This window comes from Juglans microcarpa x Juglans regia, chromosome 5D, assembly GCF_004785595.1.
Source record: "Juglans microcarpa x Juglans regia isolate MS1-56 chromosome 5D, Jm3101_v1.0, whole genome shotgun sequence".
Taxonomy (NCBI): Eukaryota; Viridiplantae; Streptophyta; class Magnoliopsida; order Fagales; family Juglandaceae; genus Juglans; species Juglans microcarpa x Juglans regia.
Window position 1 is genome coordinate 24,361,823 of NC_054602.1, and position 72,089 is coordinate 24,433,911.

The 72,089-nt window shown below is 33.8% G+C and overlaps 2 protein-coding genes across 2 annotated transcripts; both read right to left on the bottom strand.

Annotated features, from left to right (window-relative positions):
- Positions 1 to 9,879: 9,879 nt before the first annotated feature.
- Positions 9,880 to 19,777, bottom strand: LOC121266459. Its single transcript, XM_041170279.1, has 2 exons — positions 19,494 to 19,777; positions 9,880 to 10,355 (listed from the first exon to the last, which is right to left on the bottom strand). The coding sequence occupies exons 1-2, from the start codon at positions 19,651 to 19,653 to the stop codon at positions 10,264 to 10,266; spliced, it is 252 nt and encodes an 83-aa protein (XP_041026213.1). The 5' UTR covers positions 19,654 to 19,777; the 3' UTR covers positions 9,880 to 10,263.
- Positions 19,778 to 30,360: 10,583 nt separating this feature from the next.
- On the bottom strand, positions 30,361 to 49,414 carry LOC121264866 (cationic amino acid transporter 4, vacuolar). Its single transcript, XM_041168190.1, has 14 exons — positions 48,987 to 49,414; positions 47,650 to 47,851; positions 47,165 to 47,249; positions 38,196 to 38,336; positions 37,966 to 38,084; positions 37,785 to 37,881; positions 36,724 to 36,896; positions 36,551 to 36,617; positions 35,231 to 35,389; positions 34,793 to 35,054; positions 32,040 to 32,148; positions 31,350 to 31,462; positions 30,937 to 31,012; positions 30,361 to 30,807 (listed from the first exon to the last, which is right to left on the bottom strand). Exons 1-14 carry the CDS (start codon positions 49,147 to 49,149, stop codon positions 30,651 to 30,653), a joined length of 1,923 nt encoding a protein of 640 aa, XP_041024124.1. The 5' UTR covers positions 49,150 to 49,414; the 3' UTR covers positions 30,361 to 30,650.
- Between the last annotated feature and the right edge of the window lie 22,675 nt (positions 49,415 to 72,089).

A 72,089-nucleotide genomic window follows, 5' to 3' on the forward strand; every position in this document is an offset into this window, starting at 1 on the left:
ATCACTTCAGTCTCTTACTCTATTTTTATCAATGGTGAACCGCATAATTCTTTTGCTCCATCTAGAGGTCTCAGGCAAGGAGATCCACTCTCCCCATATCTTTTCATTATATGTGCAGAAGTTTTGACATTTCTCTTGAACCAAGCAGAGGCAAGAGGTAGCATTTATGTTGTTCGAATTGGGAAAGGGCCTATTTGTATCAATCACCTATTTTTTTTAATATGATAGCCTTCTCTTTTGCAAAGCTAATCCATTGGAGTGTAGTAGAGTTATTCAAATTCTGGAGACATATGAAAAAGCTTCAGGTCCAATGTTAAACAAGGAAAAGACTTCAATCTTTTTTAGTAGGAACACTCCTCAAGATATACAAAGTATCATTCTAAAGATTGCAGGGGTGAAGTCTATTGAATTATATGAGAAGTACTTGGGCTTACTTCTTGTAGTGGGAAGATCAATGAGTACTGCATTTCACTCACTTATTAACAAGACTTGGACTCGGATTACAAACTGGAAAACAAAGTTCTTGTCAGCAGCAGGCAAATAAATTCTCTTGAAAGCAGCTCTCCAAGCAATTCCCACTCACACTATGGGGATTTTTCTTCTCCCTCACTCAATCACTCAAAGACTTAACAAGCCGCTGAAAAGTTCTGGTAGGGATACAATGAAGACCACTCCAAAATTCAGTTGGTTAGATGGGAACAAATGAGACTGTCTAAGGAAAAGGAAGGGTTGGGCTTCAGAGATTTTAGAAGCTTTAATCTTGCCATGTTGTCCAAGCAAAGCTGGCATATGTTACAGAATCCAAACTCCCTTCTTGCTAGAGTATTCAAGCAGAAGTATTTTCCATATATTGATATTATCGATGCCACACTAAGATATAGGTCTTCTTTTGCTTGGAGTAGTATTCTTGCAGGACATCGACTGTTAAAGGAATGTCTTGTATGGATAATTGGAAATGGAAGTAAGGTTAAAATTTGGGAAGATAAGTGGATCCCAAGACCCCATTCCCACATGATTCAGTCTCCTATTAATGGATTTGAAGATAATGCCAAGGTGGCTGACCACATACTCTCTTCTCTCCCCAAGAAGTTGATCTAATATTAAAGACTATTCCAATTAGTCTTGGTGGAAGAGAGGACCAGAGGGTTGGTATTACACAAATAATGAAATTTTATCTATGAAGAGTGCCTATCATCTTTATATGGAACTTGTTTCCAAAAATGAAGGGGAATCTTGTAATGGAAGGATGCAAAATGAGGTATGGAAATCTATATGAAAATTACATGTTCCCAATACTGTGGAAATGTTTCTATGGAAAGCTTGTAGAGATGCTCTCTCCACTTTCTCAAAAATGTGGAAGAAGAAAGTTGTGGAGGATGCTATGTGTCCCTTTTGTAGGAATTAGTCTGAAACTGTTGGACATATGTTATGGGATTGTGTGGCCTCTAAGAATGTTTGGAGCCAAGGATGCATAAGAATACAAAAGATGACTCTCCATGGTAATTCTTTCATGGATATATGGAGTCAACTTCACCAAAACCTGTAGCAAGATACACTGGAGGAAGATGCTATGATTGTACAATTGATTTAGACTGGGAGAAATGATGCTACACATGGTAAAGGTTTTATCCACCCAAACTCCCTTGTTAGAAGGGCTAGAGAGGAACTGCAAGCTTTTATAAGTGGTCCAGGGATCCATACCCCTCCTTCTGGAAAGTACTGCAGATTCGATGTGCTTGTGGAAGAAACCACCCGATGGAGTTTACAAAGTTAATTGGGATGATAAAGGCAGAGTTGGTATTGGAGCCATCATAAGGGATACTGAAGGCCATGTCATAGGAACCCTCAGAGCTCCAAGAAATTTCATTGCTAATGTCTTTAATGCAGAATCTTATGTAGTGATGTTAGCTGTCAAACTCTGTCAAAATATGTGTCAAAAAATTCATTTTGGAGGATGATACTCATGGTGAATAATCTCAGTATGGAGAAAACAAACTAGAGTCAAGTGAGTCTACCGATTGAGGATGCAAAAACCTTGCTTAATTCATTTGCTATTTGGTTTGTTAATCATAATATTAAGAGAGATGCTAACAAAGCAGCCCATATATTAGCAAGAGATGCTGATGCTTAATGGTTTGTTTGGATAGTGAGATGAGATAAGATGAGATTTTTAGATAGATTAAATAAAATATTGTTAGAATATTATTTTTTAATATTATTATTATTTTGAGAATTGAAAAAATTGAATTGTTTATTATATTTTATGTGAAAATTTGAAAAAATTATAATAATAAGATGAGATGGGATGAGATAATTTTTGTATCAAACAACCAAGTTACATGAAGACAATGGAAAATTTTTTAACTATATTCATTCTATTGTTTTAAGTGAGATGACGTAAGTCTTCTCTGATCAATAAAATATCGGGTTATATATATACATACATACATATATATATATATATAAAAGATCTGATGTTTGAGGAAAACCTTTTTTCTTTTCTAAACTTGGCTTTGCATTATGCTTTCTTTCGAGACTTGGCGTGACGAGGGTATTGGAATTTTGTGTACTTCATAAAAGAATAAATTTTTGCAACTTCCTCACACTCCATACTTCATATTTTTTTTAATTTTTATTATTTTTTTCTTTTATCAAATATTTATTATATAAATAATGAATAGAAAATTTGAAATAATTTAAAAAGAATAAACTCAAAAAAATTTAAAAAAATTAAAAATTTTAAAAAATATAGAATGTAGAGTGTGGTGGAGGTTGCGTAGCAAAACTCTTCATAAAAACTCATTGAGATCTGTGTTTATTGGGATTTGTAAAAATAACTAGATAAAAATTGAAAAACTATCTAAATAAGAAATTTGTGAAAGATATTTTCTTCTTTTTTTTTTTAATTTTTTTTTGTAAAAACAGTCTACTTCGTGTGTTTTTTATATGGAGCGGTGATACTCCCACCGGTGGGAGCTCCCGCTGGGGCTCCCGCTAATGATTTTGGAATGAGTTTTTTTTTTTTAATTTTTAATACATTTAAATATATTTTAAAAAATAAAAATTCACAATATTATAAAAATAATAATTACTTAATCATTAAGTAAAATAATAAAAAAAAATAAATAAAAAAACTCACAATGGTAGAAATTAACGGTAGAAACTAGTGGTAAGAATAGTATTTTCCTTTTTATATGTCCCTCTTTTATAGGGGTCTAGTTTTAAAAATATATGCTGGCTTGAAGAAAAAAAAGATATTTTATTTATAAATAAATTTTATAAAAACAAATTTAAAAATTAACATGATTTGACATTTCATGTTAATTTATAAATCTATTTTTCATATAAAATATATCTATAAAATTATATCAGATGATGATTTTATTTGTATAAAATCTATTTATAATTATAATACTTCTCCAAACCTGAAGTACCAATAGCATACTCATTCGAAAGAAATGTGCTGTCATCATCATCCCACAGAACAACGTTACGCATTGACCGAAAAGTCGAAGGATTAACAGGTCAAATTTTTCTACAATTATTTGAACTACTTTTTGAAAAAAAAAAAAAAACTAATGAAAGAAAAACATGCAGTGGAAGCTCAGATCACTGAACAGCCTATTTATGCCCTTTACAAATAAAAGGAAAGGCTACTGTACAATATGTGGTTATTAAGTTTTGTTTTAAAAATGGTATATGAGATCTAAGGACATGACTTGAATTGAGATGAGAGTTAAAATTTAAATAAAATATGGTTATAATATAATTTTTATTTTAAAATTTAAAAAAATTAAATTTTTATTATATTTTATTTAAAAAGTTTAAAAAATTATAATAATTTCTTTTTTTTTTGTGTTATATATATATATATATATTGTAACACTTAAATATATATTTTTTTTAAAAAAATATCACATCATTAAAAAATATCTCTTTAATCACGAAATAAAAATAAATAAATAAATAAATGCCAACGTCAGCTATTGGAAGCTGGGTGCTTACGCTTAGCATTTTTAAGTAGTACTAACGTTTCAAATTGATCTATTCCAGACAGTCTCTTTCACAGAAAATGTTGATGTGATAGTTAGCCGCAACATTAGTACCAGTCCAAATATGACACATTGCAAGTAAACAGCATCAAACTAATATATTAAAATAAAATAAAATAAACCTTTGGTTAAAATATTTGAAAAATGTTAAACGATAGTAAAAATTAAAAAAGAAATAGTTAGAATTAAAAATAAATAGTAAATAAACTATAAAAAACAGTAGAATAAAATAAATATAATTATATATTTAAAAGAAAAAACTGATGGGAGCCACCCCATGTGTTTCTCTATTTAAATCTCTCTTTTGTTTTTAAATCTCTTTTTTTTTTTTCTATTATTTATCAATCTTGTTTTTACATTTTTTCTGTTTTAAAACTCCTATTTTATTATTTTATCTTTTTAATTACAATTTTTTTAATCTTTTCAGCTGTTTTAGAGTATGTTTAACCATTTTCATAATTTTCATTTATAATTTTATGTGTTTTAGAAATTTAGTTTATAAACTTGTTTGTTTGTCAAAAATATTTTTGTTGTTTTCTAAAGTTTTATGTGTTTTTATTTTTTATCTTGTGATTTTTTTTAATTTATAACTTTATTATATGTTTAGTTTTTGTTTTAAAGCTTTTATTACGTTTTATTTTATTTTATTTTAATACTCTAATGAGTTTTAACGGATTCTTTTAATCCTTTACTACTTTTTAGATTTTTCTTAATTTTATAATTTTTCTCACAATTTGTATTGTTTGTGACATGGCAGCATGTTAGTCATTAGGAAAAGTCTCCTCTGTCGCTCTAAATATACTGCTCGGTAAATTCTTTTTTATTTTTATTAAATGATGAAGGAAATGAATTTAAATATATTAATGTATTTTTTAAAAAAAAAACATTTAAATATATTAAAAAATGTGAATAGAAAAATGAAAAAAAAAATTACTTTTATAACTAGTGGTAATACCGAGCAGAGTAGCACCACTCAAATCATTAAGGGTGCTTTTGATTACCAAACTCACCCCAACTCATCTCAACTCATCATTACAACTTTTTCAAATCTCAATACAAAATATAATAAATAATTTAACTTTTTCAAATTTTAAAATAATAATATTATTAAAAAATAATATTCTAACAAAATTTTATCATCACAACTCAATTCAACTCAACTCAACTCACTTCAACATCCACACACACCCTAAGAGATCAGAAATGCTTTGAGTCCCAAATTTAGGACTTAAAAAGTGTCCCGAATGAGTTTTTTTTTTTTATATATAGTGATTAAGAAAATATTTTTTAATAATATTGTGAATTTTTTATTTTTTTTAAAATATTTATAATGATTAAAAAAATATAAAATAAAATAAAATATACTATTCCATTAACTCATTCGGACTATTTTTTGATTGCTGTAGCATGGCCTTTAAGTGATTGGCAGAGACATTGATTGGAAAAAGAGCTATACTTGCTACTCCAATATTTCTTACCGGACACATCTTATCTTCTCAGTATTGTTGTCATCGTGTCGATTTTTGTTTTTATTCTTCCAAAGCTAAGAGTATTAATATTAGATTCATCATTTTATCTTTAAAATTTAATAAAAATAATATATTTTTTATAAATTTAAAACTTTTCTATCCATAACTTCATATTAGATTAGTTATTGGATTCATCAAAATAATAATATAATATTATTTTATTAATAATAATATTTTTAATTTATTTTTTTCATATTTTACAATTACACTAACTATATGTTAATTAATAATTTAATTTGATACTTAAATTATTATTTCGTAACTTAAATATATTATGGCTCAAAATTGAAAAATAATAATTTAAGTAAATAAAATAATGGTTATAGAGTGTGAATAGTAAATCTTCAAATTTGAAGATGAAAGAAAATGTACTGTAGTTAAAAGCTTGACATTTGAGTATATAATGAATCCAATGTCAGGATTTTAAAGTTAAAATCATCAAATTTTGAAGATTGGACTCATTTGATGAGTCCAATACTAATGCTCTAAAAGCGCGTCACTTCAAAAGCAAATAATAGACTTACAACCATTGTTATAATTTTTTATATAATTATATTTTAAATAAAAAATACTTTTATAAAATAACTTATAAAATTAAGATCATTATACATAAATACCCTCATTTTAAAATATAATTATAAAAAAAAGATTTTGTTATACATAAGTTATTATTCATTCACACACTCCACATTTGATAATTTTTTTCATAGAATATGAGATGCAAGATAATAAATAGTGACTGATGAGAAAATTATTTAAACCAGACATATCAATACATTAATCTTGTTTTGATAGTAAATAGGCGCCCCATGGTCCATGTAGTGTCTATGGGTGGATAGGTTACTATCCGTTAAAAATTCCCACCACAAGTAATTAGTTAACTTTCAAAGAAGTTAGTTAACTATCCTATCAGAAGACTCTTTAAATAAGAGTTTTATACACTGGATAGTTTGAAAAATGAGATAAGATGATATTTTTATAAAAAATAGTAAAATAATTTGAGTTAAAATATTTTATTAAATTTTAAAAAATGAGAAAGAAAAAATTGAATAAGAATATTATAAAGTTAAAATATTATTTTTAATATTATTTCTGTTTTGAAATTTAATTTTTTTTTTATTTTTTTGGAAGTTTGGACTTAATTTTAACCAACCCTATGTTATTTTTTGAAAACAAACTTTATATGGCTAGAAAGCTGGTTCATAAGTTTTAAATTAACATACCATAAGCTTGATTTTGACTTAAAATGAATCTTTAAAATGGACGGTACCGTTTTGATAAGCCCCACTCTCAAAGTCGGAGAGTGTGATCCACCCTTCATTTTTTGGTTCGTTTCTCGCCACTGGACACACATGTACCTTAGGATTAAGCGACTTTGTGTTTTGACATCTAGAAGCATTAAAAATGATGGAGGTGACATGCACTCTCTACGACAATACATTTAAAAGAGACAATGTTATTTCTTAATCTAAAACAAAGCCCACACGGGTAGGGGCACGTGTAGGAGCGTGCGGTGTCTTTCTGTGGCCATATTCCTAAAACCTTTGGCAAGTACGAGTTTATAGCATTGGATTGGCTTTATCAAAATTATCTTTAAATTTTGATAAAAAATATATATTTTAAAGTCTAAAACCTCCGTATATATAATTTTACATTAGATTAGCTATTAGATTCATCAAAATAATAATATAATATTATTTTTAATAATAATATTTTTAATTTTTCTTTTTACATTTTGTAATTACACTAACTATATCTACATTATTAGACAAACAATTAACATCAACCAATTAATTCATCCGTTTTTCTGAACCCATAAAATGAAAAGTGAGTGCTCTCCAACACCTAGTTCCAATTCGTAGCTGAGAAAAGTAGGGAAAGAAACAATATTGAAAGCTAAAAATTCACAAAAAAATAAAAACAAAAGGCTATTTTTCTTTAGCCTCTGCAGAAACCACACAGAGTCAAATAAAAACGTCGAAATATTTGTATTGGCACCACTACTGCCAAAGCTCATCTTGGCATCAATATCAGTCTCCAAAACCTTCAACTCCTCAATGATTTTCATGATCATGGAAGGAATAGGAGACGCGGTGCCCCAACCCTGCCACTCCTGCAATGAGATAGACCCAAACTCAATCCCAGATGGAACCTAATCATCCTTGTTCCTGGTTACTTATTCCAAACTCAATCCAATCTCTTCTCGAAATAAACTCATCTAACAACTGGGCTAGAGCCTAAATCTCAAAATAAACTCTCTTTTCAGTGATCATTTCTCTCTCGGCCATTTTATTATAAAACTGATAATGGTCACCAAGCGTCGATTTGCAGAGCCTGGCGAAAAAAAATAATAAATAAAAAAGGAGAGGAAACGGAGGGAAGAAAGGGAAAGGAAGAAAGAGATTGGGGATTTCTGGGAATCGAGAAGAAAGGAAGAGGAAGAAAGGGAGAGGAAGTTTAAAAGAATTGGGGATTTCGGGGAAGAGGAAGAAAGCAGAGGAAAATAAATGGAAAAAGTAATGACAACGGGCAAAATGAAATAATTTTCTTAATAAAAAAATGCGATTAGCGATGAACAGGAGGTCTTCAAATTTGAAGATGAATGGAAATGTACTGTAGCTAAAAGCTTGACATTTGAGCATATGGTGAATCCAATGCTAGGATTTTATAACTAAAATCATCAAATTATTTTTATTAATTACTTGTTTTTGTTAAATGCATTTATATACTGAAGATATGTCCCAAGATTTGATGACCTATTAAACTCCTCCTCATTAATTGAGAATATTGGTTCTCTATCCATTGAACCATATATATCATTATGATTAGATATTTCTATTCATTTGTTTTTTTTTTTTTTTTAGTTAAAATGAATGAGTTGATATTGATAATTTGTTGTGCTACATGAATGACTGGGTAAGCAACTCAAGTTAGAGCGTCTTTATGTAGACTAAGGCTTCGTTTGGTTAATCAACTCACTTCAACTCATCTCAATTCATCATTATAATTTTTTCAAATTTTAATATAAAATATAATAAATAATTTAACTTTTTCAAATCTCAAAATAATAATAATATTAAAAAATAATATTCTAATAATATTTTATCATCTTAACTCAACTCAACTCAACTCATTTCAATATCCAAACACAACTTAAACTAAGATTCCTATAACATTTGAATGTGACAAGCCCAATTGAGCGAGAGTTTCACCGTAATATACATTCCAAGCTATATATATATTATAAATGACTATATGAGAGAGTGATTTGATGATCATTGCTACATCCCTATGTGAGTTCTAATGGATTAATAATTTAATAAATGATTTATTTCTATGGCCTTGAACTTAGAACCGCATCATGACATAAAAACCTGATGTCGGTAATTTAACAATTTTCAGTTCGTTCTACGTATTTTGGGCAGTTTTCAAACTTCCCAATAATATTGTGTATTGCTAAGCATGGCAAAACATGCACACTAACCGTTTTTTGCCCAAGTCTAATAGGTTTCCATATCATGACAATATTGGAGAGTATTTCCTTTCTCAAATTGTATCAAAGGTGGGTCATATTTTCTTTGACCTCTTTTTCATTAAGCAAATGTTAGATTTTCCTATGCCACATGTTATAATTGGTTCCATCCAGTTTCTATTTTAGTATGGTCAGCAATTCCTTCTTAGTGGCCATTATCACCACATTCATTATGCGAGTTTACATTAACACATTTAATTTTATTTTAAAAACCAATTGGACCATGAAATTCCTTCATACATAGTGCATATCAAAAGTTTCGCAAAAAACTAGTAATCATCTCCCACTATAAAAGTTAAAATACCACACCTAATCAAATTGACTAAAATTTATAGAAGTCTTAAAAACTCAACTCATTCACCTATCGACAGAAGTGAAACATATCACTTTACATGGCCTTAATAATAAAATTACATTCTCAATATACAATTTTAAAGAAAATCCTACTACAGATTTTCTAGGAAATAAATAAATAAATAGGAATGTCTTGTCATGTCATCCATATATTTATAAGCTACACCTTATCCATCCACATAATAATAAACACATATATTACATATGAGCACAACAAATTTCTAATGTCAACTCTATCCATTTTAATTAAAAAAAAAAAAAAAAAACTAATGAATTCAAACATCTAATCATAATGGTATGGACAATGGTTCAACGGATAGAAGACCCACATTCTCATCTATTGAGAATGGGTTTTATTCATCTTGGGACACATATTCAATATGTAAATGCATTTATAACGAGTAGGACAATCTGGCAAGCCGGCCTTACTACCACAAGATGCATTACTACACCAAGTATTAAGCATAAAAAGAAATATCCTTGTTGGCTAAAAACATCAAAAGCCACATCTCATCGACTTCGATATACTAATCAATATAATCACCTAGTCCAGAAACTGGAAAATCAATATCATCCCCTAGAATACGCCATACGGGGGAGGCAGCCTTGACAAATCAAACCAAATTAACAATAAGACAGTTTAATTTCTAAGAGTAAACAAAGTTCCGTATTCGTCATGGACGAACAAAAGATGTGCATATCCAAGGTTGAAAGAGAAAGATAGGGCCAAACACGTACTTTTCAACTGTCAAATGCTCGTGGGAAATCCACCCCTTCAACCGAAAGCTTTCAAGAATCATTTAGCGGAAGATGAACCTGAAGAAAGTCTTTGACTCCGTGCTTTATCAGCTCTTTCCATGTAATCTTGATGGGACTGGTGTTTCGTTCCTACAAGAAGAAAATAATTTATTAGGTTTATCTGGCAAACAATTTCTTTATTTTTTCAATTTTTAGTTTTGGGGATTGTAAAAACAGAATGGTAGACCGGCATGCAAGTACACCTAAGACCTCTGTCTGTCTTAAGAGATACTTTCGCACGGTTGAGGAATTACTAATTAGTGGGTTATCAATAAAAAACACGCTCTTGGGTAAAAAATACTAACATGACAACAGTCCCAGAATTTTTCTAGAGCAGCACCATATTAAAATGCCTGCATGACCTGAACTACATGAAATATAACAGAAGATACCAACATTAAACGTCCCCAATACTTCTCAAACCAGGATTTGCAAACAGAAATAGGTCCTAGATGTATTTCAAGCTTTAACTTTTCCATTTGACATAAGGTATCATTAATAAGGGCTTCAATAGTAAGAAAATATAATTATAAAACACTAGAGAGTGAAGGTGACATACTGCAGGTTGGAGACAAGCTTCATTCTTGAAGTCGTAAAGGGAGATGTTAATGCATACACAATCTCACACAGATGCATAGATTTGTGCAGCAGACCCACTAGAATCTTTGTAGCCTAGGTAGAAAATCATTGTTGATGGCAGAGAATAGAAGTTGGTTTAAGGAAATCTACAGAACTACATCAAAACATTGAGAGAGGGCAATTCTTGCAGCAGTTGGAGTAGGAACGGTGGCAGCTGCGGATAATGACAAGTTGCAGCCACAGTGAAGCGAAGGCTATGCCTTAGTAGCATGGACACAGTACCATGACTACCAGTGCAATGCATTCATGGTATCTTTATTAAGCGGCCAGCTTCTATGGAGAAACCTATTCAATTTGCACTTAGATGACTGGTGGTATACTGATCGTGTATTACAGCTATCCATTAAACGACCAAGTTATCAACCTCTGTACAAATTGTATGGAAGGAAGATTCAGGTGTGAAAAATGAAGAACGCTCCCTTAGGCAGATGGAGAATCTGTTCCTAGGGTGTCATAGGATCAGTAGACCGATCAAAGAGTGCAGGCACATATCAAGGTGAATGGGCTCAAATCTGTTTTCAGGACTCATGAACAATAATCAAAGATTCATAACGTGCTAGTTCATTTGATTCATCGTGTGTTACTCTAGAAGAGTTTCGAAGAGCTTATAAGGACCTAAAGCAGGCTGTAATTGATGAACCTGTTTCCTATTTGTTTTTCTTTTATTATTTTTATTCTTGATAACTGAACCTGTTTTGCGTCAGCTAGGTCACAATAAGAAAGTTGAACTACACAAGGATGCATTAGACTATGTCATAAGTGGCATGCTAGTACAAAAAGGGAACCCAGCAACATATGGGACCTGAAACTTCAATGAGACAAAAGGTGTGCCAGGAGAGAGATTACACAAGGTAATTTATTTAATATTACCTGTATCTCTCTCGGCTTTGATTGAGATTGGGTGACAGTTCAGGCGTTATCAGAGAAGTATATTGCACCATGATGTGTCTTATGAGATATACCTAGGGGGAAAAAGGGCCACTGGCCTGAAAAGAAGACTTGGCACTTGGCAGTTCAAAATTAAAGAAGTCTGTATGTTAGTCCTTTTCTCACCACAACTTCAAAATCAAAGAAGTACAAATGTCATTCCTTTTCTCGCCACAACTTTGACCATTGCACCTAGTGCCATTGATATTTTTAAGGGAAAGAAGAGGAAAAAAATGCCAAAAAACTTGCATATAGTTGAAGAAAGAGAATGGTGCCAAACGTTTCAAGAAGATACCGTCTTAGTTGGTGGTCAGAGATTCAATAAAAAAGTTTTAAAAAGCAGAATGGTAAAGATTTAGCCTACTTAAATCAAATTTAAGAGTATCATGTAACAAGACAATCAAGTGATCAAATAATTTAATAATTTTTTGATAAATAACTAATTCCATGAAATTTAACCATTGCATTTTGTACAATTTTCTTGCACTTTACATGATATTGGAAGTTTAATTGCATATTCCAGGATTCAAGAGGGCCAAACAGGCTTGGGAGTAAATTTACAGAACAATAATATTTGATAGTCATAAATAATAAAAACAAAAGTGCATGGTTGAACAAGTATAACCAACAGGTAATGACCAAAAAGCACAAGAATTGCAAATATTGACTGTTTATACTTAACATAAGCAGTACAAATTTTTTCTTTTTGATAAGTAATATAAGCAGTATAATGCAATCCTAAAGTAGATTATCTTCCTCATTGAGCATAGGACCATCATCATTATTGTCAAAAGAACTATAGCCCTTATCATCTTGCTCATCAACTTCATTTAAATTAATGATCCAAACAAACAATAGTGCTTAAAACTGATCTTAAATATATATATATATATTAAGGAAAATAAACTACAAAAGCATGCTTTTGTGCTTTAATCTTGCAATAAAATCACTGAGATTATTCATCTGGAACGGGTTCTTTCCCGGCCCAGTCTGGAACTGGGTTCGGAACCCGCATTGCAAAACCCGGATCTACATGGTCCAGGTTTGGGTATGAAACCTGGGTTCCGAATTTAAAATCCGGTATCCAGATTTATATATAAAAAAAAAAAAAAAAATCAGCTTAAACTCCCCCACCTTGTGATCTATATGTCTCTATCTTCTGAAGGCTTAGGGTTTCCGCCATCCCCCCCCCCCCTTCTCTCCCTCCCTCCCCTAAGCCCTAGCCGTCGAGTTTCCGAGGCAATTTCTCTCTCTCTCTCTCTCTCTCTCTCTCTCTCTCTCTCAACCCTAGCCGCCGTGTCTTTGTATTTCAAGCTTCGGCCGCTGTCTCTCTCTCGCTGCCGTGTCTGTCTCACCGGCGACCTTTCAGTAACTCTCTCTCTCTCTCTCTCTCTCCCTCCCCCCGATCTGTGAACAATGAATGTAAACACAGTGATCTGTGAGCATGTGGGAAAGGATTGGTGGTGTTCATCTTTGAACAGATATTATCTTTTGCTCAATTTGGTCTTTTTTTAAAATATGAGTTTTTTTTAAAAAAAATCTTTTAAGGGCTTTCGCCTTTCGGAGCTAGCATTTTTTGGTAAAAGTTTTTAACTGGTAACATATGGCTATTTGGATTGCTCTATAATGAAACCTTCATCTTCAGTGTGTGCTAGTTTTTTTTGACCCATCAAATTCTTTGAGATGAAAATTTGGGTAGATCTACTTATCAAAAAAAAAAAAAAAAATTGGGTAGATCTGGTTATTCGGTGAACTGGGTCTCTTCTTTGTACTAGGAACTTGTTGAATGGGTTTTTTCTTGCTTTGAACTTGCAGGACATCAGGTTTATATCCTATTCTTGTGATTCAATTCTATAATATATAGTATACATTTTAATTGCTCAAGAGATACTTATTTATTGGGTAAAAGGGTAGGTGTGGTATTTTGAGGAGGAGGAGGAGGAGAAGGCCTGAGATTCATTTTAGGTTCAAGGAAAATATTGGGTTTTGCTCAATTTATAGAGAAAAGTTAAGATATTATTGAGTGGGTTTTGTAATTCTCCTAAGGGGCCTGCAGGAACTGGGAAATTTGTGGACAGAGAGAAGGGGGGAATAAAGCAAAGGTTAAAGCTTAGAAAGGGCAAAGGGCCTTTGGAGGATTAGCTGGCCAATATTGGAGTGATATCAGGTGAAGGACGACAACAAAGGAAGGAAGAGTGAGAAAAAACAAAAAAGGGTTTCTGGTTTTCAAACTTTATATTTTTTATCAGTAAATAGGAATTTTATTAAATATAGGCGAAGCCAAGTACACGGGACATATACAAGAACCACACCTATGCATGACTGTCTAAAGATACAAGAAAATCATGTATATTCATGTCATTAAAGTCTATTACAATTGACCAATAGAATAATGTATGAAGAAAAAAAGTTCTAATCTTGTCCATTGTCCGAGTCTATTACAATCGACCAATGGAATAATGTATGAAGAAAAAAAGTTCTAATCTTGTCCATTGTCCGTTCACGATCCTCAAAACTCCGACCATTCCTCTCCATCCATATGCACCACCATAGGCAAATCGGTATCATCTTCCACATTGCCACGATTTGAAAATTACCTCGAATGCCTTGCCAGCTAGCCAAAAAGTCAACAACCCTTCTTGGCATTACCTAAACAAATCCCACTCTAGCAAAGATATCATTCCATAAGCTCATGGCTACATCACAATGCAATAATAGGTGATCCATAGACTAACCACTTTTCTTACACATATAGCACCAATCCAATACCATCAATCGGCGTTTTCTTAGATTATCTAAGGTAAGAATCTTCCCTAATGAAGCTGTCCATACAAAAAAAGAAGCTTTTAGGGGGCCTTAGTCTTCCATATGTTCTTCCATGGAATGTTCTTGTCTAATGTGTCACGGGGCCTTGTAGTATGACTGTACAGTAAAATTCCCCTTCTTGGATTGTGACCACATAATCTTATCTGCTCCTCCAATCACTCTACAAATATAAACAAGTTTGAAGAAATCTATAAATGTGTAAATTTCCCAATCTTGCGCAGCTCTAATGAAAGTGATATTCCACTGAGGAGAGCCGTTAGAGAGATCCATGAACTCTGCTACGGAAGCCTCCTTTCTTCGGGTGATGTCGTATAGTGTTGGGTAGATTTCTTTGAGGATTCGATCTCCACACCATAGGTCATTCCGCAATTTAATTCTGGAACCATCCCTAACTGCAAATCATGTGTATCGACGAAGATTGGTCCAGCCTCTTCTTATTTGTTTCCAAAGCCCCACCCCATGTTGTCCGCTCACCTCATTCGAGTACCATCCTCCCCACAGTCCACCATATATTAACTTTATAATCACCCTCCATAAAGCTCTCCTCTTCGTGGTATCTCCACAGCCATTTTCCCAATAAAGCCTTGTTGAAAACCAACAAATTCCGAATTCCCAGCCCGCCTTCTCGTATAAGGATACAAAACGTAGCCCAATTCACCAAATGAAACTTGAATTCTTCATCTATTCACCCCCCATAGGAAGTCTCTTTGCAATTTCTTTATCTGGTGAACCACTTTGCATGGTATTGGAAATAAAGATAAGTAAGTCGGCAAGTTGGATAGAGTACTTTTTATCAAAGTAACTCTACCACCTTTGGAAAAATACATCCTCTTCCAACTCGCCAGTTTACGCTCCATTTTTACAACACTTCATCCCAAATAGACAGCGATTTAAAGGATGCACCAAATGGAAGACCGAAATACTTCATTGGCAAGGTGGAGATTTTGCATCCCAGCATATTGGCCAAGCTCAAAACACTTGGAACATTTCCCACCGGAACTAATTCTGACTTGGTGAGATTCACTTTCAAACCCGAAGTCACTTCAAAGCAAAGTAAACGAGCTCGCAAGGCTTGAATATGATTCTGACTAGCCCCACAAAAGACAAGAGAATCATTTGTAAATAAGAGGTGAGTTATCTCAAGAATGCCGAATCTTGCCTCCACTAGGACAAATCCAGATAAAAATCCACCTTCCGCAAGACTTGCGATCATTTTACTAAAAGCTTCCATTATGAAAACAAAGAGTAATGGAGATAGGGGATCACCTTACCTCAAACCCCTTGAACTTCCAAAGAAACCCATCGGGGTACCATTCAAACTTTATTAATGATCCAAACCAATCTTCTCTCTCTCTAGAGGCGTTAGAAACTTCTAATTGACAGTGGTCATCAAGGGAAAAAAAAACAGTCTCACACACAAACCTCCACATAAAGGTACCACAGTTAATAATGTCCATGGTTTCACATATATGGACTTTTCTTTAGGTTGAATTTAAGTAAACAAATGAAAAACCATTAACAAATCATATACTACAAATAGAGTATGTCATCCGCAAAAACTAGTCAAGTACACATCACAGGCCCCATTCACAACAAGCAGCAGTGAAACTAGCTTAAATCATTTTCCCTGTGAAAAATACAAAAATACACACTAATAGATGCAATGAAATTTATCTAAAGATTGAACTCCTTTAGATTGGTAACACAAGGTCCTGGTTTCTGACATTCTCATCTACCTTTAACCTGGAGATGCAATGACATTTATCTAAAGATTGAACTCCTTTAGCTTAAATATACACTAAGAACCTCCGTCCTCTTTTCTAAATTAAAAAAAAAAAAAAAATCTAAAACCCTAATAGGTATTTGTCATGTGAAATTTGTAGGATTTATATCATTTGTTGGTAACTGCAACTATATATATATATATTATTTATAGGCAGATTGCTTGATGGGTCGAGAAAATCTTTTAAACTGAGATTGTTGTTATACCCGAACTAGGATTAACATGGTCAAGTTTTTATAAATTCTGTGGATACTTATTTATTCTTTAGAAACCTCTTCTTTGGAATGTATGCATGGTGAATTTGGTGTTCCTTTCCATGGTTTGTGTTTTTCTCTACTGAAATACATTCTTTCTCTTCAGTTTGGGTGGCTGCAAAGAATAGACTAGGAATTCAATGTGGCGGTTTTCTTCAGTTTGGGTGGCTACAGAGAACAGACTTGAAGTTGCTATTTGGTGTGATTAATCACTGATGGAAGACCATGTTATTGATATGTAACTCATATATTATAATTTTGTATTTTGTAATGTCATGTATATAATACAAAATCATGTAATATGTAGTAGATTGCATTGTGTGCTGCATACATTTTACATGATGATTATTGGGTTTATTTTTCTTTACATGCATTTAGTTAAAAAGGTAACTAGTTGTTTCTAGCTTTATTTATTTTTGACATAAAATTTAGTTTTTCATTTTTAATATATTTTTATTATTATAGACAATGTTCAATGTAATTAGTATTATGGTTTTCAACATGACTTCTTGAAAAATATTTAATAAAATATAGGCTTTATGTAAAAACAATTATGCTTTTTAACAAAATTTTTTCTTGAAAAAATTGTAATGAAATATAGGCTTTACTAAAACAGAAAAAAAAAAAAAAAAAAAAAAAAAACCCAGGTACAGCCCAAGACCTGGATGCTTTAATCTAGCTTTGAGAGGGTGCTTTAATCAAGCTTAATCTATGTCCCTGAGCATTGGCAAGTCCAAAATTTGGCTAGAATTTCAAGTTTTGGTCATAGCATTAACCTTTGGCTAGGTGAATCCACATTGGACTAGACATCTTAAAGCCAAAATAATAATATAATATTATATATTTTAATAATATTTTACAAAAAAGTTTTTGTTATATTTTGCAAATACACTTCATATATTAATTAATAATTTAATTTTAATTTAATAATTTAATTATTATTAATGAAATAGAATAAGGTAGAAAATAACGGACTATTTATCAAAATTGAAATGGATAATATAAACTTTAAAATAATTAGATAATATAATGGTTGTTGGAAATGATTAAAATATTATTTTGGTGAGTGAATAGTGTCTAGCCATAGATGACTAGGGAGCTTAATTTACTGTAGCTCATACGTTGAGCTTTAGTGGTTTGGCTAGTCCAATGTAGAGGATTTTACTCATGCCTGGTCAAAGTATGAAGATGCATTGGCATTTGGCTAGTCCAATGCCAATGCAGACATATACATCATTTTCCATGGAACCAATTGACACTACAACTTCTAAACAATACCCTGCCAAATCAGAATGGCTTTAAATTGAGCTCTCAATGGGAATGCAAGGTACGTCACATGAACAAAAGATGCCTTGCATCCCAGGATACGGGTCAAACCATCTAAAATTCATCCATCGCCAACTGTGATTAACTCAAATTTGGCCAACTTAACTTCCAATTCTGATACTAGAAAGGAAAAAAAAAAGACCATATGTTCAGGATTTGTCTCACTAAAAATTAGTGTGTCATATGCAATAAAAGGTGTGAGATAAGAAGTCCTTTCACATTCAGGTCCCCACTGAGAAACTTGACAAAGGACCTGCATGCACTAATGCTTAACTAATTCTGATGAGGGCTGCCATAGAAAGTCACATTTGCTAAAACTAAAAAACTCAATATGTAAATGCAATTGTCTTATCCAATTACACCATTTATCCCCAAAGTCACACCTTCTCAATATGGATAGTAGAAACACCGAATGAACATCCGGCGCCCCCAATATGACTCCCCCATACAAAAATTTATTAGTGATAAGAGTTGAGTCTAAAATTTGCCTTCCCTTAATGAAGGCATTTTGAGATTGGGAGGTGATCTTTTGTAGCACCATCTTCAATCTATTTTGCAAGGACTTTAGTGATTATCTTGTAGACTCCAGTCACAACACATATGGGTCAAAGTCTTTGATGTCAACGACCCTTACTTCTTCGGAATAAGAGCTATGAAGATTGCATTAAGGCTTTTTACAAATCTATTCTTGTTGTGAAAATAATGGTAAACCTTCATCAGACTTTTCCACCACATCCCAGCAAATTTGGAAGTAAGATGTGTTTTGCTTTGTTTTTTGTCTCAAATTGAATGCAAAAAATTGTAGCTTCAGATTATTATGTTTTTTTCACATTTCTTGTATTAAAGTTTTTATCTGGTTCTCTTACTTTGATTGCATGAATTGCAAGTCTATACATACCTCCTATAAGATATATCAACAGCCTATCATATCAAATTCTAGCTAAATATTGGGCTCAGCATGCTATTAATGGAATTTAGTTCAATTAAGATCATTTACACAATCTCTTATAAAAAAAAAAAAAAAAAGAAAAGATCATTTACACAATCCTGAGATAACGCCATTGATAGCTAACTTGGATGGATGTTATAGATCTCAATAAAAATCATATCATAATTGCATCTTATAAATGATGCTAGAGATACGAGTCGATTCTCAACGTGCTGTACAATTAATTAGATTATAAAGTAACTTCGATAGTATCAATCATATATCTTTCTGAACATCTACGAGATAGATATCACAATTACCCGTAAGGTACAGCCTACAAACCCTTCTTAAACCCTATGACAAATGGATTTTAGTTTCTATTTTACTTACAGAAGCAGCGAAATTATGAATTCGAAAAAAGTCCTGTCTGAAAGATAATTTTTTTCTCGCCAACAATTGACATTTTTTCCCAATTAAATGCTGATGTAATAAATTATATAGTAAAAGACATAGTAAATTATATAGTAAAAGACATACGGACGAACCTCGACTCATAAGGAACCAAGGGACGCCGAAGATGGCGGTGATGATGGCGATGCCAGCCACGACGTGCTTCTTGTCACCACTGTAGAGGTAGTGCTCCACTCTCGACCTGAAACGGCCTCCACTAAATCCTCCTCCATTGCTTTTTGCGTCGCTGCTCATCTTTTTTGTCGCAATTTCAAGCTAGGTATCGAGCCTAGCCTCGCCCTCGATTTATTTAGATTTACGTACTCTTCAGTTGAGTCGGCGAATTGAAGTTCTGTATTGTTTGGCTGTTCACTGAATAATAAAGGTAAATAATAATTTATTTTAGTTGTTAATTGTTATCTTCAGCAAATAAAATAAAAGTAATGTCATTTTGTCTTTTTAATTATTATCTTCTCATCAACATTTAACGTTATATTAAATAATTAACAAAATATCTTTTATTTTTTGTTTTTATCAATCATTTAATACGCAGAAAAAAAAATGAGAAGATAATAGTTAAAAAAATATAATAAATAGCATTTTTTATAAAATAATTAAATATTTTATTTAATAATAATGATATCTTAATCTATTATATTACAAAAGTTCTTATCAGTCTATGAATAGTTATTTGTGAATGATGGCTACATTATATTTTTATCCTTGAGGTTTATGATAGGTTAGATTGTTTTAAAAAGCTACTACTCGCCTTGGGCAGGCAGGCAACTACCCCATCCGCTCCCCGGCCCCACTTGGGCAAGGGACACTTGCCAACCCCGCTCTTCGGCACCATCCCGCATAGGGGGTACCCCATTCGGTCATCAGGTGGGAGGAATGCCTTTTTGGAATTCGCTAAACAAAAATCAAATATGTCGTGGTCGATTGGTCTGCATAGAGACCCACGAGCGCGATTGGCCATGGATTTGCATAGAGACTCACAGTTGCAATTGGCTGTTGGATCCAATACGACAACGACCATTGACCCAAGACCATGGCTTGGTTGTGGGTGTAGAGATTCCAAAGAAGAAAAGGATTAGGAGGACAAAAAGAAGAAGAAAATAAAAGGAGGAGGAGAAAGAAGACGAGAGAGGTGCCAATGTGAGAGGAAGGGGAGAGGCGCCGATGTGAAGAAAAATTAGGGTCTTTAGGTTTATATAGATTTTTTTTTTCTAAAACATACATATATTATATCGCTGATTAGGTTACCTACCCATCACCTAGAGAGATGGGCAGATTGGGCAGGCAAGCTGGGTTGCAAAATGGGGTTGTCTGCATGACATATGTGTTTTACAAATGCTTGCCTTGGAGCTAGCACTATTGCTCTTCGGGGTACTTGACCCGAGTTACGAGCAATCTTCTCTTGCTTGGTGCATGATAGTGTTGTTCATCCCTAGGCAAGCACACTATGGTTGTTTTCGATGCCAGCGTTTACGCTTGCCTCGAGCATGAATTTCTTCTCTCTTGAGTTATTTTGTTGATTTGCTCAGTTTTCACAAAAGGCCTTACTCGGTGATGCCGAATAAGGATATATTCTTGCACTGCTCGATTATCCCGAGCAATGTTTGGTGATCCCGAGCAAGACTTATTTTCTTGCCCTGCTAAGTGATTATGATTAGTGTGTTGGCTGTATTGGTCTGCTTAGTGAGCTTGCGCAAGGGTTATTTTCTTGCGTTGCTCGATTATCCCAAACATTCTGTCGGTCGGACTTGTCTTTCTCAATGATCCCAAGCAAGGGCTATTTTCTTGCGTTGCTCAATTATCCTGAGCAATGTCTCAGTCAGACTGGGCTTACTCGGTGATCTCGAGCTAGGGCTATGTTCTTGTGCCGCTCGACTATCCTAAGCATTGTGTTGCTTGTTCGATTGGTGGGCGAGAGCTCGAGGCGAACTTTGTAGTTGTTCATTCGATGGAAACCTCCTTGGTTGCTGCCTTTGCACCCACAGCGATAGGCCGAGCTTCATTACTCACCCTAGCTTTGGTGCACTAGTGGGCTAAGGGCTCGCGCGTTGACTACTTGGGGTTGAGTTTTAGTACTCGCCCGCGATATTCATGCTATGCTCGTTCTATTGAGTGAGCTTTATAGCCTGCCTATGAGGGTACTTTGTTGCTCGGGACGAACTTCATTGTTTGCTCATGATGGGATCCTTAGAGTGCCCACCATGTTGATTGTTCGGGAACATAGGCCCTTATTCTTGTAGTTGTGCTCTCCTCGGTCTTGAATTTCTTCTCTCCTGGGTTGCGAGCACTTGCTGCTTGCCCAATGTGAAATATTGTTGCTTGCTCGGTGCGAGCACTCTATATAAAATAATTCACAAACTTTCTTTTTAGATTTAAAAAATTATTATTATTATTATTATTCCTATATAATATTATTTGAAAAAAAATCAATTATCTTCATCTTATTTTTTTACCATAATTCATAAAAATAAATAATAGTTGTTGGACTAATATTGTTATCATTTTATAAAATGCAATTCTTATTTATTTTAGGTTTCAATTTATGCATTAATTCATGATTGATCTTTAATTTATGATATCCACCAATTTATTTTCTATGGTAACCTTTTTCAACCAGGCTTAAATCCTTACTAGTATACCTATATGCGCGATCTAATCATCTTATTTAATTTAGTGATGAAATAAGAAGCAAAGATGAGAGGAAGCCAAAGTATAATAACAAATATATTGAGATGGAGGGCAATAGGCAAATGAAAAATTTTAAAATTTCATATCGTGTCTTAGCATATTTCAAAAAAGTCAAAATAATACAAAATGATTGTATCTTAATATATTTTTCATTTCAATTCAATCACCCATCAAAATTGAATTTGAAGTTCTTTTAGATCTTGAAAATTATTTATAATTCATCTTTAATTTTGTTGTGAAGTCTAGTTTTTAAAATATTCGTACTTGAAGATAATTGGTCTCCACTTATAATAGAAACAAAAATAGGAAACACAAATATTATAACTACACGAAAAGCAAATTGGTAGATAGTTGATCTTCTAATGCTTACTAGCTATTGGTACAAGCCAGAAATATTGGACAATTCTCGTCAGAAGATTAAATGTTGAACGACATTATCTTATGTTGTTACATTTTTTTGTTAAGGGTGGCTACTAGATAAGTGCTACAGCAACAAAGAGATCATTTAAAAGTAAACCCACAAGCTGAAATAGCTTCATATGATGTCAGCTCACGTCATGTGAATTACCAAGTCACCTCACGTTCATGTATGTTCACGTTAGCATTCATGTTTTATTGTCATGCATGCATATGTACACTACTAGTTAAAGTTTTTAGTTAAGTTGCTGAGATTTGTAATCAAATTTCACTTGTAATTCCAACTACCATTTCTTTCGGATTGGTAAATCATGTGCCAGGATCAAGATATACAACAAGGATTGATTAGAGGAGGTCAATTAGGCGTCAACGCATCGACGTGGAGCTTATAGCCTTGATGCTCCGTTTCATCGATAGCATGTTGGCTTCCTTGGCCGAAGGACTAGCCTAGTATATTATAGTACTCTTTGTATGTATTTAAGGAGTGTTGTCTCTAGTACTCGTACTATTACAGATTTTTGGACACACTGTAACTTTTGAACGTCTATTATGTGGATTTTATGAAGTATATTTATGTTTCTGAGATATGTTACTTTTGGTACATAGTATTATTAAAAAAAAATTATCCGTTGTAAATAGTATATATTGTTAGATGCATGCTAGGTAAATGCATCTTTATTTGTCATGAATGGGGCAAGTAAACTTGTGTTACATGTCTCGACGTTTCAGAGTCTACCAAATCCCAAGAAGAATTTGGGGGCGTCATAGGTTGTTTGGAAGATGTTTCATTCCATCTCATCCCATCTTATCTCATCTCATTCCCAAACATTACTCAAATACAGACATTTTTAACTTTAAATATTCAACTTTTTCATCTAATCATTACTTAATCATTACAACTTTCCCAAATTTCTAAATAAAACAAAAAAAAAATCAACTTTTTTAAATCTCAAAACAATTATAATATTAAAAAACTATATTATAACAATATGTTAATTTTATAATATTTTTATTCAACTTTTTCTCTCTCATTTTTCAAAACCCAATAAAACTTCATAATTCAAACTATTTCACTACTATTTATAAGTTCATTATCTCATCTCATTCCTTAAATATCCCTAATACTAGTAGTACCATAGGAATTGTACAAACACTCTTTCATTAATAGAAATATCCATAAGTCACTATTCCTTCATCCCAAACGTAGTTGCATACCAACATTAGTTCATTGTCCACATCAAAATATAAAATATCATAAATTTTTCGTTGCCTATATACAATAAACATCTTAAAATTACAAAGATAATAAAATAATGGGAACAGGTTTCCGTGACTATTCCTTGGATCGGGCTGGACCTTCTTCTTCGGGTAACCCTCCTAAGCTATATCTGCATCAAACTCTACGATTCCAAGGGGTCAAACCGTAGTGAGACTACCACAGTGAGATTTCAATAAAACCTTAGTAAGTTAAAATCTATAACTGCACTAACAATGAAAGATAATAACGACAGATATGAATGCATAAGTTTTTTGTAAATAAAATTGAGGTATTATAAGTCTGGCAAGGAATCACTCTTTGAGCAAAACAACATAATCAGGAATCAACATACTAATCACTGAGTACGAGGAATCACTCCACCTATTCGGCACGAAGAATCTCTTTACCTAGTCAACACGTGAAATAACTTCCACCAAATCGATATCAAAAGCGCTCCACCTAATCAACACGAGGATTCTCTCTACCCGGGTTATCATGTAGAACCATACGGAAACATCCTACCCTGATTTGCACAGGGAATTCCTCAATCCAAATGAAACAAGTAACAACAAGCCACTAGGAATGGTATGAGAAATCCTCAACCTGATGCCATGAGTATTGAGCCCTTGAAATCACATCATATTTGCATTGTAAATCATGTCACATTTGAAATCACTTCTTTTTAAAATCACATCATCAAGTTAGTCATTAACCATAAGGAGCAAAAAATGTATTTTCACGAGAGAAATGGGTGAGAAGTAGAATATGAAATCCTAAACATATCACAGACATTTACCCCACATTACTAGCGTAGTGGTAGGAGTGAACCTACTTGAGTAATATTCGAAATACTAATGGTTGCACTGGTGGTGATGGTATCTCGGTTGAGGGATACTCTGAGCTCTTAGCTTCCTTGAAGTCCTCAAAGAAAAGAAAGTGTATTTGAAGTACTTCACAATCTCAAAAGTTAGATGTTGACTATCATCTAATGTCTTTCATATGTTAGGACTATTAGTCACGGTCCAAATGGATCCTAACCTCTGAATGGTTGGAAGGGCGATCTTGAATCTTGGTTGTCCATATGTCCTCAGGACTAAAGAATGATAGAGATCGAATGGGTTGATGAGACAAGGTGCATATGTATCTGCAACTTGCCTTGGGACCAAGCCCCCTATTCATTCTCCTTATGATAGTTGTCCACGAGGCGTTAGCCCTTACTTTTGAGGTCTGACTTATGGCCTGCAGTTTGTATCCCTCATTTCCTAGGCGTGCTCCTGTTGTGACATCATTGATGGAGGATGGGCCCTGGGTACATTACATGCTGCCATCCGAGCTCTTCCTAGTTATCTTGGAGTGTTACTCGCTTTGTACCGGACTTGTATTTGGCCGTTGCTCACCTAATGTACTATCAACACGTCCTTTGCTTGCTTGGTGTAGGGCAAACCTCTGGTAGTCGCCTTGTTCTCTTCGTGCTATTCATACCCACCAAACACCTCACAACGTATTGCTCGTCTTACTTCATTCCTACATGCATGTTGCTCGCCTGATTGCCTCCTTTTCGCCAACTTTGCCCATATAAGGGGATTTGTTCTCTCGATTCAGCATGTGATTGCTATGAGTTTTTACACTTCTCTATTAAATACATAAAAATAAATCAAATAAAAATTTACAATAGGAAGCATATTCAATTCACAATTAATCTTAAAAAAATATAATAATTTGTCATGACCAGATTTTTTATTTTTATTTTTATCTATTCACTTTGTCATCAAGGTGATCGCCTGATTTCAAAGAATTAAACAAATTTGCTAGACTCTAACCAATGGAAGCCAAAATCCCTAACACATGCATACCATTTTTGTTCCATCTCTTGAAATCAAATATCTACACTCAAGAACCAATACAAAGAGAGTCATGTACCAAAATTAACCTAAACAATCCATGACGAACATGCATGCTTCTAGTTATCAGTTTTCTTATATTTTTCTTAGCCAATTTCTTTAATGCATGTAGTATACATGCATGTTCAAAGCATAAACTTCCTAACCATGGCCGAAACATACTTTTGTACCAAAAATATTTTCATCATTCAACTCCCATTTTATACATGCAAACCCAAACACATGATATGTTCTTAGATTTCCTTCATCAAATGTCCTTTATTATTAACCTACTTATATGCATGACCAATTCTTAGGCAAATTCCAAATTTTAAACTTAATCTGTGGAAGAAAATATGAAGAAATTAGTAAAGGAGACTTATCTAGAGCTTACTTCCTTTCCACCAAGATGCTTTTGTTTTTCCCTTCTTTTCTCTTTATCTCCTGATTATCTTGGTAAGGTTATGTGTTTATGGTTGTGGAGAGTAGAAATGAGTACATTTGTGTGTTCAGCGATAGCAGAAAAATAAAGGTATTTTTGGTGGTGCCTTGCTAGAAGCGAAATGGAATGTCCTAGTGATTGTGAAGTGTAGAGAAAGGAAGAAGAAGAGAGAATGTGTGATGGGTGATTTTTGTACAGGTTTTGGACAACATCTACTAAGGCAAGTTAGTTGGTTGGCTGATTTGGCAGACCATGTGCCCATCATGCAGCTTGCCACATCAGCCTATTAGCCACATGTATATTCTTATATATTATTGTGTGCTCCAATTTACGAGTAACTATAATTCAGTGTTGCAATTTTATATCGTAAACACACATACAATTTACTCGAAAACACACAACCAACTAAGAATATAGTTACTCATAAATTATATATTATTTTTAAGAAAACATCTAACCACAATTCCTGTCATCATCTCGAGATACGGTCAGAGTAATCACAAAGAAAATCAATTTGGCCATCACTTAGGGTAGTAGCAGATGCTTTGTTTTTCCTTCTTCTCTATTTCCTCTTGGTTTTCTTAGTGAGATTATATGTTTATGATTGTGGAGAGGAATAAAAGTGCGCGCACGCGCGCATGTGTGCATTCAGTGGTGGCAGAAAATGAAGATGCGAGTTTTGTGTGGTGCCTTTACTAGAAGGAAAATGGAGTATGTTCATGGTTGTGAAGTGTAGAGAAGGAAGAGAAAGAGTGAAGTGTGTGATGGGTAATTTTTGTAAGGGGTTGGACAACATCTACTAGGGTAGAGGTGTCTCTTGGGTTAATTTGGCAAACCACATGCCACATCATCTACTAGTGAAGTGTCAATCATGCACCTTGCCACATCAGCTTGCCTACCACATTTATATTATATTTATAATATAATAAATATTATATAATTTAAAAATGAAGATTTAGAATAATGCGTTTAATAAGAAAATTTATCTTATTTATCTCTTTAGTATAAGCCTCAAGTATAAGATGTGTGTTTTTAGGTTCCTTGACTCAGGTATCACACAATACTAAATCCCGGATCCAAATGTCATAATTCATGCATTTAAGTAGTTTTTTTCTTTGTTGTATAACTCACCTAATCCAAGTACCATTATCATCAGCCTAAATAAATTTCTTCTTTATCACCATGATCAAGCACCTTGCTATATACCTTTATGTATCATGCAAAAACAAATACGCCTACTCTTCACCTATCACACAACAAATTAACATTCCTACTCATCTAGTCTTTCGAGGGAGTAGCTGTTGTCAGGATCTTATGTAAAATACAAATTTTACACATTCCAATCGCAAATCACTGTGTCATAATTCTACAAATCGCACCGAATTATATTTTTTTGAAGGAAAAATGTAAAACCTTAAAATATAAATGCTAAATTCCTGAAGTCCTTAATGTTAATTGTTTTTAAGACAATCTCAACCATGATTTAGTTAGTCACCATCCCAAGAGACGGTCAAAGTAATCGTAAAGAATCAATTCGATGGTAGCTTAGGGTGGCAGTCACTTGCTAAAAATTCACTAGGGCTAGTCTGGTTGGATTTGGACACATCTGACATCGAAATGATCAGATCAAACTGGAGCTTGTCGGATCTGACCGTTGTGGCTAGATCCTGCACCAGATTTGACATCTCCTTGGTGCCAGGGTGGGTTGTTACCACCCCAAAGGTGTATGCTAGCCACCTTAAATGGGGTGGCCACACCACCCTTAGGGTGGAAACCACTCGTCCCTATTTTTTAAAATTAAAATTTAATTATTTTAAAATATAAGGATTATAATTTTATATGGATGTGTATATTTTATCTTTTAATAGAAAGTTGTCATTATTGAAGGGTGTAGAGGACTTGGTTTACACTAGGTTCTATTTTAGATTTTCTTATCTTCCAATGCCATGTGCTTCATCCCAATAACTTCAAATTCTTCTTAAATATAGATGTTATATTCTCTCCTCCCTATAAAAATCTCATCTTTAAAAATGTAAGCTCATAATGACAAGTCTTACGGAGGAATCTGTTACTTGATTGATCAAACAAGCATAGATATTTGTTCTCATGTCTCTTTTGCAGTGTGGTTCATATATAGGGGTGTAATTGGTTCGGTCTGGGGGTCATAGATTGAAAATCTTGGTCCATGATTTTTCCGGACCGTCGATTACCCACCCCTAAGGATTGGACTGGACCGTTAGCTATCGGTCGGTCCAATTGGTTAAATTTGATCCATATGAATTAGGAAATTTTCACCACTAACAATCTAATTTGGTCGGTTTCGGTCCGGTCCAGATCAAAAAAATTTCACCCCTGTTGGTTCATCTACAACACCACATGCCCAGAGATATTGTGTTGTCCTTTGCTTTTGCTCCTTGCAATCTAATACCTTCAGCGGAATTTCCTCGTTAGTCTTGTTCTTTCTTACTTCTAAAGGTTCAAGATTGATGACATGAAGGGATTGGAACCAAACTCCATCACTTATACTTCAAATGAGCATAGGGTTTGTTCTCTCCTATAAGCTCCATTCAAACCTTGGATTTAGCTTTTTCCTTTTGTTGTACCTTGTAATTCCTTTTAGGTCTGGTTTGTTTTCACAAACCATTTCATCTAATCATTGTAATTTTTTCAAACTCCTAAACAAAATACAAAATACAATTCAACTTTTTCAAATCTCAAAACAAAAATAATATTAAAAAATTATATTCTAACAATATTTTATTTAGCTTTCAACTTTCATTTCATCTCATTTGTTTAACCATACGAGACCTTAGAAGAGCTATCTTGACAAATACCTTGTCTCATACATTGAACATTGATTCTCTATAATTCTGTTGGCTTTGGTGCATCTTTAATTGATCATGGATAAGTCGGGCCTTTACACATACTTCTATCTCAAAGAATCCTAGTCTTAAAAGATAATTCAAAGCCCTATTTGCCTCCAGTTTTGATATAACCCAAGAAAGTATAAGAGTTGTGCTATTTATATATCTGATGTGTAAAAATAGACCTTAGTCTTTATGCTTCATCTTAGAAGACATAAGATAAGTTGATTGTGTTGTAGAATTTTCTACAGAACTGCAGTCACCAAGGAGGTTTTCAAGGTTTTCTTAAGAATAAATTTTGAGTTGTCTTTCCATTCATTCAAGTCCTACAATCATAGAGCACTTGTAAAAAACACGTTTAGAGTAATCTTCGGTGACATCTTGCTGGATTTTCAGCTAAACAGAAAAAGAGAAACCGCGATGATTTTAGGAAGTTTGCGTTTGAGTAATTAAGATTAGATTTGCACATGAAGTCTAACAAAAACAAACTTTCATTAAAAAAAAAAAAGACTTGTTGAAAACTATTTTAAAACATGAAAGAAGCTTCTTTGAGTGTCTTAAAAAGGAGAGGAGAAATCATTATATTCATCCTTGGTGTTGGAAGTGCCATTTGGGAAGCGGTAGTTAAGGACCTCCAAGGGATCCACTTCTCTATCAGACACATTTATAGGGAAGCAAACCAAGTTGCGGATTTTTTGGCTTGACATGCAGATATACGGAAGGAGTTCTACCGAAACAGTTGCGATGTATTGTTCGGTTGGACAAGATTGGTCTCCCTAGTCTTAGAACTTAATTTTCTTTGGTCTTTTGTTTGTTTTGTTGGTATTTTGTTTATGCAGATTTTGCTTTAAAATAGGCATGTTTAGATGGGTTATTGGTTTAATTGATTAGTATATGTATAGGCTTTTTTGGAGATGGATTTAATGGTTTTATTGAATATTTGGTAAATCCCAAGTGTTCGGCTTGTTACCACAGCATTCCTTTGCCATAAATGAAGACAATCAATAAAATTGAGATACCGTCCTCTTCCTAAAAAGAAAAAAAAAAAAAAAAAGGTGACGTTTAGGAAGACCAAATGGTGAAAAAAAAGAGTACAATTACAAGTTGTATGTGCTATAAATGTGTAGGCTCCTTTTACGTACATATTAAGATAAGTTTATATTACCAAGTAAAATGTTTCCATATTGCATGCATTCGCAATGTTTATGATATCAACATGTTCTGTGTACAATGGGACATACTGCAAATAGCTTATTTGACCAGATTTCCACCATTATTATTTCATGACACGAACTGTATTTTATGACAACCATACTAGCTTAACATCTCACTGGAGAGGAAAATGAGAGAATTAAATCTGAGAGTTAATAAAAAGAGGAAAGCAAGGAAAATAGGTTACAAGAACAAGAAGACAAGGAAATTAATACTTCGAGCAGTTTGCATGTTTATACTTCTTTACAGAGTAAGCCGCTCCATGTGATTGCTAAAGATATCAAGAGAACTAATACTTGCAGCCATATGCATGTTTCTACACAAGGCCCCATGCCAACTCAAGAATATCACTATACAAAGAGGAGACTATTTTCGATTTATTCAGCCATGTTAAATCATAAATTTTACAACATAAAGTACAAGATGAATGATTGTGAAGGGCATCGAAGAATACTTTCTGTAAAAGGGTTGGCTTACGCCTGATGAGCCGATGAGCAACGATGGATCTCGTCAGCATGAGCTGACGGAACATAGATTGCGTCTAACAGAGCACTGTGGGTTCGGCCGTAAAATACATACACCAGTGCTCCTATCAGCAACCATATTGAAACTCGGATCCATGTGGCAGTACTAAGAATTAAATTGGAAGAAAATTATTAGATGTTAGTCATGACTGGGACATATAATTGAAACTGATTTAGTCAAAATCTTTGTCACCTAACAGAGAAAGAGAGAAGAAAGCTTTATCTTTACACTCACCCAAGGTCAGCTAGTAAATATGTGTTTATAAGAATGCAGGAAACAGGCAGGAAGGGAACCAATGGGCAAGCGAAACCTGATTAAAAATGAAAAACAGAAACAAAAAGAAAAGGAAAATAATTATCATATTATCTTGTCAGACTTGCCTCTTGCTTATTGCATGCATATAGGAATCTATTTTAAATTTTGTGAAACTATAGCTCGAGTAAATATATCTGGGTAATTTCCATGGAAATATAACATTGGATACAAAGAAAATAGTAGCACTCCTAACAATGGCAGTCATATTCAAACTGTCCATCCATCTGCCAGAAAAACTTTTAGAGAGAGAATACTCTTCTTGCTTGTCACCGTCTATGCTGTGCCTGACCTGAATTAATCTCATCAACATCTTAAATATATGCTAAACATACCTCCAGAATGTCCAAAGTTGTGCCTAGCATCATCTTGGTCTATACAAGCGAGTACAATCAAACTGCACAACAGAAGAACTCCACCAACTCCACACAACGCAAAGCGAAGAATACTGGGTACAGTCAACAAGTTGTAATAGTTATGAAGCATAAAAACCAACTCAGATGAAGGTTGAAGAAACGTTTGGCCTCATCCAATGCAATAAATGTAAAGCCTATCAACCCCAAATAGTACCATTATGAAAACTAGACAAGATGATCACAAAGCTTAGCTAAATTATCATCTAGAAAGAACGGGTCAAATAGCATAACAGTTGAACCAAGTGTCAAATAGGGCCTTTAAATGGTACTGGCAAACTCTTTGCTATTGGCCAATCCGAGCAAACTGAATGTATTTTGAATAGAAGTTGAACCAAGTGTCACAGGGAAAGAATGGATCAATCAATAAGGTACTGGACAATAGACACTTGGTTCAGTTTTATTTTACTTGTAAAAAAAAAGTTCCAAGGATTTCTTATGTCTAATTGAAAACAATTTAAATCAGTGGCCTAACAGTTGGATGGGGCTCGGTGTGAGAGACTAATTTTGACAATATTTTTCTTGGATGAGATTGAGTAGCAATTTCTTAAGCATGTGAGGCATATAAATTACAATAAAAAAGGTTCTGAAGATAGTGAAAAGTGGACTAACCTGGGAAGGTATTGTGCTGAAGCTGCAGAAGCAAGGATAACAATGCCTATGCATAGAAGAGCTATTGTCCAACCAGCAATTTTCCGCCTCATTTGTTCCTTCTGCTCATCTGTATAATTAATATGTAGACAAAAGATGACATTAACTGGCAGATTTGAGAAAGGTGGAGGTGGAGAATGTTAAATATCAAATGCAATCTAAACTACAAGCATTCATAATCAGAAAGCATACGAATTGCATCATCAGATAATGACAATGCACAGAATAATAATAATAGAAAAATGCTATAAAGAAGCCCCATTTGGTAGCACACCCCGCACACCCTCCACATCAGCGGAATGAAATGTCGACTTTACCCTCATATAAAACAAAGCCTTTTGTTTTCCAGAGAATCACCCACAGGAGGAAGGAAAGAAGCCTCAACAAAGCTTCACTCATCCACGAGAGGGGAAAGAAATCCCCTTGACGCAAAGCAGAGCCCACGGGAGGGGAATCCATAGTCAAGCAAGCTTCACCCACGGGAGGAAATCCTTTTCAACGGAAACCATCCTCCCTTCCTTTCTCCTTCCTGATTTTATTCATATTAGATTTAGGAGTTCAAACCAGAGTTCTGAGTGACTATTAAAGCTGAAGGATTTCTTGAAAAATCATGTGGAAAAGAGGAATCGGCAAAAAGGGGAACATGGAAGATAACCAAACAACATACCCTTAGGAATAGTAACAACATCTAAATTCTATGATCCATTGTAGAGGTTTATTAAATGGGAAAATTGGATTTTCAGCTAATTTAATCTTTGTGGATTCAGAGTTTCACTCTTGATCTGCAGACAAAATCATGAAAAAGATTAGAGTCTTGGTCCAGTAAAAGAATTGAGAAAGAGAAAGAGAGAGAGAGAAATGCAGTATGCTTGGTTTGTAGGTGAAATGCAGTGCGGCTGGGTTTGTGGGAGAAATGCGGTTCTGCTACCCCGAGAAGAAGACTTGCTATGCATTTGAATGAGAGCAAAATGCACTTCTGTTTTGTGGCTGAAATGTATTGCGGCTGTTTGTGGGAAAAACAGGTTCTGATACCTGGGAGAAGACGAGTTGCTGTGCGTTGCGTTCGAATGAGAGCAAAATGCACTTCTGTTTTGTTTCAAAGAAGAAGAAGACTTGCCATTCATTGTGTTTTTTTATTAATATCCCTCCAACTCAGATGGTGTGCGGAGTACGTTACTGTAAAGGGCTTCCCTGTAGCAGCCCCCATTATTATGTACGTTCTCCACAGGGTAGAGAAAAACTGCATAAAGCAAGTACCATATCGAAGAAAGTATGCATATAGATATATAGATACACACATTAAAAGCTATAGGCAGCCCTATAACCTCTAGCATGCAAAATTAGAGAAGATCCCCTTGAAGTTTAAGATTAACCACTTTATGGAAGCTGATCTCGTCATGCATATAGTGCTTCTAGAGGGAAATGAATGCTCGAATGTTTGAAGATAGTGACAAGACAGTGACAGAAGTCAAGTCACTTTTCTTTGGAACTCTATACCAGTTGATATTTGCTCAATCTTGCTTTTCTTTTTTTAATTTTCAGGACTTTCTAGTACTTTCTACATCTTCTGATTCGGTATATATCTTGCATACTTCCTGTGTACCAGAATTCAACCATTTTGCTTAACACTAAAGTTTGACTTGCCAAAACAAGTTTAAGATTAACCAATTCCACTGAACTGAGTATGGTTGTCTGCGTTATAGCATCTACTCTACCAACAATATCACTTAGCGTTTTGTTACTATTCTCCAATATCTATTCATGTAAGCAAGTTTCATAGATAGAACACAAAAATGATCTTCCATTGTTTGTCCTTTTGCTTTTTGATAAGTTGATCTTCCTTTCTTTGTCTTCAACTATTTCTTTGTGTACAAGGGCTATGCCTATTTCATTCATATATATAATATTTATCTTTTACTTATCAAAAAAACAAAAAAAACTATTTCTTTGTGAAAAGGTGGAGGAACTGGGATTATCTAACCAGGTAACAGATAACTGTGACCCAATGCATGCTGGATTGTTAGTAGCAACCTCCATGACCTGCATACTTGTTAAAAGATCTCTCTTCTTCATTTGAACACATTTTCACAAAGCATGTGTTCTAACAAATGTGGTTGAGCTGTCTCAAATGTTGATGGGATATTATTCAATATTGTTCTATATTAATTTCTTCTATATTATTTGTCGATATACTTTGCAATTTTATAATCATCATCAGGCATTATGAGGTAAGGACTTCATTTTTCTCACAGCTTCCCCAACTATTAGAAAGGATTTTTAGTTCTTCAAGTGCATTTAAACGTTCTTTCAGTTTTCTTTCTATGGAAAGAACCCTCAACCTTTTAACCATACAAAATCATTGTTAATGATTCTCAATTACCATAAATATGCATTGAAACAAATTCAATGATCTAATTGAGGCACTAGGCATCCAACACAAAGTTTACTAACAATTTTAAGCACATGGGTTTTGACAATCAACAAGAGTGCTCAAATCTTTTCTATTTTCTTTTATGTGGGGGATAGCCTTAACCAGATGGGCAGATAACAGGTGAGGCGACCTGAAGGCTGTTTCTTTCCCTTACAGTGGCAATGTTAACTGTACTTCCATTTTAAGAAGGCATGCCATTGTAGTCTTATCATCCATGGATCGAGTAGGGACCACTTATCACAGGTTAAAATACAAAATTTTAGAGCATGTACGCTAGTGTTACCTTGAGTTACTCTCTTCTCAATGAGAGGAGATCCAAGTGATGCATCCCCTTTATCATGTAGATATTGACTATGATAAGAATCAGCAGGATCTTTATTTTTATTGTAGTCGACTTCTTGAATATCACCACTGAACTGCAATGACATTGAGTCAATGGACTCTTGGAGTGATGATGGAAGTGGTACCTCATCTGGTGGAACGTATCTGAGTATCAACACTGAAACTGCAACAGTCGTAAATGCAAGCAGTGTACCCACACTTACCTGTACCACTCACAAAAAAAAAAAAAAAAAAAAAGCAACAGTAAAAGTAAAAACCACTCATCAATGATTCAATATTTATGTAACAAAGATCTGATCTTTTCCCATCAACTCTCTACACTTTCTACTTATAAGAAAAAAAAAAAAACCCTACAATTTATAAACATATGTTCGCTTACCATCCCTGCCAATTGTGAAACATCCATAAAGAACGCCAGGGCTGCTGCAAAGATACCAGTTGTAATGGTACTCTTGACTGGAACCTGGGTGCGTTCACTAATATCTGAAAAAAATGAAGGCAACAATCCATCTCTAGCCATCGCCATTAGAATTCGAGGCTGAAAATTGAAATGACAACACAGAGAATCCCATTTAGCATGTCTTCAGATTCCTATTTTGCAATGAAGGAAAAAAGGAGTTCATAGCAAATTAATATTTTGAGCAGATAGACCACGATGACGAAATAAACAAAATTATCATGAGATCTCCACAAACTTAAACCTCATATACAAAAGTTACACAACAAATGCTTTAAAAACCCCCATAGATATGTACTCCTCAAGCTTTTGGAGCATGAATTTATCATAAGGGGTACACTGCAAATTATTTGCTCTCATAAGCTTCCCCCAATAGATCCAAGTCCATTATCCTGTCATTTCTCCTTTTGCCATACTTATCTTGAACTATTGATCATGCATTGCGCTCAGCATCATTTGATGTCAGCCTTACATCCCTGGCTAACTACAGCAGACACCAGCTTACCATTTTGAAATAATTATACTTCTCCCAATACTTCATCATTTGTTTGCCTTGTAATGGATTCCATAATGCGTGGCACTTAATTCTAAGGCTATTTACCAATTAATTATTCTCAATAAAATTACCACTTACTGAAGTTTTTTTATATTTTGTTTGAATGTATTTATTGATTTATTTATTTGGTAATTTCCTTTTTCCATGGTGCAAATTTCAAGTTATTTCCAAGTCCAATTGAATAAGACCCAGAAAGACAAGATCAATTAATGCCGCTCACTACAACATATATCCTTTTTGGCCGCGGAGGCATCTAGTGGAAAAAGCCCCATTATTTGTGGGAAAAAGTTATTTCCCACCAAAACCGCTCATGGGTGATTCATGGGAAATAATCGGCAAGAAAAAGTATTATTACCCACGATAACTACAGTTTGTAGGAATTAATGACTTTTTCTGACGAGAATAGTCATGGAAAAAAATCATTTCGACATGGAAAATATGATGTACAAGTGACAACTCTCATACAGCAACCTTGTCAAGCCATGAGTCCATGACACAAGCCTCATGTCTAACCTCAAGATGTAACATAAAAAGTTTTTGAGCAATTCAAAACAAGCCAAAGGGTAACACAAGATGTCAAGAACAAATAAAGTTAGGAATTCAGAAAGCTAAGAACTATATGGATCGTATCCCACCAAATAATTTATGAATTTATAAACCATTAAGTGAAATACCAACTTACGTACCTGAGGAAGAAGTGAACCCAACAGACTGGCAGAGAGAGCAGTAACTGCCCCAGTTGTTATTATGTACCTACAATAGGAAGAACTGAGCTTCAAAACAAATGTTCAAACATGGAACGACCTCCAACATAGAGAATGCTTGGTACAACAAGCAAGAAGCAAAATATCATGCTTACACTGCCCAATCTACTCCATAGCTAGCAAATGCTGATGAGATAGGAGTGTCCGGATTCAAGGCATCATACGGTACTAGACCAACAATAACAGCGGATACAAGCATATACAAAATGCAACATAGAGACAACGCTAATGCTATACCAAGGGGTAAATCTCGTTGAGGATTCTTCACCTACAATGAAAAATAAAAGGATTAAGGTTCCAAAATTCCATGGAATGGCTGAATACTGCTGGAATAGTGCATTACGATCAAGATAAAGCAATTAGCTTCTAAAATATGAGTCGTGGCAAGGAAAACTTGTGTGTGAGTGTGTATGAGAGAGAGAGAGAGAGAGAGACTCTAAAACAAAATTTTTTGCATGATCCCCACCTAAAAGTGTATCCCCGGCCATATGAACTTATATTTCATCTTATTTGGTCTAAGATTAGGCAAACAATTAGCTTCTAAAAGACGAGGAGTCATTTGGCAAGTAAAACTAGAGAGAGAGAGAGAGAGGAACAGAGGAAAGAGAGATCCATTAACTCTAATTTAAAATCTTTTGCATGATCCACATCTAAAAGTGTATCGCCAGCCATACGAGCTTCTATTATGTTCATCTGATTTGCTTTTCTCTTGACAACCTGATATAGTACTACATCTATTGATAATGTTCTTTTAGTTTTTTCTCTCAAGTCTTCCCTTTTTTTTTTTTGTTTGGGGGGTTGGGGGGGATTCAGTGTTAAAGAGAAGGTGGCAATTGCAGTATACAAAACTCACCAGGGAAGAACAATCACAGATCCAGTATCGGAATCTGCTACACAATTGAAATAACCAAGCAAACTTAATTTATCATGAGGGCCAGGGGACAGAATGTTTACGAAAATGGGTTTTTTTTTTTTTAATTTATGATGAGAAACCCCAGAAACGGGACAAATTTTTGCAAAAATGTTAAGGCACAGAAGGTAGCACATCAAGCAAACAACATATGGTTATATTCTTGGCAGTTGGCCTTCTATAATCTTCCTCTCTTTTAAGACTCAACGGAACAAACAATAATAAAAAGCCATACAAGATGCATACCTCCTCAGCTGTGCTGGTAACTGAATCAAAACCGATGTATGAAAAGAAGACTACTGCAGACCCAGCAAGCATACCATTGACTCCAAATGTGAAATACCTATAGTATCAGAAGTAAAATGTGAGATAGACCAATAGCTGGATATAATGTCCAAGAGAAAGTAGTCAAAATGATATACATTACCCGCTAGGAAGTTCGTATCCAACCCATCCATTCTTAAAACCTAAATATCCACCAACAATTATGATGAAAAGTAAGGCACCGATGTTTACTGTTGTTACAATGCTTTGTACCACTGAGCTCTGAAAAAATAGATGATTTCCTAAAGGAGGTAAGAAATTATAAAAAGAGGGAATAATCCCAACATAAGTTAAATGGATTACAATGTTTTAAAACAAAATGACAGTGAATACCTCCTTGATCCCAATGCACAATAGTGCAGTCACAATAAGAACTAATACCGCCGCACATGGATCGACAACAATGCCAAGCCCGGGTATTGTGTGACGGACCAAGAAAGAAGGCATTTTGTCTTCACCTCCAAAAAACAAGGCCTGAAAGATAAAAAAAAGGGTAATATGTTATATTGGAAATGAGGATGTCCCACATGTCTTGCAGTCCATGATAGTCATCCCCAAGACGATTAAATGAACCAACTTTTCTATGAAAATACAATATCTTCACAATCAAAATTCCATTCAGAACTGAGCAAGTGATCATACCCTATTACTGGCCCCAACAGCATATATGATCTATTTTTTTTTTTTCTCCTTTATGCTTTCTCAGGATAAAGCATAGGCACCAAGGTTAAATTAGTGCTCCCTTTCCAGTTTGGACACCATCTCAGTTGTTTTCAGTAAAAGAATTCAACTCTCAAGCAGTGTTGGTAAAAGTGCACTTTTTTGCTCTGTGTGAGCTTAAAGCCAAAAAAGAAAGCTTTTGTAACTTTTAAAAAAATTATAAAAACCAGTTCAAGACCCAGACAATGATGTAATCAATTATTCTTAAGTATCTAGTTGATATTGAAAATCAATTTCGTTCCATGGGGTGATCTTGTCATAAGTAATGTATATGCTTTGACCCAACATATTGTCCAAGTTGGCTTTCTAGATGGATTCACATTTGATTGCTTATGTTAGTATAGAAGTCAATAGCTACAATTCTTGAACTTTCTTGGTCATGGCCCTTTTCGTATATTTTGATTGAATCATCTATTTTAATTTTGATTATGGTTGTCAATATCATAGATGTGTATATTTAATAAAGTACAAGATAATGTAACAAAATATTATGTTCAAATTTTATGTAATTATTTTATTACGTTTCATAATACTCTAATAAATTGAGTCAATAGGGTAAATATATTACCAATTTCCTTTTTAAAGCTTTCATTTTGTATTTTATGGATTTTTTGTTATTATACATCATTACTAAAAATGTGCGTGCTACTTCAATCAAGTGCACTCTTGCGCTTTTGCACCTAGGCTCTAGACTGCACTGTGCTTTATATGTGCGCCTAGCACTTTCACCAACACTGCTTTCAAGTTTGGACATATTCTCACCATGGCTTTATCTGTCTTGTTCTTTAGCTATATTATTTGAGGCAATTATTCTAAATGACTAAATAGAATTTACTGCAATTCATTTAAAAGCGCAAAACATAGTAGGCCATGTCTTCTCCAGCTTACAGTTTATGGCACACTTCAATTCACCTATGAGCAAAAACAGTGAGATGCAACAATGGGAGGGGAATTGAAAAAGAAACAAACAATAAGGCACCATGTTTGGTTTTCGTGACAGACAAATAGTAGGGAGAATATTTACTATTGTTTTTGAAGAGAGATTACTTATAAAATTATATATATATTTGGAGAGAGATTAATATAAGTCATGCAGAACAAAATTTACCGATAAAAAAAATTTATACTAAAACGTGGTTATTTGTGTTAAAGACAAGTAGCAAACATCAGAGACTGTTTACAGCCAAATATCTAAATGAAAGGAAAAACAAATACTAGTGGCACGATGCCAAGGATTATTTCGTAGAATAAAAGTTATTAGATCTAACGTGGCGCCATAAAATACTAACTTTTAAAACACAATCACATCCAGGATTTGTCATGTGCCAATATCTGAGTTCTAAAACATACTTGCAATCTCAAATAGGATGAGATTGTTGCCCATCTGACAGATTATATATTCCAATACTTAAATGGCTATAGTAGCATTCCCTCTTATGCTTGCTCAAATAAACTCGGAACCCAAGACCAGCCACAATTAAAAAGGTAAAGTGCACCATCATGTAAATCTTAACCTTTGAGGTCTATGCTAAAAATGACCAGCAGTTTGTTTACTTTCAAAACCTTGAGGCATATTTTCAGCATCACAATGTTTGCCTCTACCCTCCACTGTGTTCTTCGCATCTTTAAAACTTGCCAGAATCAATTGAATGTATGTGTTGATAACTGAAAATTCCAATTTCTATCAATTTCACCATGTCATTTATGTCACTTTTTAAGCAACTCCCATGAGACAAACATATGTAAACCAGGAATCACAATAATGGAGTTGTTCAAGTTCAAGGTTATGCATTTTCCACCACTGATTTGTACTTCTACACCTTTGGTTTTGTGCACACTGACCTGGAAGGAGATGAATCAGAAAAGAGTTTTGCTACTCATCATCCCCACACACCACACACCACACTTATTTTTATTTTTTTAAATTTATTTTGGTTTTATTCTTCCTAAACTATTTGAGTTCTTCTACTTATAATCCATACACCACACATTTAGTAAGAGAAAAAAATTTAAAAATTTAAAAGTTATGTATGGTGTGTGGTGTGAGGATGATGAGTAGAATTTTTCATAAAATATGATATGAATCATAGGCGTACAGATAAATCTAATTACATTTTTTAACAGAAGTAGGCTGTTCATATACACTGATATTCCAAACTGACCCATTCTTCCCAAGCAGATCTAACCAATCTGTCAGCTTCAGACATATGGCAGCTTGGTGACGGAAGACATTTTTCCTTTCTGAAACTCCACGGGTCAGAATGCAAAACATGATCACCTGAATTCCGATTCTCTGTACCAATCATTTATGTTACCTATATATATATATATATTTTTTTTTTTTTTTATGTCGGGGAACCTCTCTAAGGTAAGGGCCATTCGGACCCATCCCTGCAAAGTAAAGCCCAGTCCCGTGCACCACACCCTCAGAAGTTTCCCTACACGGAACTGGTTAAATCGCTGGCTTTTCACCAGGAGTGTGGCCCCAAAGGATTGTTTGCACCCATGAGGTGTTCAACCTTGGACCTTGAAGGGAGTGATACCCCAAGACCAAAGCCTCACCACTTGGACTAACCCCTTGGGGTTTTACCTATATTTGTATGTACTTATATTTAATTTCGAATGCTTACACATTTATAGGGCCACAAAGCAGTAGCAAAGGGCACTTGTTTGTGTTCTTGAAGCAGTGGAGAACAAAGCAAAGAAGACTCGGATTTGGAAAACAAGGTGAAGAAGGAAGTGAAGGAAATGGTGTCATCAGCGAATGAGGTTCATTATCATTTTTGTTTCCTTAGCTGCAACTCAAAAAAGAGAGTTCTAATCAGTGAAATAGAGGCTAGAGAGATTTTTAATATCTTGGAAATCTGCCCCACTAACAGTATGATAGGGTCAAAAAATATGTACGAGTGCATAAAGATAAGATTTGAAATCATATCACAAAGGCAGACAGTGCTCTATATAAACTATGGGATTTCAATTGGATAAAAGCACACATGAACTGACCAACCACAGGCCAACTAAAATTTTCTCAATCTCCCTAAAACTCTTGCTTCTAGAATGTCAAAGGCAATCTTCAAGCTTCATCATTGGCTTCAAAGAAGATGATTAATAAAGATCACCTTCCACAAAATGTGACTAAAATTTGAAGGTCTCACGTGCCTTCCAAAGTTACTTTTTCATTTGGACTGCCTCTCTTGGGAAACTTTGATGTTGGATAACTTAAAGGAAGCGGGGTATTATAGTTACGGATTGGTGTGTCACGTGTAAAAAGAATGGGGAATCCGTGGATCATCTTCTCTTGCATTGTGAGATGGCAAGGGCTTTGTGGGATGGTATTTTTTGTACAATCAACTTGGCTTGGGTGATGCCTTTGAGAGTGGTTGATCTTTTAGCGTGTTGGAACGGGCTTCAAGGGTGCTCTCAACAGATGATTGTGTCTGCTTTTACGGCTTTGGGCCTACAAGGTACAGATCCTACCTCCACTTCTTCTTGGATTGTTGATTCGGGTGCCTCTAATCATATGACTGGTAGTACGACGGGTCTCCATGGTGTTTGTAAGTATGGAGGCAAACAAACTATTCAGATTGCTGATGACAGTACACTTCCCATTGCTGCTATTGGTACTTTGGGTTCTTCATTTCGAAATGTTTTTATCTCACCTGGCTTATCTACCAATTTGATTTCTGTTGGACAATTGGTGGATAATAACTGTGATGTTCATTTCTCTCGTGGTGGTTGTTTTGTGCAGGATCAGGTGTCGGGGACGGTTATCATGAAGGGGCCTAAAGTGAGACGTCTATTTCTTTTACAGTTTTCTATTCCTAATGTTGTTTCTTTTGCTTGTACGGCTACTGCCAATAATAATGAAGTCTGGCATAAGAAATTGGGTGATCCTAATTCTGTTGTCTTGACTCATCTTTTGAAACAATGTTTTTTGGGCAATAAAGATTCATATTCGTCGTCTCCTGTATCTTTTGATTGTGCTACTTGTCGTCTTGGTAAAAGTAAAACATTACCTTTTCTTGCGCATGGTAGTCGTGCTTCTACTTGCTTTGAGATTGTGCATACTGATGTTTGGGGTGTCAGTCCTATTATTTCTCATGGTCAGTATCGTTATTTTGTGACGTTTATCGATGATTATAGTTGATTTACTTGGATCTATTTTCTTCGTTCTAAAGCAGACGTGTTCTCTGTTTTTCAAAAATTTGTTGCACTTGTCGAGACACAGTTCAGTACCTGTATCAAAACCTTAAGCTCCGACTCAAGGGGGGAATACATGTCTCATTCCTTTCAGGCTTATCTTCAGCAAAAAGGGATCATTTCTCAGCATTCTTGTCCTTATACCTCTCAACAAAATGGAGTCGCTGAGCATAAGAATCGTCATCTCTTAGATGTGGTCCGTACTTTGCTATTTGATTCATCTGTCCCTTCTAAGTTCTGGGTAGAAGCTTTATCTACTGCTACTTATCTGATCAATCATTTGCCTACTAGCACTCTAAATTATGATTCTCCCTATTTTCGATTATTTAGCATATCTCCTGAGTATCAATCCTTTCATACTTTTGGGTGTGTTTGTTTTGTTCATCTACCACCTGTTGATAGTCACAAGCTTGCTGCCCAGTCTGTCACGTGTGCTTTTATGGGATATAGCCCTACTCAGAATGGATTTGTTTGTTATGATGCTCATGCGAGCAAATTCCGGATCTCCCGAAATGTGATTTTCTTTGAAAACCAATATTTCTTTCAGTCTCAAGTTATTTCTGATCCTTCTATTACTCTTCTATCCGCTTTTGATGATGTGTCTTCTTCTTCTATTGAGCGATTTAAACCAGGTGTGGTGTATCATAGACGTCCTCCTTCAACGTCTCTTCAAGACACTGATCCGTCATTTGATTCTATGCTTTCTATACCTCGACGCTCCACCCGGTTTACACATCCACCAGATGGGTATGGTTTTTCTCATACCTCGCTTACTGCCACTCTCGACACTGTTTCTATTCCTCGCTCTTATACTCAGGCAGCCACCCAAGCATGTTGGCAGCAGGCCATGCAAGAAGAAATCCAAGCTCTTCAAGACAATCACACTTGGGATCTTGTGACTTGTCCCTCTGGTGTCAAACCTATTGGTTGTAAATGGGTGTACTCAGTCAAGTTTCGGTCTGATGGCTCACTGGACCGATATAAGGCTCGTCTCGTAGCCCTTGGGAACTGGCAGGAGTATGATATTGATTATGAAGAGACATTTGCACCTGTTGCCAAAATGACTATTGTACGGACTATCTTGGCACTTGATGAGTTGCAAGGATGGTCTCTCCGGCAGATGGACTTAAAGAATGCGTTTCTACATGGGGATTTGAAGGAAGAAATCTATCTCTCCACCTCCCGGCATGTTTACTACACCTTCCTCAGAGGTTTGTCAGCTACGCCGATCTTTGTATGGACTGAAACAGGCTCCACGTGCATGGTTTGATAAATTTCGCTCTACTTTACTTGCTTTTCACTTTACTCAGAGTCAGTTTGATTCCTCTTTGTTTCTTCACAAGACTTTTGCAAGAATTGTATTGCTTCTGGTATATACTGATGACATTGTGATTACTGTCTCTGATACTGAGTTAATTAAGCAATTACAAAAGCATCTCAAGGCCTCTTTTCATATGAAAGATCTTGGTCCCTTGCAGTACTTTCTTGGCCTTGAGGTGCAGATTACTCCGACTGGTACATTGTTACACCAGCACAAATACACACAGGAACTGATTTCATTGGCTGGTCTCCAATTGGGTAACTCTATTCTTACTCCCTTGGAGGTAAACCTTAAGTTTCTTCAGGAGGAAGGCGAACTTCTCTCAGATCCATCCTTGTATCGACAGCTCGTTGGGAGTTTGAAATACTTGACGATTACTCGTCCTAACATTTCTTTTGCTATGTAGCAGGTCAGTCAATTTTTGCAAGCCCCCCGACATCTTCACTTAGCCGCTGTCCGACGCATTATCCGATATCTGAAGGGCACCTCTACACGCAGGTTATTCTTTTCTAAGGAATCTTCCTTATAGTTGGTGGGGTATAGTGATGCTGATTGGGCCGGATGTGCGGATACTCGTCGCTCTGTTACTGGCTGGTGCATGTTTTTAGGCAATGCACTCATTTCTTGGAAGAGTAAGAAGCAAGACAGAGTTTCCAAGTCCTCCACTGAGTCCGAGTATCGTGCTATGTCTTCCGCATGCTCTGAGATCACATGGCTTCGTGGGTTATTGGGTGAACTTGGTTTTCCTCAGCTTCAGTCCACTCCTCTCCATGCTGATAATACCAGTGCTATTCAGATTGCCGCTAATCTTGTCTTCCATGAGCGTACGAAACATATCGAAGTCGATTGTCATTCCATACGAGAATCCTTTGACAAACTGCCGACATATTCACTAAAGCTCTTTCTCGGCACCGGCATCAGTTCTTGGTTGACAAATTGATGCTTCTTGATCTACCAGCATCAATTTGAGGGGGGATGTTACGGAGATATGACTTGGGATATCATTTATTGTATTTTTGGTGATAATTTCCTTTCTAGCTAGATTAGATATTGCTGTAAATACTTACCTTGTATAGCATATTAGACGCATAGAATCTGGCAACAATCTTGTATATTCTCTTCTATATAATGAAAGCAAACCCTCGGTAAAGGGTATTCAAACCAATTTGACAGTTCCTTTGTGTCTCATGTGGCGCATTTGGATGGAAATGAATGAGCAGTGTTTTAATGACAAGAAGTGTACTTTGGAGCAACTCCGGAATTTCTTTGTGCACTCTTTGCTGTTTTGGTTTTCTGCTTTGGTGATTAACGGTTCTTTCGTTCATGATTTTCTGATGTCGCTTTCCATTTCCTAAAATGTATTTAGGTGTTTTCTTTTGTATACTTCCTGTGTACATAGGCTTTGCCTATACATTTGTTTCTAATAAAGACGATTATACCCTCACAAGTTACACTTATTACAACCATGTCCTCTAACACTCCCCCTCAAGCTGGGGTATATATATCATATAAACCCAACTTGAAACAAATAAGTTTTAACCGACTCCAAGACAAGGACTTAGTAAACATATCTGCAAGTTGATCGGCAAGCTTCACAAAAGGTGTAGAAATGTCACCATTTAGTATCTTATCTCGAATGAAGTGACAATCAATCTCTATGTGTTTAGTTCTCTCATGGAACACAAGATTAGAGGCAATATGAACTGAGGCTTGATTATCACAAAATAACTAAAGAGGGACAGAAGCTGGAAACCCAATCTCTTGAAGGAAGTGTTGCAACCATGTCAGCTCACTAGTAGTGTGAGCCATTGCCTTGTATTGAGCTTCTGCTCCAAACCGAGCTACTACTACTTGTTTCTTACTCTTCCATGTAACCCAGTTACCTCCCACAAATGTACAATATCTAGTAGTAGATCTTCTATTTGAAGGGGATCCTGCCCAATCAGCATCTGACAAGGCTTCAACTCTAAGATGTCCATTTGGTCGATACAGTAATCCAAGGCTAGGGGCTCGCTTAAGATACCATGTAAACACTTATGGAGGGAAAATACTTCACAATTTTTATTCATTGATGTACAACAACATATATATACTACATACAATTGACAATTATACCCTCACAAGTTACACATATCACAACCATGTCCTCTAACATATGGAATGATAAATTCTCTTCCAACCAACAAAGGCTCAAAGTCAAAAGGGTAAATTCCGAACCAATCATGTCGGAAGCCCACCCTTAAAATATTAGGGCACATTCTCATAACTGCCTTTGTGTTTCAGTTGCCATGGATCGTCTGTTAAGTGAACACTTGATTTTGCCTTTTCATTTTGCATCTTTTTTTCTTCTTACTTTTTCTTCTGTTTTTAACACATTGAATTAAGCACTAGAAATGCTAACTGCCAGCAAAATGTCACTTATAAGGAGAAAAAAATTCAAGAAATGCTTAATGACACAGCGACATCCAGTCATTGAAAATATATTTTAGTTCACTTCCGTACATGTTGAGAACATTCTAGCCCATTATAAGTATAACTCAAATTGCCTTCAAGTAGTAGCATATGGAATGGATTAGATACCACAAGGATAGTATTGGTGCTTGTGACATTTATTTTCTATTATTGTTAGTTTACAGTCATTTAGCACATACTTTGTAAAAGCAGACACACAAAAGTTATATAACTGTATTGAGTAGAACTCCTCTTGAAAAGTTCTAAAATTATTCGTCTATGGTACAAAAAAGTACCCACAAGTGATACATTATTGTGGATAAATTTTCAGTGATTTCAACTCATCAAGGAATGATGTCAAACGAAAACCTACAACAATGATTTATTTTAAGGAGTCAATTAGCACACTTCATTAGGGGGAAGAAAAAGCAATGTTGTAAGATCTTGGTATTTTGCATATGCTTAGAGTCAAAAATAGGAACAGATCTTAAGAAATAATGCTTACCAAGGAGAGAATAATAAGTAACAAATCTTAAATAGAAATCTCATGAGATTAACAGTACAAGTGAAAACCAGTTATAGAACCAAAGTGAGAGAAGGTAAGCCGCACCAGGTTTGGGGTTATCCCACGAGCAACAGCTGAGCCACCAATTGTATATTCCAGAATCAAAGCCCAACCAACCAACCAACCAAACCTGAGATCAACCACAGTGATTTAATCGCCAATTCAAGGCATAACAAATCCTAAAAAGAACAGGTCTCCATGAAATTCATGTTGTTCTTGCATGTTACACAAATATATCATCCTCCTACCCAACCCCACGCTAGGGAAGGAATTGCATAAAGGGCTGTTCTTAACCTCAAATGTGATGCAAAATACGTAAATTTAATTGGTCAGGTTGAAAATTTTCAACTACTATGCCGAAAAGTATTAATTGAAAAATTAGAATTGGTGGTTTTTTCAGGCCAAACAAATTGGTTTTGATAAATCAAAAGTAGATGGCACCGTAAGAATTTAACAGCTTTCCATGAATAGTTCAATCAGAAAAAGAATTGAGGCAGTATCATTAAGTGATCCATGAACTTCAAACTCACCCTTCGCCAACACATATGTATGCATAATGATAGGCACTCCCGGCAGATGGGCATCTACATGCAAGTTCTGCATAACAAAATGCTGAGAGTGCAGCCGCTATTCCGGCAATCAGGAATGAGATAGTGAGAGCAGGTCCCGTGTGCTCTCTAGCAACTGTTCCAACAAGAATATATACTCCAGCTCCTATGGTTGCTCCAGCTCCTGATCAAAAGAATATCATGATCTGGGTCAGATTACCCAGAATATATATGATTTGAGGAAAAAAAAAAAACATTCGTAAACATGAAAAACAATGCCATTTACACAATGAATAAAACAACCAACATCAAGTAATAAGGAGGCTACGGTGGCTGATTTGATGGATAGTTCTAATGGCTCAATATTGTCGAATGTTTGCTTCATTAGATCGGTATGGGATTGGGAACTTGATAGCATTGCTGATTTCCCAATATGTTGTATGCCAATATTGAATTTTGGTAATGCTGTGGAGTTAGGATGACGTAGATTTCGAATGGGAGATGCAAGGTTCCCCCCAAGATTGCTTTCTTTGGTTGGACTGCATCCCTTGGGAAAATTCTTACCATTTACAACTTGAGAAAGCGTGATCTTATCATTATGGATTGGTGTTATTTATGTAAGAAAAAAATGGAAACACTGTGGATCATCTACTGTTACACTGTGAGGTGGCCAGGTCTTTGTTGGTTGATATCTTCAACCAGACCAGCATGGCATGGGTGATGCCGAAAAGGTTGTAGATGCTTTTTTAAGTGTTGGAAAAGTCTTCAGGGTAATGCTCATATTGCTGCTGTTTGGAAAATGATTCCTCTTTGTATTACGTGCTGCATTTGGATGGAGAGAAATGTAGGTGCTTCGAAGACTCAGAGTGCTCTTTGAATGAGTTGAAGAGATTCTTTTTCAAAACTTTATTTACTTGGGCTTCCGTCTTTGACTGTAACGGGTATAGTTTTCATAATTTGCTAGTATCTCTTTCTAATGCTTAGTGTTTGCTAGGTGTATTCCGAGTATACTTCCTATGTACTTTGGCTATGCCTATTGTTTTCTATTAATAAAATTTTACTCTTACCTATAAAAATAAAATCATACGTAGGTACCAAACGCAAAAAATAAACTTTTACACCATCTCAATACAAAAACTAGAGAACTGGTTAAAAAATAAACCCAGGAACAAAAAACTTCTCAATTAACAGAAGGAAAAGCAAGATAAGAACATAAATACATAAAAGAAGAAACCCAAGGAGCCCAATATCACAAACTTCAACCACGCATATTCAAAACGCAATTCTGAATTGTGGAAGACAGAGGTCAGCAGAGTTACCAATGGCAATGAGGTCAATTGCGGACAATTTCCTGGCCAATTGGGTATGGCCTTCTCTCCTTACATGAACTGAATCAACCTGCTTTCTCCTAATCAAACTTGCAAAACCCCATGAACACCTTCCTCTACCATTTCCACCACTATTTTGCCCATTAGCAACCATCCCCGTCGACCAAACTTTGCTTCTTTTCGTTGGGTTGAGGAGGTGGGGAAGAGAAAAGGAAACAGGTTTACTTTCTGACCAATTTACAAGAAGCCCACCTCCCTTGATTTTAAGGGGAATTAATAAATTCAGAACATAGCATGACAAACAGAGAGGGGCAGTGGTTGTTGCGTGGAAGAAACTTGTGTTTCCTACTCACATATTAGCCTGCAAATTCATGGATAGATAATGAGAACGTTGTTATCCGTAACTGCAGATTCTTTCTGGCCAAATCTACTAAACATCATGTTTCAAGAAAAGAATAAAAAAAAAAAAAAAATCTGCTAAACTGGCAGGCTCCAAAATTCAATGATTCATCACCCTCCAGCTGGCCCTTCCATAATCCATATAAATGTAAGATGGGCTGAACGCCCGCATTTCCTGCTATAGAAAGATTTCCTGATAGTAATTTATTTTTAAATTAAACTTTCACTTACAAATTATCGTCCCTTTTTTTTTTTTTAATTATTTTTAGTATTTATCATTAATTTAAAAAAAATAATAAGGTTATTATCCTCTTATTACTTATTTACTACTCATTTTTTATTTGATTTTTTTTAATTTTTTATTTTATTTAATGATTAAGAAAATAACTATCAGTAAAATTATATATTTTTTTAATTTTTTTTTAATAGTTAAGAATGTTAAAAAAATACTTAAAAGAAAATGATAAAAAAATAAAAAATTTGACATGAACTATGAGTAGTAAATGGGTACCTTTAATTTAAATAGAAAAAGTTTCGGGTGGTACTATTTTTGGGGGCTAAAACTTGTACAATCAATTTAAATCTATCTCGATTGTTTTCGCAGATAAGATTAGATAATATGAGATGAGTTGAGATTAAAATAAAAAATTGAATAAAAAATTATTAGAATATATATTTTTAATATTATTTTTATTTTGTGATTTAAAAAACTTAAATTGTTTATTTTATTTTACTTGAAAATTTGAAAAAGTTGTAATGATTAGATGAAATGAGATGAACTAAGAAGAATTATGAAAATAAACAAGGCCTAAATGTTCATATTATGTCATTCATCTCAACTAGGGGTGATAAACGGTCCGGTCGGACCGACCGGTCCGGATCGAGACTTAGACCGGTCCGGTCCGGTCCACATTTTAGAGGACCAAAAAGTTTCGGTCCGGTCCACGGTCCAGGATTTTTCCGAATCGGACGTGACCGGACCAAATAAAAAAAAATATTTTATATATAATAATTGTACAATTAACAATATAAAATTTTAAATATATTATTAATACTTGTTAATATTCTATAAATTAATAATATTTTATATATATCTTCATCTAACCTATCACTATTAACAATATAAAATTTTAAATATGTTATTAACACTTGTTAATATTCTATGAATTAACTAATATATAATATCAATTAGTTAATTATATAAAAATTATATAAATTAGTAATATAATTTTCATCTAATTTATTATCATTGACTATATAAAATATTTTTTATTGAGTTTGTTACATAATCCACATTAATAAGTCACTTAATTTAATTTAATATTTTAAATAACTTTTATTTATTAATTATTTAAAAAAATAAAAAAAATTAGGCCGGAACGACCGGACCGGTTCCTCTGGGTGTTCGGTCCCGTCCGACGATGGACCGAAACGCCGTACCGGACCGAACTAGACCATTTTCACCCCTAATCTCAACGATAATGTCATACTTAGTTCATTATAATAAAGAGAAACACTGTGTAATATGAGAGTAATGATACGGACTTTGTTTTAATTAAAAAGTGGCTATTAAAATTGGAATTCAAATAAAAGACTTCCATATTTAGTAAAGTGGCACTATCCCATTCATTAGTTATAAAATGAACGATGAGATAATTCCTTATAGGAATATCATGATTCCAATTTTAGAATGCAAAATAAGAACTATAAATACCCTTTAAACTTTTTGTAACATTTTTCTTTGTCCTAATCCTTCCTCACCACTCTTTTACTTTTACTCTCATTTCAAATTTTGAGTTCGATTTAATCAAAGATTGATGGCTATTAGTAAATGGATAGCCCATGACCCATATATGCGTTAAGATCATGGGTTGAAAATAACTCTTCACAAATCATTAGCTGTATCTAGGGTTGCGTGCCCTAATGTCCGGATGACACCTGGCGGATTTGGACTCTTGGTTGGTATGCCTCTCGTCTGGAGCAAATGGCCTAGGGCCCACTGGCCCAAAACTTCCTTTTGGCCATTTTGACCCTAGATTTTAAAAAATAAGTTTTAAAAAACAGAAAAATTATATTTTAGAATTTACATATAACATAAAATTAAATAGAGGTTGTTTAAATTATAAAGCAAAAAATTCTAAGTATTCTAAGCTATTACAATAAATACAAATTAATTTAAAACTATTACAAATTAATTTAAAAATATTACAAACTGTCAAATAATTGAAATCCATAATATTACAATATTACAAATTGTATCTGACAATTTGACATATAAGATGACTTTTGAGTCCTGCATTGGAATTTAGAGGTAGTGTGTAAGTGAGATTGTGAGATTATAAAATCTAAAACATTAATAGAAAAGTAAATTAGAATAAAAAATAGTATAATGATATATACATATGTAAAAAAGTTAAAACTATAAAACTACAAGTACAAATCAAGTGAGACTATCAATGATTGCATATTAGATCATTGGAAATTTGGGATAAGGGTTGGAACCTTGGGTAAGTGAGGGTGTGAAACTATAAAACCTAAAAAATAAAATAACAAAAAAAGTCATAAATATAAACATTATATAGATATGTATAAAGTTACAAAATTAAAATTACAAATCAAGATGAGATCATTGGGATTTGGCATGTGACAATGAGACTATAAAAGCTGAAAAAATACAAGCCAATTATAATTACAAACAATAAACATTATAGAGAAATCCTAGAACCGATCGGGCTAATTTTACCCAAATAACAGCCTGCCAATAATTAAGTGACACCTAGACTTTTCACCACAGTTATCTTGTATATGCACTATATTAGATTGCAGAAAAAATATTGCCCTCCCATCGCACCCCCCTCTAGTTTTCTCAAACCCCTCTCGAGATCTCAACCCTTTCGCACCCCCTCTCGCACAATTGCCTTCCCATGGCTCGACCCCAAGATCGGCGGACATCGACCCACTGAGCCGCGATGAACAGAACCCACAAAACTCCCCAAATCTTCTCCCCGTGCCCTCACAAAACCCAGAGCCCATCCACCAGTCCACCGACATTGACCCTTCTCCTCAAATCACACTGTCAAATGTATTTGATTTTAAGAAAATAATTTTTCATTGTTATTGTTGTGAATAATCAAATCGTTTGAGATAAAAGCTTACAAAAGTGGATTGAACAAACCAAAGAAGTTTGTTATAAAAAAGAAAAAAATAAAGAATCGTTGGTATAAAGGAAGAGAAAGGTCTTCGATCGCTGGATTTGGAACCGAATCAATGGTGGGGGTGCAAGCAGTGGATCTCCATCGTATGGGTTGGGTAGGGGAGTTTCTAGGGATGGAGCTTTGGTGGAAGAGGGAAGAAGAAAATGGGATGACCTGTCGCACAGTGAGAAACATGCTGGAGGTCGAGTTCCTCCCACACCGTGAAGTCAAGCTCCGTTGCGGCTCTTTGTCGATCTCCGTCGCACAAGTTGGGTAGGGGAATTTCTAGGGTTGGGGGCTTTGGTGGAAGAGGGAAGAAGAACAGATGCAAGGAGGGGCTCGTGTCTTGCAAATGATTTATTTTGTGTGGTTGAGAGTATTGAAATTATTGTGTAATTTCTGATGTGGCAGCAATTGATAGGAGGGCTGCTCTACTTCATATAACAGCCCGGCTACTTAGAAGCGATTCTGAACATTGCAGGTTTGGGGGGTGAGACGAGAATTTTGTGTTTTGTTTGAAAGTTTAAAATATTATGTTTTAATATTATTATTGTTTTGGGATTTGAAAAATGTGAATTGAGATTTAAAAAAGTTGAATTGTTTATTATATTTGGTATGGAGATTTGAAAAAAGTGTAATGATGAGATGAGATGAGATGAGAATTTTGTGTCTCATCCCACCCCTAAACCTAATAGAATCATTATACAAATCAATGGTAATAGACTTATGGTAGATTGAATGGAGAAGTCAAATTGCGGCCGATGTAGCCTTAGGGGCATTTGTTGAAGTGCTGAGTGTAGTAGGTGTAGGTTCCGGAATATTATCACCCCTGATTGTTGACTGCGGCAAACTCATCAAATAATGTTTTAAGGGTTTCCATAGCCCTTACCGCAATATGATTCATCCATGCCTTTCCGTTCACCAATGCCAATCCATATACGATGCCATCAATTTTGTATCGGGGGTCAAGAACAATAGCCACATATAGGAGAATATTTAACCTATTCAAATCCCCTCAATATTTTTCATACTTAGCCCGCATGCTCATTATCATTTCCCACAGTCGTGTTTGATCACTCCCGCACATTTCATCTAATTGTTCTTTCACTTGACATACTTGCCAACAAAACTCATTGGATATAACATACAAAAGTCAGAAATTGAGGTTGTGACCTCGTAGAAAAGTCTCTAAAATTTTACAAAAATTCCAACAACCACCCAATCATCATCATTAGGCTTGCTCAATTCCCCTTCATCACTAAAATAGTTGACATATTGTATGTCTTCCTCACCCAATATTTGAAATGTCTTTTTAAACTCTTGGGTCATCTCCAACATCAAGAAAATTGAGTTCCACCTTGTTGGAATATCAATACACAACTCCTTCTTGTATTCAATACTTGAATTTATCAAGTAGTGCTGGTGAGGATCTCACAAACCTCACCGCAATTCTCACCCTTGCAACCAAATCATGCACATATTTCAAACTGTCGGTCATAACAAGATTTAGAATATATGCAGCACATCTCACACATAGACAATCACCCTGATTGTCTTATTGTCTTATCATTAGAAGAGGCATTGTGATCAACTGTTAGTGTCAAAACCTTCTCCAACCCCCACTCATCTATCACGGCCTCCAAGGCCTTCCCAATGGTATCACCCTTGTGATTGACAATTTGACAAAACTTGAGAATTTTTTTAATTGCCAATTATAATCAACAAAATGTGTCGTCAAAGATATATAATTAAAATTTTGAACTGTTGTCCATGTATCGGTCGTGAGATAAACTCTTAGACCCCTCAATTAGTTTCTCAACAATTCTCTATATACATGGTATAGTTTAATAATATCTTTCGCCACCATGTGGCGAGAAGGAATATCAAACCTATGTTACATGATAACATGATGCAAAAACCACAACACAATTTCATAAAATCATACATACAGCCATGAACAATGAACATCAAGGGATTTCAATATTGAAAAATTGAAACCCCAATTTGTTTTGAGGTTTCAGTATTGAAACCCCCAAAACAGATTTAGGATTTTAATATTGAAATCCCTAAAACAGGTTGTTAAATTAAATTAGGGGTTTCAATCCGAAACCCTAGATTTATAATAAAACATCACAAACTCACCAAACAATAAACATTACAAATTTACACAAACATATCTACAGCACACAAATCATAATCTCATCCTCCAAATCCATTCATGAATCCCATCCTCCAAAATCCAATCCAAGTACTAAAAATTAATGGGTCCTCAAGATACTTACAAGCTGAAGACGTAGGATAAAGACACCTCGCCGACGACAAGTGAGAGAGACTGAGAGAGAGAACTGTGTGGGTTGTGAGGCAAGAGAGAGAGCTGAGGGCGTCTGAGAGAGGGGAGTTGAGGAAGTGGTGAATTTGTGCATTAAACAAAACGACGCCTTTTTGGAATATTACGGCATCGTTTTGTTTAATGTATGAGTTTTTTCTTAATATATATATATATATATATATATATATATATATATATAACATGCGGGTTGGGGGATATGTGGACCATGGCCAAGCCCGGTCCATCCCCCGCACCTGTAGGGGTGGCTGGATGAGGGCGGATTGTCCCGCCACCTGCATTCGACGGGTTGGGCCATCTTCTCACCATGGCGGAGGTAGGGCGAGGCGGTGCGGTGTAGCTGGGGGTGGGGCCCTGCTGCCTTCCCCTAGCTGCATCAGTTAATTAACGCATGAGTTAACCAACTCATCACCCATAAGCAGTTCATTAACTTCTAGTACATTAATTAAATAAGTGAGTGAAAGTACAAACAAAAAATCTCTCATCTCTTTACAAATTCCAAGAGCAACTATCTTAGACTTTTGATCTTGAAGTGTAAAATTGTTTGGGAGACTCTAGTAACCTCCTAAGTGATATAGAAGTGAAACTTTAGCAATTTGACTTGGGTTGTAAAATGAGTAAAGATTTAGGTTTATGGGAGTTCTGATCCGGAAATAATTCAAATTAACCTCATATAACAATGGTATCATAGCCAAGACTACTTGTTTTCACCCTTATAAATATGATTGCATTTTGTTTGATACTTTGAAATGAGTTTTAAAAGCATGTAATTTATGATATGCCATGATTGTTTGAGTTTCATATTTTTCATCAAAGCCTCTGCTATAATGTGTTTAGGATCAAATTTTCTATATGAAAGCATTCTTTATAATATCATAAATATGTCCCTTAAATTTCATGAAATCTCAATACATGTAGAGAGAGAAATTTGAAATCCTAATTTTAAAGCTTATATTAGAACTGTAACTTTGAGCCTAATCTTAACCATTGATATGTTATTCTCTGAAAACAAAATTGATATTGTTAGAAATTTGGATTCATAAGCATTAAAACGACATCATATGCTTGATTTAGGTCCCGTTTGAATTCAGAGTTTATCTCGACTCATCTCATCTAATCATTACAAATTTTCTAAATTTTCATATAAAATATAATAAATAATTCAACTTTTTCAAATTCTAAAATAATAATAATATTCTAATAATATTTTATTTAATTTTTAATTTTTATTTTAATTCATCTTATTTCAACTCAATATCAATCGAAAGCTTAAATTTAAACTTAGCAAGCTATGGACAATTGAAAACTAATGGTCAAAGTCAATAAAAACCAAAATCTAGATTGAGGAAGAATACCATGAACAATACAATTTTGACAAATCCCACTCCTGCTGTCAGCTAGTGTGATCTACCCTTATATTCTTAACCACTTTTGATCCATGATATAACTCTGGAAAAAACATAGAAAATTTTGAAAATTTTGTTTTTGGATTGTAAAAAATGCCAAAACTTACGGGGTGAAGCGCAATTGGACGAGGGGCAATTCCGCCTCTCGGCTAGAACAATACCCACACACGTAAGCTGCGCATGGGGGCACGTGCGGCATCTTTAAATGTCCGTTTTTGGATGGCCAGCGTGAATTTGGATTTGCCTTCTAAGTTAATATATTTATTTATTTTTGTTGAGTCAAGCTCTAGAAATATCTTCTATAAATTATTTTAAGCAAAATGCTTTAAAAGTGATAATTAAAAAAATATTTTTTGAGACAAATGTCATTTTTTTTATCTAATCAAGCATATTATAGATTAAAGAGAGCTACAGAGTTTGAGGAGGGTCATTTCCACTATCAATATACAAAAACCAACTAGGAATATTATCTAGGGGTATGCTGCCAAAAACAAGATTGGTAGCTGCCCACTGCGCAACAGAGTGCGCACATCGATTTTGGGATCGATGTATCTTGGCAAATTTCCAGTGTTGATGAAGGTTGGATATGTGCTGGATGTCCTTGATAATAGTAGATATGTTCCAAAAAGCAAAAGTGTCTGGACTTTCAATGGAAGATATTACTGATTGAGAATCCCCTTCGATTATTGCTAAGCATTGAGTTGATGCCATATTGGCTGCTAGTAGCGCTACTTTTGCTTCTGCAATTAAAGGGATTGTGGTTTGTACATTTTCCGTTAATATTCCCAGAATATCTCCACTGTGATTTCTTCGGATTGCTGAGACTACTGAAAATTGATCACGTACTGCTGCATCAAAAGAGAAGCTTTGATAATTTAAAGGAGGAGGATACCAGTTTTCTTCTTTGCTTTGTTGATCAATTTTTTCCCTCCACGCTGCTTTATAGTCTTCATAGATGCACTTGATTTGAATGCTTACTTCTTCAATTGATAGAGAAGTGTGATTATGAATTATACCTTTTCTCTTTCACCAAATGAAATCTATCATTATGATTGCAAATAACTGGAAGTGATGCCGTTCCTCTTTCCTAAGTCCCAATTCGCTTTCCGGGTAGATAATCATTTTGATCCAATCTGATATAGAATCTATAGGCAAATTTGCAAAATTTAGAGGCCAACTACTTTGTTGCCATAGAATTCTATTGAAAGGACATTCAACAAAAAGATGCATCAGTGTTTCTTACTCATAGCTACAGAATACACATTCTTTAGTTTCTTGGTTGGGAATGACTGCACCAATTCTTGTTCTGGTAGGAAGAATATTCCAAAGAAGTTTCCAAATTAGTAACTTATGACGATCATGGATTTTAAGACTCCACATAGGCTTGAAGAGTATCATTGAATAATTTTGCTGAAATGGAACTTGATCTTGTATTGTAGCTTGATATGCTGTTTTCACTGAATATTTCCCATTATGATTTAAAGCTCAAACTACTTTGTCCTGCTCATATGCTTGTATTGGTATTGGGATTTTTTGAATTTCTAATATGCTTTGGTGATCAAAGAGAGCTTGCATTTTTGGAACATTCCAAATCCGAGGGCTATTTATAATAAGATCTGAAACTGTAAGAGTTGGAAATTCTAGTTCCATACCTTGGATTGACTTTGATTTGAAATTGATCAGTGTGGGAATCCATGGATCCAACCAAATATTTACTGATTCTCCATTGTAAATTTGGAAGCATCGGCCTTTTATGAGGAGATCTTTAGTTTTGAGTATTCCCTTCCACATAGATGAATCTGATGCTTTTTGCGAAGCTTCCCAAAATGTTGTGTTCTTCAGATATTTGGTAGTTAGAATTGAATTCCACAAACTATTTCTCGGTTCACTTAGTTCCCATCCTGTTTTTGCTAGCATAGCTTGATTCATCTTTTCCATTAATCTAATACCAAGACTACCTGTTTTCTTCGGTTGACAAATGGATTTATAGGACTTCAATGTCAAATTATGAGTTTTGTCTTTCGAGAAACCCCACAAAAAATTTTTAAAAGTTGCATCAAGAGTTTTACAGACTGACTTGGGTAGCAGAAATGTATTCATATGATATGTTGTTATCGTACTTACTACAGACTTGATTAACATGGTTCTGCCTGCCTGAGCTAGTAGTTTTGACTTCCAGCCTTCCAATTTTTTCCCCACTTTGCTCAACATTTCACTGTAGTTTTCTTTTTTGCTTCTGCTAAAAGAAGTGGGTAATCCTAGATATTTCATTCTGGCTGAGGATGCTTTGAAAGGTAGCCACAGAAAAATAGAAGCTTTTGTTGCCTGATTAGTGTTTTTGGTGATAAACATTGAAGACTTGCTCAAATTGACTTTTTGGCCTGACCAGCTTTGATACTTTGTAAAACATTTTGAAATATTTCGAGCATTTTTTTCCGTGGCCTTGGCAAAAATGATTGTGTCATCTGCAAATAATAAGTGTGATACCATTGGACTGTTTCTACTAATTCGAACTCCTTCCAGCTGTTGTTGAGCTTCAGCTTTTAATAATATCCTAGAAAGAGCTTATGTGACCAGAATGAAGAAAAAAGGCGAGATTGGATCTCCTTGTCTAATGCCTCTCTGAGATTTAAAGAAACCTCATGGTGATCAGTTGATAAGGATAGAGAATGAAACTGTTGTTATACACTCCTTTATCATATTTATCCATTTGTGATTGAAACCCAGATTTTGCATCACTGTAAAAAGAAAATTCCACTCCACCTGATCGAAAGCCTTCTCCATGTCAAGCTTAATAGCCATCAAACTTGATTTGCCTTTTTTTTTTTTAGATGATGGAAAAGTTCATGAGCAATGATGGTATTTTCCTTAATGTTTCTACCTGGGACAAAGGCTGTTTGAAGTGGAGAGATGATTTTTAGGAGAAGAATTTTAAGACGATTGGCCATGATTTTGGTTATGATCTTGTAGCTGACATTTGTGAGGCTTATTGGGCGATATTGGCTTGGATTATTTGGACAAGTCGTCTTTGGGATAAGAGCAATGTTGGTATGATTGATCTACTTTAAAAGCTTCCCACTGATAAAGAAATTCTGAACTGCCAGTATGACATCTTGTTTAACAATGCTCCAATAGTGCTTATAGAATAAAGTTGTCATTCCATCTGGTCCTGGAGCTTTATTGCTGGGAATTTGTTTTAGAGCCTCTAATATTTCCTCTTCTACTGGTATTGCACTTAGAGATTCATTCTCTATATCTGAAACTTGCTTTTCGAAGAGATTATCCAGTTGATCCGGAACATTTGGATTTGAAGAGGAATATATAGTTCTAAAATGATTAATAAAAGAAGTCTCTATAACAGTAGAGTCCATTGACCAATTACCTGGCGCCAACTTGATTGAGTCGATAGCATTCCTTCTTCTCCGGATGGTAGTTGCCAGATAATAAAATTTGGTATTTAGATCCGTCGATGTAAGCTATGTGAGTCTAGATTTTGCTTCCATAAGATTTCTTCATATTCTCTTTGCTTGTGAAGTCTGTATTGTAAGAATCTTTCTTTTTCTTGATTGGAAGGAGTCATATTGTCTTCTTGTACCTTGAGAAGTTCACTTTCAAGCTGATGTATATTGTGGTTGATTCTCCCAAAGTGATCTTTATTCCAGACTTTAAGAGCTTCCTTGGTTGACTTGATTTTCTTGCATAGAATATAAGACGGATTGCCCAAGTGAGGTATACTCCATGCTTCACTGATTATTTGATGGCTTAATGGCTCACGAGTCCAGAATTCTTCAAATTTGAAAGAAGGAGCTTGACGAATATTGGTTGTAATGTATAACAAGATGGGATGATGATCTGATGCTGATGACGCAAGATGTTGCAAAGTAGCATCTGAAAAAAGTAGTCTCCATTCTTAATTTGCAATAGCTCGGTCTAATCTCTCTCTTATGAGTGCTTGACCCTGTCTATTATTAGTCCATGTAAATTTTGGTCCCATATAGCCGATGTCTATAAGGCCATTCCTATCCATAAGAGCTTTTAGGCCCTTATTAGGATTATAAGAGATAAGTCTTCCACCAGATTTTTCAGTTTAATCAATGAGGTCATTAAAGTCTCCCAGACAAATCCAAGGCCCTGTAAAAGCTTGATATAATGAATCTAAGTGGCTCCAAAAGCTAGCTTTGTTATTCCATTGGGCCGGTGCATAAACATAGGTAATCATCCAATATTAATGAGTAGGATCAAAGTAAACTAAAACTGAAATTGCATTAGGATTTATATTTACAGGTTCTATTTCTACACTCGGTCTGCACAAAAGAAGCAGTCCTCCTTTTTTACACACTGCTGGAAAGTGAACAAAAAGATGGAAACCTAAGCTATTTACAATAGAAATGGTGCGCTCATCCGACACCAATGTTTTCGACAAAAAAACTACATCCGAGTTATATTTCCTAATATTAGCCCTTAAGTTTCTGATTGCTTTGGGTCGGGCTAATCCCCTACAATTCCATGCCATTGTCCTCACTTGGTTGGTGGAGGCATTTTTAAGCTTGCCTCGCTAGCTGACTTGGACTTTCCTTTCGGGTGAGCTGGTGGTCTACTATCTGGACTGACTTTTGCTTTTCCTTTAGATTTTTTTTCCTTGCCTGGTGAACCTGAATGCATTTCCAGAAGAGCAAGTGCCATTGAGGTTTCATCCGTGTGTTGCTTTGGAAGATAATTTTCAGTTGGATCTATGTGCTCTACTTTGATAAGATGCTGAGACTTCCTTTTTGGAGCTTTAGAAGACTCAATTTGCTACTGTCTTTTGGAAGGAAAATTGACTTGGGAAAGACGCTGAACTTTTGTAATACATACATCTGAATTTTCACTGAGGACAATTTCGTTATAATTAGGATGACCAGATAAGTTTGCTGTCTGTTCAAGCTGCATGGGACTCTTTTCACAGTGATGACTTAAATCTTCTAACAATTGGAAATTCACTTGATTAGAAGGCAATTCCATAGCCTTATCAGATTCAAGATGAGATGGATTATGAGTGGAGAAAAAGTCTGGATCACTTGGAATTGAAGAGCTATGCACTGGACTAATATCTGATGTTGAATTGAAGAGAATTTCAGGCTTACTTCCGTAGAAGGAATGTTGAGGCCTATCATAAGGTATATCCTGCGGGCCTATGAATAAAGGCCTTGATTCTTTCGGTAGATCCGACTTAATTCCAAGCCCCGTTCCCAGCCCGAGCCCAAGACCAGTGTATTCCTTCGGCTTGTTATAGTGCTGTAGAGCCGTGTATATCTGCTGCCATTGTGCTCTCCATGTCGGTCGATACTGTGTTGATCCTATGGCTGTGATAAATGAAACCATTTCCAAAAAATAAAACCATTTCCAAAAAAAAAAAAAGAAGGAACAGAGATATACTAGAACTGCACAACCAACAAGAATGTAAAGGCGAGTAAGGAAAAAAATAGAAATAGTTGGATTTTACCAGGCTTACAGTTCTTCTCCTTGGCAAAGAACTTCACGAAGATATTCAAAAGAGCTCTAAATGAGCAAAAACACAAAATAAAAAATAAACCGTAAAGCACAAAAAAAACTAAAATAACAAAAATCATGGCTTCTGAAGATCACATGCAAGAAATTAAATGCGGAAGCAAACTCACACATTGACCTGATGGTCCGAAGAACAGATCTAAAAAATAAAGAGAAAACTAAAATATCTAAATGAATAGATATAGATCTGTTGGTACAAAAAAAAATAGGTGTTGGAATTTCTTGGTTCTAGACTAAAACAAAAAACATTTGATGTTGTTTGCGAAGCAAGAAAAAAAAAACGACCTTTCAAGTGGAAGAGAAAGAGAGAGACGTAAAATAAGTTAGGATTTTTACCTTGCGTCTTAACTCTTCCTCAAGATGAAAAATGGAGGGCCGAAATGGGTAAAGAGAAGAGAAATCCACTCTGCTGTCGAGACCATTGAAATATAGGGACAAAGAGAGAGATCGAGACGGAAGATGGAGTTGATTTTCAGAGAGAGAGATCGAGAGACAAAGGTCGGGATGGAGAGGAAGGAGAATGAAAGGAGAATCGAAGAGCAGAGAGAGACTGAGAGGGATTTGTGTGGCGTAAAACTGATTTGTGGAAAATATCCCTGTCACAACATCGCCATCACCTTGTAAAGACTAATTTGGCCTCTTGAAACCGACAAATAGAAGGAAGAAAAACTTTTAACAGAAGACACAGAGAAAGTACCAAAATGTTTTTCTCCCAACTTTAATTTTAAAATAATGCACACTTTCAAAATGTTTCCAGAAATGCTGTAGGGATAGATATTTTGGTGCGTAATAATCTATTTTGTTTGTGATGTTTATTTATAGGACCATATTAAAACTTTTATTAATATAATTTTTTATAATATATCACAGCGTGTAATTATTTATAAATTACATAAACATTACATAATTATTTAATTAACTCAAAACATTATGTCTTTATTAATAAAAAATTAAGTCTTAACAAAAAAAATCAAATATAAACTAAGCAAACGTGCACGTTGCTTTTACCGTGTGTGTGTGTATGTATATATATATATATATATATATATATTCTTGAAAACCATCCAACGTTTTTGTTTCTATCTGAAATTCAAACAATTTATATTCTATAACAAATAAACAATCCATCATTCTTTGAAGAAAACCTCCAAACAATTTATATACAGTTTTGGAAAGTAATGCTTATATCTAACCCCCAGTTTGGGAAGGTAATGCTTACATGAAACCCAACTTTTGTTGAAATAGATGAGGATAAATAGAGAAGAAGAGAGAGAGAGAGAGAGAGAGAGAGAGAGAGAGAGAGAGAGGAGGTGGGAGGGATCAGGGAGAGACCACAAGCACACTATAAGAAGACCCTATAAAAAAAGTATATCAATTTTGGTGTACTAAACTACCACAAGGAAATTACAAAACAAAATAAGAAGTACAATGAACCAGCTCAAAACACAAATTAGAGTCAAGGCCAAAATGGGGGTTAGATGGAAGCATTACGTTTCAAAATTGTAGTTGTAAAAGTAAGACTAGTAAGCAATAAGAACGAAGCAATAAATAAAAGTGTGATTTTCACTTTCATGGCAAAGCACTCGGAAGAGAAAGAGAGAGAGTTGTAATGAATTTCACAGACAAGGTTATGGGGCCAGTCATGCAGGTATGGGAATATATATAAGGTTTCAAGATGTTGGGTAATCGAGTTTGGGTCCAAGTACATGGTATTGTTTTTATTTTTTTGTTTTCATTCACTTTATGTCTCTAATGTTGACAAGACAAGAGAGATATAAAGCTGGTAACGAAGACAAAAAAGAAAAGATGGAAGCATCTTCATGGTGAAATGGTTGTACCGAAACCTACGTGCTCTCAAAATATCAGCTTTATTGCACCATTATTGCATAGAGCTTTTTATTTGGTTCATGAAAAGGAATGTAATTGGTACATGTCGATAATGTCGGAAGCAATCAAATCAAAATTAAGAGTGTTAATATAGGATGCGATTCATAAAATTAATACGACACTAAATTAATATATTTAGATTTTATATAAATAAGTTCGAGTCAAAATAGATTTTCCGTTAATATCCGATTAATAAAAAAATAAATCTATTTAACATAAAATCAAAACATAATACCTCATTTAAATTTTATATCAAAATTGTAATTTTATTATAATTATAGTATTATTATTACATGCACAGTTACAAATATAATATAAGATATCATTTATTTCCTAATTTTATCAATCCAACTAAATAAGATAATAAAAATCATGTCTTTTCTTTTAATTCTCAACTATTAAATTTAAATCCAAATAATGATACACTTAAGTCTTTTACAACTCATTCTCAAACAATCAATAAAATTGTTTCATTCCATTAAAAGTAAATTTTAGTATTATAAAATTACTCTATATGAAATCGGTCTCGTTTGTTTTCAGGAAACATCTCATTTAATCTAATCATTATAACTTTATCAAATTTTAATAAAAAAATAAAATAAACAATTCAACCTTCTTAAATTTTAATACAAAATAAAATAAATAATGCAACTTTTTCAAATATAAAAATAAAAATAATATTAAAAAAATATATTTTAATAATATTTTATTTAATTTTTTAATTTTAATTTCAATTCTTCTCATTTTATTTATAAAAACAAACGAGGCTGTTGAGTTGTCAAATAGTTATGAACTACTGAATAGTATTATTTCAAACTTTTCTAGAATTGCATGGAATGACAGGTTTTAGGAAAACTTAATAAAAGAGAAGAAAAAAGTTCAGTTTTATCAAAATGGAATAGAAGTTTGTCATTTCTCAATTTTCCTTGAAAGTTAGTAAAGTAAATGAGGGCACCTAACATACACGCGATAGATAACTTCAGTCATGAGAGGTAAGGCCGTAAGGGTATCATTATCCTTTTCAGTTCGTGCGATCCTCAGTCCCAACAGACTTTTTTACTCTCTCTTCGCAACGCCTTCTCTTACCTTACCTTGATGTTTGTGATAGGGGTGGGCAGCGGAGCCCCGCCCCGCTTCTACCCCGCCCCGCATTTAGGGTCCCTAGCGGAGGTGGGTGACGGAGAGGATCCAATCCCGCCCCGCATTTCCTCCGTCCCACTCCCGTCCCCATTTATATATATATATATTATATACATATATAAAAATAAAAATATATATTTATATTTTACAAATTGTATATATATAAATATATATTACAATTTATTAGACTTGTTAACAAAAGATACATTGGCAAATTTAAAAACTACATAGTTTAAAAACTAATACACTACAATTTACACAAAATATGTACTAGTAAATTTAAAAATTATATATTTTTTAAATTATAGTCATATTTACAAAATTTAAATTTATAATTTGGATCTAAAAATATATTTTTAATTACTTTTGCACTTATAAATAATTTTTAAATAAAATAAATATAGTATTTTTTTTAAATGAAAAGAGGCGGGACGGATTGGGAATCCGCCCCACACCCCACCTATTGGGACGGGGGACGGGGGTGAAAACCCCACCCCCTGCCCCATGCGGGGCGGGGTGGGGGGAAGGGGTGCCCCCTCCCCGTAGGGGGCGGGTAGCACTCCTAATTTGTGATCATAGCTATCAATCTATATATCCTTTTCATATTTTGGTGGGGGTTATAACCCAACATAAAATACCTTTAATTAAATAAATTATTTATTTTTTATCACATTGTTTTAATGATTTTTATGGATGCAATTTCATACTGTAATGCCGATCCCTATTTGAAAAATTAATATTATAGTATAGCAATTTGAAGATAATGGCAGGGTTTAGGAAATTTTTTGTCTTTTTCCAATTTTATCAAAATGGGATATAATTTTATCTTTTTCCAATTTTAAAAGATATGTGGACACCTAACACATATATAGTATTATGTGAGCCAAGTACAATCATCTCTAATCTGTATGACTACAACAAGATACTTTATGCATAACTACAGTTATGAGAAAGTCAGTTACTTACAAATTTTGCATACGTTTGGATCATAAACTCATCTCAATTCATTATTATAATTTTTTCAAATTTTAACATAAAATATAATAAACAATTTAACTTTTTCAAATCTCAAAATAATAATAATAATAATATTAAAAATAATATTCTAACAATATTTTATCATCTCAACTCAGTTCAACATCCAAGTTCAGCCGCGTTTGGAACCTAAATTCATCACAACCTATCATTACAACTTTTTCAAATCTCAACACAAAATATAATAAACAATTCAACTTTTTCAAATCTCAAGATACTAATAATATTAAAAAATAATATTCTATTAATATTTTATCATTTCAACTAAACTCAACTCAGTTTAACATCTAAATACAGTCTAAAGACTTGATCCATATTTGTTTTCTCTATTAAATAACGTTTGTTTGTCGTAGGATATAAAATATAAATTGCCTGAATTTCAGCGAGAGAGAGAGAGAAACAAAAACGTTGGATACTTTCTTAGAATATGTCTCCAATGTTAATAAGGGAGATATAAAGGTAATGAAGACAAAAAGAAAAAATGGAAGCATCTTCATGGTGAAATGGTTGTACTGAAACCTATGTGCTCTCAAAATATCAGCTTTATTGCAACGTTATTGCATAAAGCTTTTTATAGGTAATAATTTATTTTATTGGGTTCATGAAAAGACATGTGGTTGGTATATCACATAATGTCGGAAGCAATCAAATTAAAATTAGGAAAGTTAATATGTGTTACGATTCATAAAATCAATACGGCCACAAAATTAGTATATTTAGATTTCATATAAATGAGTTTAACATGTTGATTTGTTAAGATCCGATTAATAAAAGAATAAACTCTTTTAACATAAAATCAAAACATAATAACTCGTTTAAACTTTATATCAAAATTGTAATTTTATTATAATTATAGTATTTTATGCACAGTCACAAATATAATAAAAGGTATTATTCATTTCCTAATTTTTCAGTCTAACTAAATAAGATAATGAAAATCATGTATTCTCTTTTAATTCTCTAGAAGTGCTTATCATGACTTTCAAATGTAGATCCAAATTTGTATAAAGGGCGGCAATACCGACTGGCAAAGAATATGGGCAATGAATGTACCAAGTGTTGGTTAAAAATCTCATGCAGAAAGCATGGAACAATATATTGGCTAATCTCACTACAAAGGGGATTCACTTTTTCCGGTGATCACTTTCGTCGGAAAAAGGATATGAAATCACTGCGAGACACCTTTCCCAGCGATATCCACATCGCCAGATGTTCGTCGGTATTAAACCTCCACTTCTGAGTTACCTCAATGGAAGTCAAAAATCGCCGCTAAAAGCTATTCTTTACCGGTGAAATTTTTTGCCACAATTAGTATAAAATATCGCCATAAATATCATCTAAGATTCAGTTCTAATCGTTGAAAAAGATTAATTCCGACGCTTACGTATCGTCGCTAAAAGTTTTAAAATCATCGCAAATACCTTTCTCAATGTTTTCAAAATAATACTGTAATTGACCAAACGGTTGTGAAAATATTATTGCGACCATTATAAATTACCGGTACTTATATTTTCTTGCACTTTTTGAATCGTTGGGATTGAATATTTTGTTTAGAATATCCAGACACAGCGAAGGTTAAATCACGGCTTCTGTTAAATTAGCAGCAGGTTTAAAAAGATGCAAAGTCCCGAAAATGGATCCTACCGAATCATAAATGGGGTTCTTTTAGGCCTCTCCCAAAGCATTGTTGCTGCGTCTTTTGCTTTTTTTTGAAGTGAAATGATAAACTTACTATTATATAACATAAAATAATATTACTTTAATTTTTATTTTGAGTTTAACTTTTAATTTGATGGGTTTAAATTTAATAAAAAAATATTATTATATTTAATATTATCTATAAATTATGAATAGGTTGTAAGCTTATCACTACTCGGACTAAAAATTAGAACTCCATTCCCTTTTTCTTCCCTATGGCCATATATGTCTTCGTCTTTTATTTGCCTTTCCTTACTAGGCTTTGTGCTTAGCCTCTAAGGTTTCGTTTGGAAAGTAAACTCATCTCAACTCATTTCAACTCATCATTACAATTTTTTCAAATTCTAATACAAAATATAATAAACAATCAACTTTTTCAAATCTCAAAATAATAATAATAATAAAAAATAATATTCTAACAATATTTTATCATCTCAACTCAACTAAACTCAGTTTAACATCTAAACGCACTCTTAGTAGCTCTAATTAAGATTTAAATGTGTTTTCCATCTAACAAATGGTAAGAGTAACTGCTGTTGGTGTTGGCTGGCTGGCATTCATAGTTTTTTTCCAGTCCTTTTGCTTTTTTCAAATTTCCATCTAATTCAATTTTTTTTTTTTTTTTTTTTTTTTTTCCTACGGGACAAATCTGGGACCAATAGTGATTCCACTATATATAGCCACGTAACGGTTGATCGAAATCCAATCCTCCCTTTAGTACTACAACTAAAAACCGCCAAATGAACGAATTCTGTTGGGACACCAAGATGTAATTTAAGGGAGAAAATATCTAAAATTTATATGTCATTTTTAACTCTAAAAAACTGCAGGAAATTAATAATAATAAAGAGATTTTTTTTATCCTTTAAGAGACAAAAGCATAGAAATTGAATATAGTTACATTTAATTCACTAAATTTCGGATTGAGGTATACATTTTCCATGTTCACGTAGCTTTAATTGCAACATCATAAGGATCAAAATATACTTTCGGAGAGTAGCACTTGGAATGACTTGTTACCTCTTCGAAATTAATTCGAATAAATAGATTTGCATCACTTTTTTTTTTTTTTTTGGGGGGGGGTGGGGTGAGTGTTTGGAGGAGTGGTTAGCCAATGAGATATCATACATACAATCATGAGAATCTATTTATTTTCTAGATATTAATGCTATATATATATATATATATATATATGTAAATTATAAATTGCCGAGCAGCGAAGATGTCAACTGTGTAACAACGTACGGATCCATTATTATTGGTTCTAGTTGATGCCAGGACCGACCAGAACTCGGAGTAAGTCTTTTTATAATTTTTATTTCTTTATTTTTTCTTTTTTGTAATATTTAATAATTATTTTTATTTTATATTATTTTTCTAAATGAATGAATTTAACATCTTAATAAATACAAACATCCTGCATGTGTCACGGGATGACAGGTAGAAATAGAGTACTGTTTTTTCTTTTTTTTGATACGAATTCTGGAAGGTTTCGAAAATGGCCTCAAGATGGTATTGCTAAAGGCTATGCGCTTGTGAGATGTAAATATGCGGAACCAAAACAAATGCAATAACTGCCCTTATAGCATTATTATTAGATTAGTTAAAAGTTAAATGCGGGTTATTAGAGAGTAAAATATATTCACATTAGATTAGTTAAATTCTAAATATTTGAAATTGGACTACAGTGACTTTAAAAATTTTTTTTAAATTTGAAGGTTACTGTACATCCATTAAATATATATTTTATTAATTATTTCTCTTTTTCTTTCTTTCTATCACATATTTTATTATAATTGATATATTAATTTGAGTTAGTGATATATTAATTTAATAAAAATATGAGTATTAATTAATATATAATAGGTAGAATAGTAAAATATGATAAAATAAAATAAAGTAATAATTAAAAAATTAAATATTTTTGAAATTATTAATTATTCATTACTATATAATAAATAAATGTATAATTTAATGTGGAGATTTGATGTGAATAATTAAAATCAAATTCATCTTATATTATTTTATTATTATATAATAAAAAAATAACTATTCTAATATTGAAATTTATATGAATAGAATAGTTAAAAATTAAAATTTTTTTTATATTTATAAAAAATATCTTTTAATTTTAACTAATAAGAGTACTCTTTCTCCAAAAGTCCAGTTCAAAAGCAGTATTTAATTCGTACATGCAAAAGTACACATCATTTAAGATTGTAAACATTTTGTACTTCTCAACTCCATCGTTCAAACCGAGTTTTAGTGCAAGCTCTGAACCTGTCTAACCAACCACTTGCCTTTTCAATACATTAATGCTGCAATAAATATATTTTGAGACCACATAAGTTTTCTCAGAACGGCAACCTTTTCACCATTTAGAAGATGCTTCTATTTTTCCTTTTTGCCTTCGTTACGTTTACATCTCCCTTACCAACATTAGAGACATATATATATATATATATATATATATATATATATATATATATACTATAAGAGGTTACGTGCAAGGCACGTATTTCCTATTGAAAGTACTATTATATTTCTAATATGATAGATATGAATTTTAAAATGTATATCAATTAAAACAACGCGTATGATAAATATAAAAATAATCATAAATTTATGTAAAAAAATTTACAAATTATTATAAATATATTTAAAAAAAATGAAGAAAACAAAAAATGTAAAATTATTGAACACATAACAAATATAATATTTAAAATTAACTAATTATATTAAAATCATAATAGGACATGCATTACTCCACTCCTTATATGACCAATTAGACATGTACATAATAATAACAACAACAACAACAACAATAATAAATGAAAATAAAATAAGATAATAATATTTTTATTTTTTTTAGAAAACTATATAGATGTAAGCGTTATTGGAATGATAAAATGTAAAAAGAGTGTATTAATTTGAAATTTAAAAAAGTATAATTTTTTTTTTCAAATGAAAATATTATTAATTTAAAAAATGATTTATTATGATTCATTATTATGAGAAATAATATGAAGACAATTATTATTTTTTTGAAATGATATCCTATAGTAATAAAATATTATTCTTTAAATTCAAAGACAATATTTTCATTTTTTAACTTAAATATAAATTATTATTCTTTTTAAATCTGGAATTGTAATATTGACCATAGAAAATAAAAGCATGCTCTTACCAAATTAACTTTCAAAGGATAGAAATTGTTATTAATTCTTTTAATAATAATTTTAAAAATGCATTAAAAAATAGATTAATATGGAATACGTTATCACAAAAAATAAAATAGTGAGTATGATAAATTAAAGATCAATTATAAACTGATACATAGATTGAAACCTAAAAATAAAAATTACATTTTGTAAAATGAAAATATTATTAGTCCAATGACTATGATTTATTTTTATGAATTACTACGAAAAATAATATGAATATAATTGTTAATTTTTCTAATAATATTATATGCGAAATATACTATTATTTTAAAATCTAATAAGAAATATAAAAATAAATCCTAAGTTGTTAATTTGTTCCACAAAAGTTTAATAAACAAAAATCATCAATTGAGATTATTTGTAAGATATTAACATTTTATTATTATATTCTAATTAATATGAGAAGAACAAAAAATCTAATTGTATTTTTAAACATGAATTAGAGGACAATAACGTAATTATGCAAATGAGGACAAAAGCATAATTGTGCACATGGGCCGCGACAAAACCAGTAAACAAAAAAAAAAAGAAAAAAAAAAAAAGAAATATGGATCAAGTCTTATGCTAAATTTGTAATTTGTGATTAATGGACTTTCTCATTCGGGCTAGTTTGGATAATAGAGTATTTCTGAGAATACTTTACAATTATTTATTATTTTATTATTATTATTTATTTACTTTTTATTACTATTCACTACTATTTAATATTTTATTATTATTTTTTTATTACTATTTATAAAATATTTAAAATCATCTCACTATCTAAACAAAATTAAAATAAAGTATCTTAGGGATGCTCTACCCTTATAAATATCCCATTTTAAGGAAAGAATGAGATAATAACATAAAAAAATAAAAAAGGAAAGAAAGAGATAATTGTACTTGGATCACACGATACTATGTGCGTGTTAGGTGTTCACTTTTACTTTTAAAACTTTTAAGAAAAATTGAAAAAGGACAAAAAGGGTTACATTTCCTATCCTCACTTTTTTCCATTTCCCCTATAAATATCAAGGCTGGCATCCAAGAACTCATCTTCTCTCCCACCAAATTCATTACAACTCTCTCTTTCTCTTTCCAGTGCTTTGCCATGGAAGTGAAAATCACACTTTTACTTGCTGCTTCGTTCTTGTTGCTTACTAGTCTTACTTTTACAGCTATAGTTTTGGAAGATAATGCTTATCTCTAACTCTCAATTTTAGAAGGTAATGCTTACA

Coding starts and splice junctions, on each gene's coding strand:
- LOC121266459 (XM_041170279.1), bottom strand. CDS start 19,653: ATGAGCAGCGACGCAAAAAGCAATGGAGGAGGATTTAGTGGAGGCCGT. Junction 10,356..19,493: donor TTGGTTCCTTATGAGTCGAG/GTTCGTCCGTAT, acceptor TTCTTCTTGTAG/GAACGAAACACCAGTCCCAT.
- LOC121264866 (XM_041168190.1), bottom strand. CDS start 49,149: ATGGTTGCTAATGGGCAAAATAGTGGTGGAAATGGTAGAGGAAGGTGT. Junction 38,337..47,164: donor GTGGGATAACCCCAAACCTG/GTGCGGCTTACC, acceptor TTTATCTTTCAG/GCCTTGTTTTTTGGAGGTGA. Junction 37,882..37,965: donor GGATACGAACTTCCTAGCGG/GTAATGTATATC, acceptor CTGATACTATAG/GTATTTCACATTTGGAGTCA.